Source organism: Sus scrofa, chromosome 1 (assembly GCF_000003025.6).
Source record: "Sus scrofa isolate TJ Tabasco breed Duroc chromosome 1, Sscrofa11.1, whole genome shotgun sequence".
Classification (NCBI taxonomy): Eukaryota; Metazoa; Chordata; class Mammalia; order Artiodactyla; family Suidae; genus Sus; species Sus scrofa.
In genome coordinates, this window is record NC_010443.5 from 87,623,196 (window position 1) to 87,695,284 (window position 72,089).

The following is a 72,089-nucleotide window of genomic DNA, read 5'->3' on the forward strand; positions in this document are numbered from 1 at the left end:
TATAACACCTGCCCTGATTAGTTTTGAAATCCATGAAGGAGAGCAAACATAGCAAACTGGCATTTGACAAACAAGCAATCTAATTAAAAGGCTATCAGGGACAGCCAAGGGAACAGAAATGAATCAGAAAAAATATGGTTCGCTAAAGTTGACAGATTATTACTACAAAACAAAACATTGGTGCATAGAATAACTTGATGTTTCAAACATGTATTTGAGGTACAGCTTTTGGTGTTGGGCTCAGTTCAGGAAATTTCACTTACTCTTTGTAGCTGTTTGGGGATACATCATGAAGACCAGATGCCATTACTGTCACTGATAGATTACAGGGTTTGGGGAGGCAAGACAGGATATTAAGCAATTAACTTTAAGAAAGATGTTATAGAAATGCCAGGGTTGTTCAAGAAAACTTTAACACTATAGATTGTGACAGCATATCAAGACTCATTGTGTCTTTTTTAAGGAAAGTTTTGTCCAGATATACGCCCAAGAGTGGGATTGCTGGGTCATATGGCAGTTCTATGTATAGTTTTCTTAGGTACCTCCATACTGCTCTCTATAGTGGTTGTACCAGCATACATTCCCGCCAAACAGTGCAGGAGGGTTCCCTTTTCTCCACACCTCCTTTAGCAATTGTTATTTGTGAACTTGTTAATGATGGCCAATCTAACTGGTTTGAGGTGTTAATTCATGGTAGTTTGATTTGCATTTATCTAATAATTATTAAGTGTATCTGTGCAATCCTGGAAGTTTCTTTTTAGTTTCTTAGACAACTTCTTACTTATCTTGAACAGTGGTCCAAGCTCAGTGTTCTAACATATTCACATCACCCAAAGCATCTTAGGTCAAACACAACCTGTCCTAGAGTTCAGAAAGTGAAGCTGGCCCAGAAAAATTGGGAAGAATGTCAAAAGAGACTTAAATTTTTTTATACTGGCAATAGAACAAACAGAGAAAGAATTGGATGGGCTTCTTGATGTCAATGGTAAAATTTTGATTAATAATAGAGAAATTATATATTTTGCTTCTGTCTTTTCTACAAAAGTGAATTACTTTCTCAATGAGAATTCTTTTTTTTTTACTTTAGATCAGAGAATTTTATTTTATTCATTTTTCTTCCAGTTTTATTGAAATATAACTGACATACAGCACAAAGTTTAAGGCATAAAGCATAATAATTTGACTAATATACATCATGAAATTATTATCACAATAAGATTAGTGAACATTCATCATCTCATATAGACATAAAATTAAAGTTATAGAAAAAACATTTGTGTGTGATGAAAACTTGTATGATTTTTACTCTCTTAAATTTCATCTATAACATTTATGTTAACATATGAAGTTTGTTATATTAATCATGTTGTACATTACATCCCTAGTATTTATACATTTTAAAACTGAAAGTTTGTACCTTTTGACCACTTTCTTCCAATTCTCCCTTCACTGAATCCCTGCCTCTGGTAACCGCAAATCTGTTCTCTTTTTCTATGAGTTTGTTTGTTTGTTTTTGAAGTGCTAGTTCCCATTATACAACACAGTGATTTTTTTTCTTATACATTTCAAAATGATCACAATAAGTCCAGTTATAATATGTCACCACAAAGATATTTCTTAGTTATTGACTATACTACCCACCTCACACATTTCATACCCGTGACTTACTTATTTTACAAAAAGAAGTTTGTACCTCTTAATCTCTCTCACCTATTCCTTCTCCTGCCCCCTCCACATAACCACCTGTTTGTTCTCTGTATCTATAACCGAATGAGAATTCTTAATAATTGATATCTAGCCTATGTTTGAACAAGCCCACTGATTGCAAGATCACCCTCTTTTGAAGTGGTTCATTCGTCTTAGTAGAAACATATGGTAGAAAGTGGCTATAATGAGGCTGTGTATGAAAATGTGAACATCAGCGGGGGATGCTAGAGGAGAGGAACATTTTTTCTAAAAAACATGAAGATGTTGAGGTCCTACCTGGACTTGGAAGTTTAGCAGTAATCTTAAAGATCTGGAAAATATTATTACAGAGATTTACTGGTATGAAATTAAATATGAGATTCTAAGCTTGGATCCAAACACTAACTTCATAAATAAATAGAGGAGGGTATTAAGCAGCCTCACATATAATGGGGAGATTTTTTTTTTTTTTTGAGTTGAACTTCAGAGTTCAATATGAGTTAAAAATATGATTTGTCTAGCAAAAGAGATGAAGCCATTTTCTCTTTTAAAATTTTCTTTCAGGGATAATTTTCTTTGTTAGAGAAGACAGAAGCTTAACAGAATCTATTTTCTTTTATTATTCATCAGAATTTTACCACTGGCCTCAAGTCCTTCTATCCCTTCTCTGTTTGCTTTCTTGCTGAAAGCAGCCATTCTAGGCTACATTAAAAGAAATATGGTACCTAGAATGGGGACATGATATTCCCTCTGCTAATGTTCTAATCGTATAATGTTCAGACCACACTTGGAGCATGGCATTCAGTGTTGGAAACCAGATTATAAAAGTGACATGAACAAACAGTAAATATTTCAGAGAATATCCAAGAGGATGGAAGGACTTAAAATCCTGCCCTACAAAAGATGTGGAAGCAATTATGGGTATTTAATACAGAAACTGGTAGATATTGGAGAAATACAATATTGAATACAAATATGTTCTGTCATTTGGGAAAGGATTTCAGTTTGTTTCAATGACTCAGTGGATCAAAGGTTGGAAGCTAAGAAGAGGCAGTGTTTCCTCAATTTAAGAAAGAAAAATTCTAAAATTCCAAACTATCTAAAATCAATGAGCCTCTTTAAGAAGAATAGGCTTCCATCAGTGAGGACTGAAGCACTGGATGGATCACCACTCACCACTGATACTGTGAAGAATATGAACACATTAAAAGTCTGGTCAGAAGGGATGAGCAGTTAGGTACCTTCTTTTTTAAAATAAATTTTATAGGATTATAGTTGACTTACAAAGTTGTGCTCATTTCTAACTTTGAATTTTGTAGATGGAGAACAACTTCACATATTAATGTTTTGTTTTTTTAATTGGTCTACTACTGTGCAGTTAATTGGACTGCTCTCTAGTAAATCACATAATTCATTCCACAGTTTATTCTAGGAAAGCTATCATTCTAAATAGGATAATCCCCTAAGGAATGGCTTTGGAATGTGGTGACTTCAATGTAAGGACTCACACTAATACGGAAGTAGTGTTTGCTGAAGCCAAAGGAGAAAGACAGTTCTGGGCAGTGTTTAAAGCCCATTATGAACTTGAAGTCATTGTTGGGGACATTCACCCAGTCTGTATCAGTGGTTCTCAACCAGGGGCAATTTGTACCCCAGGAGATATTTGGCAGCATCTGGTGAGATTTCTGGTTGTCTTGTCTGGAGCAGGGCTATTCACATCTAGTGGGCAGAGGCCAGGATGCTGCTACTAAACATATCGCAGTGCACACGACAGTCCCCCAACATTTGGTCCAAAATGCCAATTGTGCCAAAATTGGAAATTCTGGTCTGCATAGGAGGGTTTTTCCATCTGCATCAATTTAATGCCCTTTCTTTACCCACAGATTCTCTTTTTATCTGTTGATTTTTATATTTATATTTATTTATCCTGGCAGGAAATAAATTTCCCTTTCTGATTTTCCAGATCAGAAAATAGACAAATTACTTCTTACAGAGCAGCTCAGTGCCCATCCCCTAGGCCCCACGTCCCCAGTGGGGGACACAATGAAGCAGGCCTAATTACCCTGCATGTGCCCCACAGGATAGGAACCCCAAAAGTTATGAATCTTAGAGGTCCTGTGGAGTGGCTGGCACACCTGCTCATCTTCCCCCAGAAGAAGGAGAGACCTTTGCTCTGGAATGCAAACAGTTCCTCCCCAGAGACAGGAGGGGAAGATTTCATTTCATACCCTGGGGGGGGGGGGATAAAAGGCTTCACAGTTAGCTAAGATTTGATATCTCTCTGTAGGTCTCTCTTTTTAGGCTTGCTATTCAATTATCCTTTAAGACAGGTTGCGAGCAATCTTTGCTTGGAATGCCCCAACCTTTTAGAAACATGGGAACATTTCTGGAGCACTAAATCCTGGCATTATTTAGTATTCTTTTCTTTCTTTTCCTCATTTCATTCTCCCTTTCCACCCTATATGTTCCCTAGGGGGTCAGCATTACTTTGACTCCTCTTCTCAGGATATTCAGAGCATCTTGTGATGCTTAAGTGCAGCTTTGGGTGTTCCTGCTGTGCTGCAGTGGGTTGAGGATCCAGCATTGCTGCAGCTGCGGCTCAGATTCAATCTCTGATCCAGGAACTTCTTAGGTGCCATGAGTGTGGCAAAGAAATAAAAATGCAGCTAAGAACTCTGAAAAAATATATTTAATTAAAAATTTAAAAAATGTACAATATAATGATTACTTTCCATTCACAGTTATTACAAAATATCAGCTATATTCCCTGTGTTGTACACTACATCCTCGAGCCCATCTTACATCCAGTGGTTTATACCTTCCACTGCCTCCCTTATGTTGCACCCTCCTCCCCACTGGTAATCACTAGATTGTTCTCTATATATGTGAGCCTGCTTCTTTTTTTGTTATATTGACTAGTTTGATTTCAACAGTCTTCTTGAAGAGGCTGTTCTTAGCATTATATTCTACCAACTGCTTCTACTATGAACTCCTGAATTTCCTTAAAAAACAAACAAAACCCCTTCAAATTAAGTTTGTGTGTGTGTCTAATAGAAATCTATGGGGCTTACTTTATTTGATCTGTCATGAATTGTAGTGATTTTCATAGATTACAGTTTACTGTACTTTGGGCAATAGATACATTCCTGAAAAGTGTGAAAATTCAATTTTATTAAATGAATAACATTATAACTGGATGAAAGAAGTGATGTGTTTAAAGAAACCCGATGATGAATCCTTTTGTAAAGTGGTCTCCAATGTGGATAAGTCCTCATTGCTATTCTTTTATTTTTTTGTATAAGTTGGAATGAATTTTAAAAGTATCATGTATGAATAAGTCACAGTTGCAGTGAGGGCAGGGTTTTTTGTGAGAATATCATAGAGTTTTTGAAGCAACAGACACAAATTGCAACTTAAGAAAGGGAAAATGAAAAGAGGGCATTATATTTAACAAGATTGGTTGGGTTTTCTTTCAAATTTCATTATTTATCTCATATTAAAATTCAGATCCAGAAACAATGAATGAAAACTGTTGTAAGCCACAATTGAAACCTTAGAAAATTTTTGAGAACATTTAAACTGAGTGATTCCTTGGGCATCACAATGTACATGATGGAGAAATAGGCCTCGTATTACATATAGAAGGGGCTTAATAGACATTAACTGGTTTAAATTAAGAAGTATTTGGGTAATTTTTCAGAGATATTACTTGTATGTTCTTTCATCTCTGGTTTTTGTTAATCATCTGATTTCATTGTTGACCTACATTAAACTTCTTTCATGAGAGCACATGGAAAGAAATTCCGAGATACTTCTTTTAGTTTTTTAAATTGAGGTATAGTTGATTGACAATGTTGTGTTAATGCCTGCTCTACAACGAAGTGATTTTATATATATATGTGTGTGTATGTGTATATATATACATATATATATATATATATATATGCTCTTTTTAAATATTCTTTTTCACTATAGTTTATTACAGGATATTGAATATAGTTCTTTGCGCTGTACAGTAAGACTTGTTTATCCCCTCCACGTATAATAGCTTACATCTGCCAACTCCAACCTCCCACTCCACTCCCCCCACTTCTTCCCCCTTGACAATCACAAGTCTGTTCTCCTTGTCTATGAGTCTGTTTCTGCTTTGTAGATAGATTCATTTATGCCATATTTTAGATTCCACATTAAAGTAATATCATATGGTATTTGCTTTTCTCTTTTTAACTTACTTAGTTTGATGATCTCTAGCTTCATCCATGTTACTGCAAATGGCATTATTTTTTTATGGCTGAGTAGTATTCTATCGTATACATGTACCACATCTTAATCCATTCATCTGTTGATGGACATTTTGGTTGCTTCCATGTCTTGACTATTGTGAATAGTGCTGCAGTGAACATATGGGTGCATGTATCTTTTTGAATTATAGTTTTGTCTGGATATATGCCCAGGACTGGGGTTGCTGGATCATATGGTAACTCTTTTCCTAGTCTTCTGAGGTACCTCCATACTGTTTTCATAGTGGTTGTACCAGTTTACATTCCCACCATACTCTTTCTCCATACCCTCTACATTTGTTATTTGTAGAATTATTAATGATGGCCATTCTGATTGGTGTGAGATTATACCTTATTCTACTTTTGATTTGCATTTCAGAGAGAATTAGTTCTGAATTAGTTTATATTTGTCTGTCTCTTGGATGCCCTTAACTTTGTGTGCTGGAAAAAGTCCTATATCCTGAGATAATTTCAATTGATTCTAAACTGATAATATTTAAAAAAACTGGAAAGCAATATAAGAGACCTATGGGATAATATAAAGCGGGCCAATCTACGCATAATAGGAATTCCAGAAGGAGTAGAAAAAGATAAGGGAATGGAAAATATACTTGAAGAAATTATCGCTGGAAACTTCCCAAATCTAAAGGATACTGGATTCAAGATACAAGAAGCACAGAGGGCCCCAAACAAACTGAACCCAAACAGACCCACACCAAGACACATCATAATAAAAATGGCAAAAGTTAGTGATAAAGAGAGGATCCTCAAGGCAGCAAGAGAAAAACAGAATGTTACCTACAAGGGAACCCCCATAAGAATATCAGCTGATTTCTCTACAGAAACACTACAGGCCAGGAGGGAATGGCAAGAGATATTTAAAGTGCTCAAAGGAAAAAATATGCAACCTAGAATACTCTATCCAGCAAGAATATCATTTAAAATAGAAGGGGAAATAAAAATTTTTCCCAACAAACAAAAACTTAAAGAATACAGCAACACAAAACCCAGGTTACAGGAAATATTGAAAGGGCTTCTCTAAACCAAAAAGAAAGGAAGGAAAGGGAAGAAAAAAGAAAAGAAAAAAAAAAAGAAGAAGAAGAGGAAGAACTAGGACTGAGGAAACTGCAATCAGAGAGCAGTAACTCAAATAAGCCAGCATACAGATTTAATCATGAACATGCTTCAAACAAAATAAAATTAAAAAGAAAAAAAGAAAAAAGAGTCATCAAAACCATAAAATGTGGGCAAGGGATGTTAGGAGGTAAATAACCCTTTTTGTTTGTATGTATGTCTCTCTTCTTAATTTTAATATAGTAATGAAGTGTTTGAACTTACAGGACCATCAGGCTAAAACACACAATTATGGGAAGGGGTTAGCATACTTAAAAAAAAGGGCAACCACAAGCCAAAACCAAATATTGCATCTGCAAAAAATGAAAAAAAAATACACTCAAGCAGATAATAACAGGAGACCATCCAACCAAAAAAAAAAAAAAAAAAAAAAAAAAGAAAGGAAGAATGGAGAACCATAGAATCAACTGGAACACGAGGTTCAAATGGCAATAAATAATCATCTATCAATTATCACCTTAAATGTCAATGGACTGAATGCCCCAATCAAAAGACACAGAGTGGCTGAGTGGATACAAAGGCAAAAACCTTCAATCTGCTGCCTACAAGAAACTCACCTCAGGACAAAAGATACATATAGATTGAAAGTGAAAGGGTGGGGAAAAATATTTCACGCCAATAGACATGACAGAAAAGCAGGACTCGCAACACTCATATCAGACAAAATAGACTTTAAAACAAAAGACATAAAGAAAGACAAAGAAGGACACTATTTAATGATTAAGGGATCCATCCAAGGAGAGGATGTTACTATCATCAACATATATGCCCCAAACATAGGAGCACCCAGATACATACAACAAATGTTAACAGACATAAAGGGAGATATTGATGAGAATACAATCATAGTAGGAGACCTTAATACCCCCCTCACATCAATGGACAGATCCTCTAGACAGAAAACCAATAAAGCAACAGAGAGCCTAAAGGAAACAATAGAAGAGTTAGACTTCATTGATATCTTCAGGACACTACATCCAAAAAAAGCAGAATACACATTCTTCTCAAATGCTCATGGAACATTCTCAAGAATCGACCACATATTGGGACACAAAGCGAATCTCAATAAATTTAGAAGCATAGAAATTATCTCAAGTATCTTCTCTGACCACAATGCCATGAAATTAGAAATCAACCATGGGAAAAGCAAAGAGAAAAAACCTTCTACATGGAGACTAAACAACATGCTACTAAAAAACCAATGGGTCAATGAGGAAATCAAGAAGGAAATTAAAAACTACCTTGAAACAAATGATAATGAAGGCACAACCTCTCAAAAGCTATGGGATGCTGCGAAAGCAGTGCTCAGAGGGAAATTTATAGCAATCCAGGCCTTTCTCAAAAAAGAAGAAAGATCCCAAATGGACAACTTAACCCTCCACCTAAACAAATTAGAAAAAGAAGAACAAAAAGTCCTAAAGTCAGCAGAAGGAAGGAAATGATAAACATCAAAGAAGAAATCAATAAAATAGAGACTCAAAAAACAATAGAGAAAATTAATGAAACCAAGAGCTGGTTTTTTGAAAAGGTGAACAAAATTGATAAACCCCTGGCCAGACTCACTAAAAAGAGGAGAGAAAGAACCCAAATCACCAAAATTATAAATGAAAAAGGAGAAATCACAACGGATACAGCAGAAATACAAAAAACCATAAGAGAATACTATGAAGAACTATTCGGCAACAAGTTTGACAATCTGGAAGAAATGGACAATTTTCTAGAATCTTACAGTCTGCCAAAACTGAATCAAGAAGAAACAGACCAACTGATCAGACCGATCACTAGAAATGAAATTGAAGAGGTCATAAAATCACTCCCTACAAATAAAAGTCCAGGACCAGATGGCTGGCTCACAGGTGAATTTTATCAAACATATAAAGAGGAATTGGTGCCCATCCTCCTTAAACTCTTTCAAAAGGTTGAAGAAGAAGGAATACTCCCAAAGACATTCTATGAGGCCATCATCACCCTCATTCCAAAACCAGACAGAGATACCACCAAAAAAGAAAACTATCGGCCAATATCATTGATGAATATAGATGCAAAAATTCTCAACAAAATCTTAGCCAACCGAATCCAACAACATACCAAAAAAATTATACACCATGACCAGGTAGGGTTCATCCCAGGTTCACAAGGATGGTTCAACATATGCAAATCAATCAGCATCGTACACCACATTAACAAAAAAAAAAGTCAAAAATCATATGATCATCTCAATACACGCAGAAAAAGCATTTGACAAAGTTCAACATCCATTCATGATCAAGACCCTTGCCAAAGTGGGTACAGAGGGAACATTCCTGAATATAATCAAAGCCATTTAGGATAAACCCACAGCAAATATAATACTCAATGGGGAAAAACTGAAAGCCTTCTCACTCAAATCTGGAACAAGACAAGGATGCCCACTCTCACCACTGCTCTTCAACATAGTTTTGGAAGTCCTAGCCACAGCAATTCGACAAACAAAAGAAATCAAAGGCATCCATATAGGAAGAGAAGAGATCAAACTGTCACTGTATGCAGATGACATGATACTATACATAGAAAACCCGAAGGACTCAACCCCAAAACTCCTTGAACTGATTAATAAATTCAGCAAAGTAGCAGGATATAAGATTAACATTCAGAAGTCAGTTGCATTTCTGTATACCAGCAATGAAACATTAGAAAAGGAATACAAAAATACGATACCTTTTAAAATTGTACCTCACAAAATCAAATACCTCGGAATACACCTGACCAAAGAGGTAAAGGACCTATATGCCGAGAACTATAAAACTTTAATCAAAGAAATCAAAGAAGATGTAAAGAAATGGAAAGATATTCCATGTTCCTGGATTGGGAAAATCAATATTGTAAAAATGGCCATACTACCCAAAGCGATCTACAGATTCAATGCAATCCCTATCAAATGACCCAGGACATTTTTCACAGAACTAGAACAAACAATCCAAACATTTATATGGAACAACAAAAGACCCAGAATCGCCAAAGCAATCCTGAGGAACAAAAACCAAGCAGGAGGCATAACTCTCCCAGACTTCAAGAAATACTACAGGGCCACAGTCATCAAAACGGTGTGGTACTGGTATCAAAACAGACAGACAGACCAATGGAACAGAACAGAGAATCCGGAAATAAACCCTGACACCTATGGTCAATTAATCTTTGACAAGGGAGGCAAGAACATAAAATGGGAAAAAGAAAGTCTATTCAGCAAGCATTGCTGGGAAACCTGGACAGCTGCATGCAAAGCAATGAAACTAGAACACACCCTCACACCATGCACAAAAATAAACTCCAAATGGCTGAAAGACTTAAATATACAACAGGACACCATCAAACTCCTAGAAGAAAACATTGGCAAAACACTCTCTGACATCAACATCATGAATATTTTCTCAGGTCAGTCTCCCAAAGCAATAGAAATTAGAGCAAAAATAAACCCATGGGACCTCATCAAACTGAAAAGCTTTTGCACAGCAAAGGAAACCCAAAAGAAAACAAAAAGACAACTTACAGAATGGGAGAAAATCATTTAAAATGATGCAATTGACAAGGGCTTAATCTCTAGAATATACAAGCAACTTATACAACCCAACAGCAAAAAAGCGAATCAATCAATGGAAAAATGGGCAAAAGACCTGAATAGACATTTCTCCAAGGAAGATATACAGATGGCCAACAAACACATGAAAAAATGCTCAACATTGCTGATTATAAGAGAAATGCAAATCAAAACTACCATGAGATACCACCTCACACCAGTCAGAATGGCCATCATTAATAAATCCACAAATAACAAGTGCTGGAGGGGCTGTGGAGAAAAGGGAACCCTCCTGCACTGCTGGTGGGAATGTAAACTGGTACAGCCACTATGGAGAACAGTTTGGAGATACCTTAGAAATCTATACATAGACCTTCCATATGACCCTGCAATCCCACTCTTGGGCATCTATCCGGACAAAGCTCTACTTAAAAGAGACACATGCACCCGCATGTTCATTGCAGCCCTATTCACAATAGCCAGGACATGGAAACAATCCAAATGTCCATCGACAGAGGATTGGATTCGGAAGAAGTGGTATATATACACAATGGAATACTACTCAGCCATAAAAAAGGATGACATCATGCCATTTGCAGCAACATGGATGGAACTAGAGAATCTCATACTGAGTGAAATGAGCCAGAAAGACAAAGACAAATACCATATGATATCACTTGTAACTGGAATCTAATATCCAGCACAAATGAACATCTCCTCAGAAAAGAAAATCATGGACTTGGAGCAGAGACTTGTGGTTGCCTGATGGGAGGGGGAGGGAGTGGGAGGGATCGGGAGCTTGGGCTTATCAGACACAACCTAGAATAGATTTACAAGGAGATCCTGCTGAATAGCATTGAGAACTATGTCTAGATACTCATGTCGCAACAGAAGAAATGGTGGGGGAAAAAACTGTAACTGCAATGTATACATCTAAGGATGACCTGACCCCCTTGCTGTACAGTGGGAAAATAATAAAAAAAAAAAAAAAAAGAATGACATAATGCCATTTGCAGCAACATGGATGGAAGTAGAGACTCTCATCCTGAGTGAAATGAGCCAGAAAGACAAAGACAAATACCACATGATATCACTTATAACTAGAATCTAATATCCAGCACAAATGAACATCTCCTCAGAAAAGAAAACCATGGACTTGGAGAAGAGACTTGAGGTTGCCTGATGGGAGGAGGAGGGAGTGGGAGGGATCGGGAGCTTGGGCTTATCAGACACAATGTAGAATAGATTTACAAGGAGATCCTGCTGAATAGCATTGAGAACTATGTCTAGATACTCATGTTGCAACAGAAGAAAGGGTGGGGAAAAAACTGTAATTGCAATGTATGCATCTAAGGATAACCTGACCCCCTTGCTGTACAGTGGGAAAATAAAAAAGAAAAAAAAGAATAAGCTGATAATATTTATAATTAAAATAGAAGCTCTCTAATTTTGGGCAACTGTGCTACTCTGTTGAAGAGAATCTAATTGTCCGTACATGTCATCACCCCAGTTTTGCCTACTTAATACCCTGTTTGCTTTTAGGGCTTATGTAGCTTAGCTGTATTCAATAATGTGTTCTGCAGGGCTGCTGGTGTGTGGAAATTTATTGAAGACACTCTCTTCTCATATGAATTGTTGTGAAGAAAAATCTAAAATGTATACCTTTAAAAAATATAAATGTTGTTCTGTTTTGTTCCTTATATTACAGCAATAATTTATTGTTATCTGACAAGATTCCTCTCAGTTATAAGCAAATAGCTATAAAGTTAATTATTTATTAAAGCACCTTAGGCAGGGAAAATTTATGTCCACCACAGAACTGTTTGCATTTTTTTGCAACTTTAGGAATTTCTGATATTTTTCTCTTTTTTGACATTCATCTCTTCCCAAACATATATACAAAATTAGACACAATTTTTAGTGTCCACAGGCACCTAGCACACATTACCTCATCCCATTATAACCTAATAGGATTAATATTATTTTAGGAAGAAGCATTACACTGATGTTACCAGCTGGTCATGAACTTTGCTCACCCAGAGTTGGGAAGTTCAGGAATAGCACAAAAAGCCTGGGGTGGTGTCCTGGTCATTGTGAGTGCTTGGCATCGTTCCTGTGCAGGCCTCAAAGGAGCAGGGTGGTACATAGGGTTGCAGCAGTGGCTATGTCCGTGGTGAAGGCTGAGGATTAAAAAATACTCTCAGTGTAAACCAAGACTAGAATAGATGGAAGAGAAATCAATGTACTACAACTAACTTAGTCACAGGAGAGGAAAATGAGGTAGCTATATTTATGTTGGGGTGATACTTTCAGTGTTTACATTTGAAAGTCTGAGAGGCGAGCTAGTTAACTCTGTGTGAGCAAATAAGGATGTCTGATGCATAAGTTGTGGTGTATGTCTTCTGTGTCTATAGACAAGCAAAACAGAGGAAATGACTAAATTTAAATTTTGCTTAGACAAGGAACTTCTTCTGCACATCAAATTGATAAGGTCATGCATTCCTATATTCATTGTCAGTCAACAATATTTATGAACATTCAGTATGTGCCAGGAAATGTAAGAATAGGGGATGCAACAGTGAACAGAGCTATCAAATTTCCTGAGGGTCCCTGGGCTGATGTGTGTGTGTGTGTGTGTGTGTGTGTGTAGGCAACATACAAATACATAGCTAAACAAGAAGAGTAATCAGAGAATAATAAGAACTGTGCAGGAAATTAACATCAAGTAATGTCAAAGAGAATGTCCTGTGGTGGCTACTGCTGATTGACTGGTTGAAAAAGGCCTCTCTGGAAATGGCATTTATTCTGAGATTTGCATGATAAGAAGGTAGCTCTGCAAAAATGGGGGTTGGGGTAGGAAGTAAGGAGGCCCCAGTGCAGGGACTCCACCCTAAGAGAACAAGCTTGTTGAGTTTGGGAAACCTGGGGTATGGGCACTGGTGAAGGTGAGGATGTAGGAGATGAAGGGCAGAGGAAGGAAAGGGCCAGCTTTGTAGGCTTTGCAAGCCAGAGTGTGTAGTCAGGATTCTATTCCAAGTGCAATGGGGAAACTCTGGAGGCTTTGAGGTAAGACTAAAAGATTGTGACTTGCTGCCTCCTTATCTATAAAATAGGATAATAATATATCTTATCTCTCTTACATTCTATTTTTTGAAAAATAACCACTTATCACATAGCAAATGCTCAATAAAGATTTGTTAACTATAATGAGTATTTTTCTTAATACACCATAGAAGCTGTAAAGCTGCTAACTTCAAGATTTAGAGAAGAGTAAATATGCCAACTACTTTTTATTGAGTGCCTACGGTATGCTTATATTATCTGATTTAATCTTCTCTCCAATTCTCTGCAGAAAGTTTTACACTGTAAAAGAAGTTAAGAAACTTGCTCAGCTAGGAAGGATAGAGCCAGAATTTCAGTTTCACTTTTGGTCTTTCTGACTCTGAAGTTAATTCTCTTTCTCCTATGCCAGGTGGCCAGCCATATGGAGAATGTGTGCCCTGTCATCTCTGGATGGCCTGTGGCTACAACGGATGACCCTTTTCAAAGGCCTCTGGCTTTTATTGAACCTAGGTTTTATGAGAAGTTTGGCACATAAACCAGAAAGCATAACGCAATCCTCAGTAATTCATTATGGGCATCGGCATGTTTGACCAAATCATCCTATAAAGTAATATTTATAATTCAAAGATTCTGTCCTTTACATCTCTCTATTTTATATGTAAGCATCAAGAGGAAAACCATCCAAGAAATAGCAATTGACAGATGAGAAAGTAGAGCTAAAGGTGCTCTTTAACCTCAAGATATTATTATAATTGTTATTATTAAGTGGATTACTGGGAGATGAATACAGTAATAAGAAGAACATTTCTTCAGCTAACTAAACTGATGGTTCTGCATGAAAGACAATTGTTCTAAGGCTCTTTAACACGTGGAAGGTGATTGAATGAAGGGCTTTGTGGGGAATTGAAACAAGCCTGGCACAGGAAGGCTGGAACTTTTTGTGGACTAGAGAAGACAACTTCTGATTAGTCTCTGGGGCAGGTAACATGAGCTTCTTCTACTGCTGAGAGCTCGCTTCCACTTTTACCTCTTCTGTTGCCTCTTTGGGGACCCTGAAGATACCAGGCTTTGCTTTGTCAGTATTTGGTAGTCTCTTGAAATTCTGTTGTCTTCAGAGATAGTGAAGTACTGACAAACAATAAGGCAGATATCTGCAGTTAATATGGGAAAAATAAAAGGTCTGCTCTCATCTGCTGTTTTCCTCTATCATTAAAGCAATTATAATAAGTTACTTTGCTGAAGATATTGCTATTCGTTCTTTTTGAATTCTAAATATCTTTCCAATGAAACAAATGACATTAGCTAGTATGACTATTTATAGTAAAACATATTCTAATACTCTGAAGACTTTATCATCCAGCAGGTGTTATGCATAATGCAGCACTTCAGTCTGTATGCCCAAATGTGTCTCTTTTTTCCCTCTCCTTGTTTATCTTACTTTCTTTCTTCCCATGGAGTTTGGATTTAGACTTTAGATGGTTTAGGGTTTCTTTTTTTTAATATACCAAACACTAATCTAAGTTTTTCAATAAACAACAACAAAAAAAGATCCCTGCCCCTGTGAGGTGAAGGGCTCTCTAGCATAGTGATAGGCAACAAAATCTAAACAAAATAAATCCCTACATAGGAGTTCCTGTTGTGGCTCAGCAGTAATGAACTGACTAGTATCCATGAGGACTCAGGTTCGATCCCTAGCCTCATTCAGTGGATTAAGGATCTGGTGCTGCTGTGAGCTGTGTGCCATGAGCAGGTATGGCTTGGATCCCGTGTTGCTGCGATATAGGATTCGACCCTTAGCCTGAGAGCTTCCATATGCCACAGGTGCAGCCCTTAACAACAACAACAACAAAAGAAAGAACCCCCTAAATAAAATAATCTGTTCAAAGATGATGTTAGGAAGTTCCCTTCACAGCCCAGTGGAAATGAATCCGACTAGGCACCATGAGGTTGCGGGTTTGATCCCTGGCCTCCCTCAGTGGGTTAAGGATCTGGCGTTTACATGAGCTGTGGCGTAGGTCACAGACGGGGCTTGGATCCCATGTTGCTGTGGCTGTGGTATAGGCCGGCAGCTATAACTCTGATTGGACCCCTAGCCTGGGAACCTCCATATGCCGCAGGAGCAGCCCTAAAAAGCAAAAAAACAAAGCAAAACAAAACAAAAAACCCAAAGATGATGTTAGGAGAGACTCCTGGAAAATGAGACAGGAGAGTGAACAGTTGGAGGAGGTAAGCATGGGCAGTTCAGTATATTTAGACAGACAATCTTTTTTATTCTAAAGGATCATACACCGCTGTTCAAGGTCAAAAGGAAAAGTGAATTATTCTGTGCCATAGAAAAGGGATGAATTCATATGCCTATTTGTGCAGACATTTTTAAAACAGATTTTGCAGGAGGTTATGTTCCCCTAGGTTAACTGCATGCCTCATTTAAATTCCTTACCATCACTGACGTCTCAGAAGGGGTGCCATCTCCGCCATCGCTTGGATGAGCATGTAGTATTGGAGTCCCCCCCCTTTTGTTTTGGGTAGTATGCATTAAATCTGATGAAAAGAAACAGCAGCTAGGACCAAAAAATTCCTCCACACTTTGACAAGAACAGCCAGAATCTGGAATCAGGTCTCTTTAGAGCATAATGAGTCCTTAGAGATTATTCAGTCACATCCATTATGTTGTGGCTGGGTATTTTGGCTCCAACCCAGTGGTTGATGGGACCACTGGGGTTGACCTGGCATCTCTGACTGGTAAAACTGTGACACAATCCCACAGGGGTCTACGATGCCTGGAAGATGAGCTCTTTAGGACACTCAGACAGAATGGCAGGGAAGCCTAACCTCTTACTTTCCAGCACACAACTTCTTGTAACAGTGAGACCGATTTACCCATTCCTGGAGATTGAACCTGGGCAAACCTTTTCAGCTTTTAGAGTGTTCCCCCAAATAGAAAGATAATAAATGAGCTTGTACCTCTTATAAAAGCTCTGAGACTGAGGTTACCCACTATCAAGACTCTTTTTCTCTGCAGGATTCACCCAGAAGACTGGACCTTATTCTACAAAATATGATCCTCAGAGCAGCAAAGAATGGCAGTACAGGGGAGCTTGGTGAAATACACAATCTTGGGCCCTGTCTAGGGATCTATATTCTAGCAAGTCCCCAGGTAAGATAGGTGGAGAGGAAGGTTGAGACTCACTGAACTAGAAAACTTCTACCATAAGCTCTCCTGATAGGGAAAAGCTGGAGAACTTGACCTTTGAACCCCAAATGATGCCTGTCAGCAGCCTTCCATTCATGTTCTGTAGGAGCTTAACTAATTCTGTGTTAATAAATATTAGGTCAGTTTGTTTGGGGTCCAGTTCCGGTAGGGTTCTTCAGCCAATTCCTGAATGTCTTTCCCTTATTGAGAGGGCTAGATGAGGATTTCAGTGGGATAAGAGGGAACAGTGCCAGTTCATCTAGACATCTTGCTCTGTGACCAAACCCTCCCCTTTGTCCTCCCACTGTGGGAAGCCCTAATGTCTCAATCTTTCTCCTCCATAGAGGCAGCATTCAACTATCCCTCATCATGTGTTTTACATAATTGGAACAAAGAGGTGACATCATATGCTGGAGAGAACCCGGCTTGGGGATCAAAAAATTTGGAAAATTCTCCTATTTGCTCTGTTGAACAATGATTAACACAGAGGCTGCAAAGGAAGAAAGTGCCTTATTTGGGACTTAGGAATTACAATTCGGGAGACACAGACTCAGGTAAAAACAGAAAGAGTGTTCCAGGGAAGAGGGTCTGGGGCCTTAAATGAAAAAGCCACAAGGTTGTTAAAAGTTGTCTTGCAAGAATTACAACTGGCTCTGATGAAAAAAAGGAAATATTTGCCCTGTCACCAGTTATTTAGGGTCAGGGGCTGATAAATATCGTGAGTTTCTGAAGCACTGTGCAGATGATCTGGTTGCCTGAGTGAGTTAAGGGAATAAGTGGTTAAAAGTTCCAATTCCATCCAGGCAGACAGGCAGTGGTCCTGCTTCCTCCTCAGCCACTTGGCTCCATTTTAGAGAGCTCTCTTAGCAAGAGTAGCACTCTTTTGATTTCCCTTTGCCAGCTCCAGTATGTTAATCCTTTTTTTTTTTAATTTAATTTTATTTTTTTTTTTGTCTTTTTGCTATTTCTTGGGCTGCTCCCGCGGCATATGGAGGTTCCCAGGCTAGGGGTCTAATCGGAGCTGCAGCCACTGACCTACGCCAGGGCCACAGCAACGCGGGATCCGAGCCGCGTCTGCAACCTACATCACAGCTCACGGCAATGCCGGATCGTCAACCCACCGAGCAAGGGCAGGGATCGAACCCGCAACCTCATGGTTCCTAGTCGGATTCGCCAACCACTGTGCCACGACGGGAACTCCCTGTTAATTCTTTTTATTTCTCTATTATGCTCCTCTCTGTGCTATATTGACTTGGATTTCCCAACCATTCCTGTGTCAGCCTTTTGGAGATCCCAGACTGGACCCTGTGACCCTGATCATTATACTGTGGCCTTGCAAAGAGTGACCCTGTCTGTTCCACAGGTTCTGACTTCACTTGTCAGGCATTATTCTTCCAGCCTCAGAAACTCACCACACAGGTTTCCATTCTTTATCACATTTGCTAGACAACAATCCTGTGAGATAAGCATCATGATTATGTCTATTTTATAGAATAAAACACCAAAACTGAAGAAAAAATGAAAGAGTTTCCTGAAGGTGACATACTTGAATCTTTTCGCTCAGGTAGACACATCAGATGATTGATGGCTTCGAAGAACATAAAGCAAAGGGCAGTCACCAGTTACATCCCTTAAACCATAACTTGCTTAATAAATAATATCCTGTAACCTGCCTTCACCAATCAAGCTTGCCTTATTTGTGCTTGCAAACTGCCTACCCTTCCAGCTTCATGCAGCTTAGATGATATATCACAAGACTCCTTTAATGCTCCTCTAGAGGTAATACCTCTGACGTACAGATGCTACAATAATGATTGCTTAAATTGTTTTTTAGAAACATGGAGCTAGTCTTGCCCAGGTCTGACCCATCATACCACCAAACATTCAACCAGGACTGTACACATGTCCAATGGATAATGTTTGGACACTGGAAGGCCAAAAACTCCACCCTCTGGTCATGCCAACACTGCCATTTTCTGAACACGTATATGATGAAGATGCGTGCAACTCAGATAGGCCTGCATGGAACACTGATTACCTTATCTTGTCTTACTTCCAATTAGCTTTTCCCATCCTCAGCATACCTTGTTTTTTATCTCATAAATACCCCTGTCCCTAAGCCTTTGAGGAGGTAGGTCTGAGATGTGGCTCTATTGGGAATAATCTCTTTCTCTGCCACAACATCTCAGCATGTGGCTTGCTTCACATCAGGCAAATGTACTTCATTCAGTAACAAGAGTGAAAACTCAGAGTTTAACCTGAGTTGAATCTTAAGACATTTTAGACAGACCGCTTTGAGAAGTCAGAGCTAACAGGATAGAGAACCCAGACCTGTGTCAGTGATTGTTCTAATGCTTTACATGTATTAACACATTCTGCATGACAGTTTTATTACATAAGCACAATTATGTGAGCATTTTACAGATAAGCAGACTGAGGCACAGAGAGGTTAAGAAATCTGGAAATTACCAGAGCTGGGGTATGAGCTCAGCCAATCTGTCTACACTCCACTGTACTGTCCTGCAATACAAAAAATATGCAGGAAGTACTTAGGAAGGCACAAATATGGGGGTTTTCAATTATTCATAAAGCCCTAAAGGAGGTGGAAGTTTTGTAAAGTGCAGGAAGCTCAGTTTTGGAAGGGTCAGATGCAATAATGCCTTATGTTTGTACAGAGCTTTCCTCCAAAGAGATCAGTGTTTCCCTTCACATCCCTGTCTACCTTTTGACCTGAGGCCTTTTTTGTTAATAAAGAAAAGATTAAAGGAGTCAAGAGGAAAAAATGCATTCCTCTATTTAAATGATCAGATGAAGTGCTGATGGCTTCTGAATACTCAGCTAAAAACCTTAGCAGTTAGATGTGAACAAGCCCAAGATTAGGAGGGTTTAAAACTTTCAAGCAAAATCTGCGAGGATCAAGGTCCATTCTGCATCAAGGCTGATTATAGGTGGATGTTTAATGAGCAGATGATATGTCTTCCTGAAACAGATAAAAACACCTTTGAAATGGAAATCAGCATTTACGTATCTTGCCAAGGCTCAGCCTTGATGTGTGGTTGTATGCTTCATACCCTGTGACAGGAAGAGGAATCTGGCAGCAGCAGGCAGGCTGCAGGTCTCTGTGAGATGGGCTGATGCCCTGAGCTGCAGTGGAACCCACACACATCTGACAGCTCAGCTCACTCCACTCACTTAGCCCTGCATGCCGAGAGGGCGCACTACTTCAGATCTTGTACTTACTGAACCAAATTTAGGAGCCTAAAAGTAAGCCAAGGAGGAAGAATTCTGGAATGTTCCTCAGAATGGCTGGGAAGTCACCTCTGAACCGCCCCACCTGCCTCCGCCAACCCTCAGGCAATCAGTGACCCTGCAGGACCCTTAATCGTGCTGTTTCACAGCAGCATCAGTGGTCCTAGGCATGGTGGCGACCCAGGGACCATCTCCCAAGGAGATGCTCCCTTATTGCTTGGAGGATCTTCCTCCTGCTCAGTGTTTGGGCGTGGAGGAAGGAATGGGTGCAGGTGATCTGAGTATTGCCCCACAGACACCCTGAGCTCCAGTGGTGCTGCTCAGGGGCCTGTGTTAGTTCTGATGCAAACAGTCAGGGGCTTTTTGGGTCCAGTGGAGCTCAGTGCAGCCCTGACTTTCAGTGATCTGTCTGAAGCTGGACAGAAAGCAAGTAAGGACAGAATATGTGAGCACATGGCCAGCCTAATCTGTGGCCTCTGGGGTTCTCTGATTCTGCTGGTCAGCGCCTATGCTGGCGCTCCTGTATCCCCCTGAGACATGCCTAGTGCTACCAAAGCCATTTGAGGCAAGGTATTGGCAGTAAGAGAGCTTCAGCCTCCATTTACTGGAATTCAAATAACTACCTGCAATGCTGCTTCCTGGTTGCACTGCTACTCTGGAGTTTGCATTTATAGAACACGTTTTGATATTACAAAAATTAGTAGTCAAGTGAGAGCTAGGCTGTGGGCACCTTAGCTGAAAGAGGTACCAACCAAAACATTTCTACTCATTCTTAATGTATTTTACCTCTTTGTGTGTCATCTTATTCATCTTCTGATCCTTATGAATGGGATAAAACAATCAGTGATTTTGTATTTAACAGGATCTAGGGTTTCTCTGTGTTAGCTACCCTGGAAGACAAGTACAAAGTTCTCATCCTGAGTATCTTGGTGAGAATACAGGATGCATACATACATAAATAAAAGGCAAAAGGCATTCTGTTACTATATGATATAACCATGTAAATATAGCAAGATAGCATACAAACAAAAATATTGCCTTCCTAAGGCATTTTTCTAATTAATCTTTCTATCAGAAATATAAGATAAACTAGATTGCCTACATATCCAGTTTAATAAATAAAATCAACATTTTAAGCTACTGGTTTAAAAATAATGTCATTTACCAAAGGTTCCTTGAAGACTGAGAAAGGGCTCTTTACATAGTTATTTTCATTTATTCTATACTTTAAGCTCTCTCAAAGTGACCTCATATTTAGGAAGTATTCACCAGTAAGAAACACCTGGAACAGGCATGCATACCTTTTTATAAAACCAATACAAATCATGTTTTCTTCACCATACTAGCAAAAGCAATCTAAGAATCAAAATTCAGGATATCATCCATTCAAATGAGAAGCCTTTGGTGTAAAGCTTAAGGACTTGGATTGGATCACGTTGTAGCTGTATGTTCTAGAATAACTCATTAATAATTGCCAAACTGTCTCATCTCCTGGAACTGAGGAAAGAATGGATTCCAGTGCTATTGTGAGTACAGAAATTATACAATGTAGAGAGTATATAAAGTGCTTAGCTCAAGGCCTGGCTCATGATAGACACTCAATAAAGCGGTGCCATCATTGCCATGATCATTGATATATGTGAAGAATCTGAAAAGTTGGAGACTTTTCTCTTTAACTTGTGCCATTTTGGTCCAGAACAAGTAAGACTGCTTATTTCACACAGGTATTAATTAATTAAGTTTAGTTTAGTATCACCACAGTTGGAAGTCATTTATTTTCTTCTATGAGCATTGCCCATCAAATAGGGATTTGTGAAGAGCAGTCTTATTTGAGTCTTTGAGTCACAAGGAAATATAATTCTCAAGAAATGGACCTTCACTGGTTCTAGTCATAAATCACATGATAGATAAACAGAAGTGAATAAGGGCAGTTACTTTTTGTCAATGTATTAAAAAGAGCCTTGAGATTGAATGGGGGAGTTGAACATACCTGTAGATTAAGCCTCTAAATAGCATTTTCTTTTCCCAGCTACATCATTGGAGTTTAAGCTGCAAATATGGCATAACTAATCAGAATAAATGTTCTTTGCGTTTAGGGCTTCATTAATTTTTACTTGTCAACAGGTATTTGCACAAAGGGGCTTCTTGGGGCTGTAAGAGAATGGAGATTCTGGCAACTGCTTAATAAATTAGCAGTTGAAAATACAAAAGTGTGTAAACTGAGAATGTAATTTAACTTTCACCATGTTTATTTATTAACTTTCACCAAGTTTTTTAATACCTTCCCTGGGAAGTAACAAACAATTTATTAAATCTCACTTTAAAAGGAATTCAAATCTTCTTCCACAAATCACACCTGGCTAATCTAGCGAAAATTGCTTTAAAAACACAAATACATTTAGAAATACACTACAGGGATACTTGAGGAAGCTTTGTGTAATCAGGATTAATTCAGAAAATTCAAGATGGGAGCCTACTTTTTATCAGGTAATTATTTTCTTTCAAGATGCCCTTCACTTTTGGGAAACACTTCACTTATACTCTAATATTTCCATAAGATTGAAGTTCTCTTGTCAGGTCATGTCATAGAAGGATATTTAAAAGGTTTTATGACTCTGGTCTTCTGGATTCTCCCAGAGTCCTAGAGTCACAAAGCAAAATGAAAGATTTCATTCTTATTTACTTCATTTGGGGAAAGACAGATAGATGTATAAACTCTAGACTTGGGTTATCTTAAAAAGTAAAAACTGACTTATTTTCTTCTTTCATGCTTAAAGTTTTAAAGCAACTTCCATTGATTAGGAATTGTCATTTCCAGGAAAGCCAAAGGATGTATTTGAAAGATTATACAGGCTTCCTGAAGAATGTTTCTAACATCTGGAGATGAACATAATTTCTAGAAAAAAAATGAAAGAAATAAAAAGAGAGTTCTCATCGTGGTGCAGCAGAAATGAATCCGACTAGGAGCCATGAGGTTGCAGGTTTGATCCCTGGCCTTGCTCAGTGGGTTAAGGATCTGGCATTGCTGTGAGCTATGGTGTAGGTCTCAGATGTGGTTTGGATCCCACATTGCTGTAGGCTGACAGCTGTAGCTCTGATTGGACCCCTGCCTGGGAACCTCCATATGCCTCAGATGCAGCCCTAAAAAGAGAAAAGACAAAAAAAAAAAAAAAAAAGAAAATGTTTGGATTCTTTCCTTTGTTATAATTTCAGATATATGAAAAATCACTGATGAGTTTGCTAATACATAATGGTTTGTGATTTTTTTTTTTTGCTGTTGGAGGAATGTAAACTTCCTACAGGCCTGAGAACCACAGGATCCTTTGAACCAAGGGTCAAAACAATGAGAGGTGGTTTTTTCACTGCAATAGATGCAGCAAGTTGTTTGTTATGAGATTATGTGAGACTTTCCCTGGAGAGGAATACAATCAAGTTATTGAAGTGCTGGGTAATTTTAGATAGTGAAACCAAAAATAATGTCTTTTTGATAGTTTCAGGGTGGGCATAGAGTTGGATTCAGGTGAATGGACATGGATTGACTCTCTATGATAAAGGTAATCATTATACTTGGAAAGCCCTCGTTGCTGTTTAGGACGATTAACTGTTTTATTTATTTGTTTGTTTATTTATTTATTTATTTTTGTCTTTTTAGGGCCACACAGATGAATAGAAAATTAAATCTAGGTGGTGTGTGGAATTGACTTTGAATTTATCATTTATTAAGAGAGCTCAGTGGCTGCTCTAATTACAATGGTTGGGAAATTTGATCATTGGTGAAATGAAACATGAAGCTGTTCCAGTCTCATGAAGAAATCACTTGGTGTGGTCCATGGAAGGTCAATATGACAATTACCTCTTGTCCACAGGAGGCTTAGTGGGACAAGAGCTCGCTTAAATTCTGGTAGGATTTTATTTCAGTGGTCTTTATTTCATTTGTTTGGAGCTCTACTTTGTTAATTTTGAGAGGGACTGAGTCTGTCATCAGTGGTTGAGGACAGGACATTGTAACAGGGTACCTCAGGATGGCCACTTGTTGATTTCACTTCCAATCAACAGTAACTTTGATGTGTTGTGGGGATCCCATGTTTCACTGAAGATAATCAGTGCCTTTTTTTTTTTTTTTTTTTTTTCATTTTAGGGCCACATCCACAGCATATGAAAATTCCCAGGCTAGGTCGAATCAGAGCTACAGCTGCAGGCCTATGTCACAGCCACAGTAATGCCAGATCCGAGCCACATCTGTGACCTATACCACAGCTCATGGCAACACCAGCTCCTTTACCCATTGAGTGAGACCAGGGATTGAACCTACATTCTCATGGATACTAGTCGGGTTCAGTTATTCTGAGCCATGATGGAAACTCCCAGTACCTTTTTTTTAAAGGAAAGAACTGATAGGAGACTATTTTTAGATTCTCTTGTTTGTAGTCCAAATGGCCTGAGTTAGAGGGAAACTGTTTTCACACTCTTGCAGGTATGGACCCACAGCTGCACTTCTTTCTCTTCACCTTCCCTACAGTAGGAAGAAAGAGGGTGACCAGTGAAGGAGGTAATCCTCTCCGGATATACGATGAAATAGGAAACAGTTGAAAAGTTCTTTTCTCACCTCACACAACCTAGTTTTTCTGTCCATAAAACTTAGCTAAAAAAACCTACTGCCTCTTTCTGAAGTTTATGAAGTTTAATACTACCTGATACTTGGGGAAATACTTGCAACTCTTGAAAAAAGGGGATCATATTTCAAGTTTCATGTTACACACATTACAATGAGCTATTTCCTTGAACTGATATTTTCATGTTTAAATGCCATGATTAGAATTTAATTCATAATCCCTGTTTAATGATACTATAGAGCCAGCAAATTAAAATGTGTGTGGCATTTAAATGAGTGACAGTATTTCAATAAGTGGTTATAAGGGTCTTGAACTCTGGAATCATTTCATATTAAGAAATTGAGCCTTAATAAGCCTAGTATTTTTTATTTCACTGTAAATATAATTAAAAAAAAATCTAAAGTTAAAAAATAATTTTATTAAGCCTTTGTTGCATGTTTGTTAGAACCGTAATTACCCATAGTAATGATATCTTCCACCTATAGCTGCCTTTTATTAGGCTGTGAGTACAGACCTTGACATATATAGATTCACTAAAGGAGAAATTACTATTATCACTATTTTCAAGTAACAGTCTTCCTACCTAGAATCAGGAAGTACACCATGTATGCAAACCAGAGAACAGAATAGGATAACTGTGCCTTCAGAATAGCAGGCTAGAATTATCAGGGTTAGAACTATTTTATTGAGGCAAGATAGCAAGGAGAAAAGAATACTCACCCTAGACACCTTCATTTCTGTTTTAAGATTTGCTTACTTGAATGCAAGTAAAGTCAGTTAACTTCTCTGAGCCTTGGTTTCATCCTCTATGAAGGAAAGGGATTGCATGGGGTACCCTCTTAGATGTTACCAGTGATCAGCTGTGAGTCCATCTCTTTGGGGGATTTAGTTTTCATGTCTGTGAGACTACTAATAGCAAACCAAGGAAAGAATGTGTTTAAGTAATTTGCTAGCCTCAGATTTGAAAGTCAAATTGGTAGCATTCAGGCTCTGCAATTTTTATAGGTCCATGTAGAAGACCTAACTTCATGGGTCTGACATTCAGAGCAGCAGCAAAAGAGCATAATCTATTTCTCCAGGAACTGGGAAAGGAAAAATTCTGGAAGTGAATCTTAGCTTCTGGTAAAAAAAAAAAAGAAAAAAAGAAAACCAGTTGTATCCAGGAGCTTTTAAAAATCTGCTCTTAGTAGATTTAAGTGGAAAAGAGATTTAGTGCAAAGAGAATTGAGAAGATGTTTTTTTGAGTCCAGTTCAATAATCATATATTGAGCTTCTATTAAAGGTCTATAACCTTTAATTTATAAATTTGAAATCTAAAGAGCTCTAAAAATCCTGAATTCATTTAGTGGCAAAACCTGACCAAAATGGATATGAGGCTGTGTACACTTTTTATTTATCTCATTTTGTGTGAGCACTTATTTCTCTCATGGAAGAAACTGCACTGTATTTTGTCTGGGAGGGTTGCCCCAGAACCTGCCAGGGGTGTTCTGTCAGATGTGGGACAAGCCTAGGAGGTTTTGAATGCCAAGTCATGATGTCTGGTTTTAAGGGTTTGGAGTTTGGGGCATGTACATGAACAGGGTGAAGGTGGGTAGAAGATGGCTGGGTGAACTGGGTGAAATGCGAAGGTAAATAGAATCAGGTCACTTTTCTGGGTCCCTAGACATAGTTAGTCACTGATACAATATGGTATATTTTATAGAAAAGATAGGTACAAAATTTAGGGACTCATGGAGCAAGTATTTCTGCTGGAATTTCAGGGCATATCACAGAGGGGTGGGGAAAGATCTGAATTAGGTCCTGAAGGATGGTGGGTGTTTCTCACAGGGAAAGGAGTTCTAAACCGAAAGAAGAAAGGCATGCACATTCATCATGCCGTAAAGGCCTTGTGGCTCCTCTGGGGCTGAATTAGAGAAGCCATGGAGAAGATAGAGTGGGGCTGAGCGGTTGAAAATAGAATTGGGTTTATGATGCAGTGGCCTGTAGGCCATGCTCATAACCATCCATTGATCCCTCTTAGGTTGGCTTGCCCAGAGGTAGGCCCCAAGAGAGGTATGCATGTGTAAATACTTTGTGAAAGATGCATGCCTGGGAGACCCATTAGGAGGTAGGGCATCAGGACAGGGAAGGTCCAGGAGTCCAGTAGGGAGTCTTCCTCTTGAGCAAAGTTCCACAGGTGGCTTTAGCTTGATCCCTAAGGGGGAATGATCATGAAAGGGAAGACTTACATCGTCTGGCACCTGCCAGTCATGGGGTGAGGGCCATGGGGATGCTGTGGGTTGGTGATGTCAGTTTTCAGGCCCTTCACCTGTCCTGGCCTGGGCTCTCCCCAAAGCAAATGTGAGTGCTGATGAAGGGGACGGTGGCATGCACTAAATCGGTAAATGGAGGTCCTCGGAGAGGGGGCAGAGTGTCCACATTTTCTGCCATGATACCATTTGGTGACCTCTTACTGCAACTTAATGCACTGGATACTTCAAATAACTATCTCATTTAATTATCATGATGATTCAGCAAGATATGTGATATTTTTCATTTTATAGACGAGGATTCTGCAGCTGGAAAAGTCTAGTTAGGGGAGTACTGTGCTTAGAACCCAACTCTTCCTGGCACCCCCACTCCCTGTGGACAGCAGGGTTCCCTAGTTTGTCATGGCTTCCATCCAAGCAACTCTAATAATATTTCCAACACCGTTTCTCTGTGGATTGTTTTCTTTGAAGGAATTGTTCTGAACTTTAAAAAGTTTCCAAACTGTCACACATAATGGATAGCCAACAAAAGTTTTTTAAGAGAAATGTGATGAAACGCTTCTAGAAAAGTACCCCCTCTCTTTTTTTTTATTTGAATTTTGGTTTTACTGGCTATATTCAAGGGTTCCTGAATAAAGTTTCATTCTACAATAAAACAGAGTAATCTCCTTATTTAAATTTAACCCAATTAAGAATATTATCAAACCAGGACTGATGTTTATTTTGTTTTTGCTAATTTTGTTTTTAATTTGGAATTTCTTCAGAACTTTTCAGGAAGCAAGTTAAGTTTTTAATGGTAAATAAGTAAAAAAAAGTATTACTTGATACTTTTAATTCCTGAAAGTTATGAATTGTGTATAATGCATCTAGAATTAGATAAATTATAATTCTGTTAATTTCTGATAGTTAAAAACATTATTTGGGTTGTTCTAAGCAACAGCCAGAAGAGACCTGCAAATAAATTATGACTACAGTTAGGTTTTTGGAGGTAAATGTGTACATGTGTTAAAATTACTAAGATTATCTCTTTCTTATAAACACACACACACATAAGAAAGTCAATTTTGTTTCTTCATTCACTTAACAAATATTTGTTGAGAATAAATTATATGCCACGTAGCAAAACTACACAGTCAAGATTTCTGCTCATGTGGATTTTATGACCTAGTAGAGGAGAGTAAATTATTATGATTATAACTCATTGCTTTTATTATAAACAAAGCAAACAAAACAAATTCTATGCTATAGCATTTGAAAATATGAAAAAAAAAGATGATTCTTTAGAAATTGGTAACTTTATATTGTATGTTGCAGAGCAAATAAATCTCCTGAGAATTGTGATCAACAGATACTTAGGGAGCATCTTCTATTTGCCAGGCACTGCGAGTGAAGGCTGCTAAAATGAGTCACAGTGATTTCTTTGTTGGCTTTGGCGGGAATGGCAAACTGAAACTCTGAAAAATATTTTCATGTGAATGATGATCTCTTAAAATTTCACTAACTGCCACAGTGGAATTCATACATGAGTCTTCAAAATAGAACAAATACACGTAGACACCAAAAGTAGCATAATTGGAGTTCCCGTCGTGGCGCAGTGGTTAACGAATCCGACTAGGAACCATGAGGTTGCGGGTTCGATCCCTGCCCTTGCTCAGTGGGTTAACGATCCGGCGTTGCCGTGAGCTGTGGTGTAGGTTGCAGACGCGGCTCGGATCCCGCGTTGCTGTGGCTCTGGTGTAGGCCAGTGGCTACAGCTCCGATTCGACCCCTAGCCTGGGAACCTCCATATGCCATGGGAGCGGCCCAAGAAATGGCAAAAAGACAAAAAAAAAGTAGCATAATTAAGATTTTTTTAACATTACTACAGAATAGACCTTTTTTCTTACTTAAAAACACTTGAGGAAGAGCACTGACTTTTCGTGACTTCTTTATTCATTTCAGAGATATTATTTTAACTTCTGTAGGAGCAGTCTTGCCAGTGTTTTCACTTTAAATACTTCCAGTTTTTTACTCAGCTTCATGTCATTCCATCTCTGTCTTTTCCTGTGGTGTTTTATCAGTTGTATCAATACCAAGGAGCCAAGAGAAAAGAAGCATTTCTGAAAAGTAAATCTGTTCCTGTGTGTGTGTTTCTCCCAGGCTGCCTCCAGGTTCACAGCTGGCATCAGCACACTGACTGGAGAGTCTTGAGGTCCCAGCTAAGTCCACAGCACCAACTCTGCTGTGACAGTGGGAAGAACTGGAATTTCAAACTGGTGAGTGATCTACAAGTGTTTTCACTACACATGCTCAGCAGAAAGGAATGTGGACTTGAAGTACAATCACAGAGCCCTTGCCATCCTGTCCTCTGTCTCCCAGAGGAAGAAAAGTGTTGTGCTGGGCTAATTCTGGCTTCTCCTGCAATTTGGCAATGCCAACCCAGGTCCTCAATTTATAGTCCCTTCCTTTATTTCAAACCACTCCCTTTTCAAAGGGCCAAATAAACTTTTACCCCTCCTGCTAAAATTTCCCTGCCATTTCCAGGACATATAGATCTCCAATCTCCATGAATAATTTTATGGACAGATTTAGTGTTAACATTTTCTCCAACTTGTTCATGTGTATTTGTTCAATTCTTCCAATTATTCAGAGGCAGAAGCTATTTTTATTCTTTGAGTTTCCGTCTCACAGTGCAGAGTATTCTGCCGTTTTAATACTATGGAGTGAATTCATTCAACAACTGGAAAAAATTCCTTAATTACCTAGTTCAAAGTTGGGTGCAAAAAAAATGCTACAAAACATAAGGCAACTCCTGATCTTTGGGATTCCATAGTCCAAACAAGGAAAGCGATGTGCAAATATGTTTAAGAGGATGGGTGTTAGAGATGCGTTATTCATTCATTTATTCATTACTGAGCACTTCTCAGGGCGATCGACAGCCCCTGCAGTTCTGGGGCTTCTTTCCAATGGAACTGGGGTTGTCAGGAGGACTGCAGGGGCCCCAGAAGACAGAAATGCAGGCTCTGTCTGTCTGTCTCTCTCTCTTTTTGAATGATGAGAAAAGCAAGAAAGAAGGAAAATAAGATTATAAGATGAGGAGTGACTATGAAAGTGAATGAATTCTAATTTCTTCAGCAAAATCTGAGAGTCTTTTGCTATGGAAATGTCTTTTATCTGTAGACTGATAAACTATATTATGCACTGACTCCCAGAAGGTGGGGTGAACAGAGCTTAGAGTCCAGGTCACTGGTGGTGTGGAGAGGAAAAGTGGACACAGAGAGACCACAAGCACAACCACGGCCACCACCACCACCAAGGGTCTTTACACCCAGCCTCTGCACTGGGGACCCTGGAGTACTGGGGGCTGAAATCAGAAGCCAGGAAGCCCCATGTTCTCACAAACCCGCAGAAGAATCGTCATCTCCATTCCTTCTCTCTCCCTGGGCTCCTTTTCCTATGCCAATTGGCTTCTGCCTCCACCATCTCACAGTAGGTGTTCTTTCAAAAGTCTCCAAGGCTCTGTTTTCTGTTTTTGGCCAGTATCCTCCCCTCGCCCCCTCACCATTCGCTCTCTGAAGCAGATCTCCTCAGGGCTCCTGGCTTTATATGCCACACACATGCTTGCTCCTGACAGATCTTTCCTATGTTCAGATTCTTCACCCAACACAGCGGGCTGGGTGTCTGCTATGCCCCTCAAACTCAGCACAACCTAAAGAGGGTTCTTCAGTTCCTCCTGTAAAGTACTTCCTTTTCTAGCCTTTATTTCAACTATCCACTTAGTTCTTCTAACCAGAAATTTAGGAGCAATTCTTAAGACTTCTTTCTTCCTCACCAACCACTTGCCATCAGTCCCTAAAGATTTTAAAATGATCTTTCCTGCTGTCTGTCTCTATTACCTCTGCTCTCATTTGCTAGAACTCTTACAGGCTTACTAGGTGGTCTCTGTACATTCCATCTTTATTTTCCTTCAACTCCAGTTTCTTAAACAGCTAACAAAATAAATTCTTTAAACACAGATCAATGTTCACTACTCTTCTTAAAGCCTTCAATATGATGTAATTGTCTACAGTATCCATTTTCTTACTGTGGAATAAAAGGCCCTCCCTCAGCCCCCACCTACTTCCAGTCCCATCATCACACTCCTACCAGCAGTGTGGTGCAGGGTGTGGCTGGCCACACCTCTGTCTTTGCTCGGTCTGAAGTACTCTCCACCCTTCATCTTCTCAACTAGCTGTTTCCTCTTTGTTATGGCTGCTAAGAGCTGTCTCCAGATATTTTGTGGTTGTAACCCTTTGCGGCTCTGGAACAACTTAAAAGAACATTAAAGAAATCAAAGGCATTTGCAGCAATATAGATGGAACTAGAGACTCTCGTACTAAATGAAGTAAGTCAGAAAGAGAAAGACAAATACCATATGGTATCACTTATATCTGGAATCTAATATATGGCACAAATAAACCTTTCCACAGAAAAGACTTGGAAAACAGACTTGTAGTTGCCAAGGGAGAGGGTGAGGGAATGGGATGGTCTGGGAATCTGGGGTCAATAGATGCAAACTATTGCCTTTGGAATGGATAAGCAATGAGATCCTGTTGTATAGTACAGGAAACTATATCTAGTCTCTTTGCTGTACAGTAGAAAACTGGGAGTTCCCTTCATGGCTCAGTGGTTAATGAATCCGACCAGGAACCATGAGGTTGCGGGTTCGATCCCTGGCCTTGCTCAGTGGGTTAAGGATCCAGCGTTGCCGTGAGCTGTGGTGTAGGTTACAGAAGCAGCTCAGATCTCGTGTTGCTGTGTCTCTGGTGTAGGCCGGTGGCTACAGCTCCAATTCAACCCCTAGCCTGGGAACCTCCATATGCTGCGGGAGCAGCCCAAGAAAGGGCAAAAAGCCAAAAAAAAAAAAAAAAAAAAAAAAAAAAAGAAAAGAAAACTGACAGAACACTGTAAACCAACCATAATGAAAAAAATAAAAATCATTTAAAAAAAGAAGTCAAAGTGCATTTGTGCATTTTTAGGCAGATTCTGTGAAGAATTATAGCAGCCACTACCATTCTCCATAACGTGGCTTATATGTCAGCAAAGTCTGGATTTAAGCCTGATGTAGACAGAGAAACATTCATAGAAGTTTTCATCAGAATGCTTCCTCATTTTACCCCAAAGGCTGTCTTTTCCCACATTATTATGAAAATCCATTTAGTGAAAATAGGTAGGATAGGATTTTGTTCCTATCTTTTCCAAGACATTGTTTGTCCCTTTCTATTCCAAATAGACCCCTACAAAATTTTATGGTGCCTCAATGCCACGCATTTGAATGATAATGACTTATTTTATTTTTTTTTCGTCTTTTGTCTTTTGAGGGCCGCACTCGCAGCTTATGGAGGTTCCCACCTAGGAGTAGAATCAGAGCTGATGCTGCTGGCCTACACCACAGCCACAGCAACACCAGATCCAAGGCATGTCTGCGACCTGCACCACAACTCATGGCAGTAATAGATCCTTAACCCACTGAGCAAGGCCAGGGATCGAACCTGCAACCTCATGGTTACTAGTTGGGTTCATTAACCACTGAGCCATGGCAGGAACTCCCTGGAATGATAATGACTTTAATTTTATGTATTAGAAATGTATCCTCTTGCTTTTCCACCCTCCATGTTGGCCATAGGGAGCTGAGATTTAAATTAATGCCTTCAACTCCCAAAAGATCAATTAGCTAACTATGGACCAAATATGAAGTCCTCCATTTACACCTATTCTTCTGTAAGATCCCTAGGCAGAGAGGCTAGGGACAGGTAAGACACTTCTACCCAAATTAGAGTTTTTTATGGCTAACCCTAGGTCTCAATATGATTCTTTATATCATAAACATTCACTTTATATTATATTCATTCTTGAAGATTCAGTTTATGAATGAAGGTCTGTGGGAAAACTGTTATGGATTTCCAGACTAGATTTTGTTTACCAACCCTCACCCACCCCCCACTATTTTGTGAATTATTCTATTGTTGCACTTAAAACATTGAATTGCATACCTTTCTTTATATCTCTACTTCTTCTACTACCATGCATTACTTAAAGGGCAGAGACCATGTCATATTTATTTTTATTGCCCCCAAATTTAGAACAGTGTCTAGTAGATTCTTAATACAATGTTTGTTGAATAAGTATACATATTGTTTCTGGTTGCAATGAAGTTTAGGTTTTAAAGACTCTACTGATTCTCAATGTCTACAAATGTCTATACTAAGCAATAAGGTCTGTGTGTGTGTGTGTGTGTGTGTGTGTGTGTATTTTTTTCTGACAACAAATTTCTTACTGTCACATTGAGGCAAGAGTTTCTGTATTTCCCAGAGGTACTGAGTATAGGAAAATAAATCACCTGGCAGTGTTCCATGAAGTAAATAGCCTGGAAGAATTTGTACAGGAGAATTGATTAAAGATTGCATGGGCTAGGATCTGCACAGGCTGGGTTGTATAAGTGACAGTGAGGTGACTTGCAAGCCTTCGTAGAGTTGCCCTCAGAAAGTGAAACTAGAAATCAACACCCAAGGAATTGGAACAAAAACATACAAATAAGCTAAGGAGATGGGGGCCATACTCCTGAGGGAAAGAAGCACATGACTGAAACCTACTGAAGATGTTATACCTGAAGGAAAGTGATATCAGGCAACAGAGGAGCTCCCCTGGGAAGGAAATATGAATGTGGCAGGTCACGTTCCACAGCGTGCTGGTCTCTTCTAACCTCTTCATAGCAAGAGGGGCAGACTTCTTGTGGCTAAGAAGCAGGGCTGTCTTTCCTGTGGAGACGGCTGTGGAGATTGGCTTAGACAGGGTGGTGGTGCAGACCTTTGACAGGGAAGAAATGGCCTGGGGAACAAGTAGTCCAGCCTGGCAGGAAACGGTAGTAACAAGAAGGAGGCTGCTGCAAATTACCAGGTGACAGACTGTGTGGGGAGAATGACATTGTCCTGAGGTATTTGATTGTTATTATTTAGGTCATAGGGGCCACTGATGATAACTAAAGCAGAGATGAAAGATATAAGACCAGATTTCTGGGTTTTTATATGGAATAAAATGAGTGATGATTAGGGGAACCTAGTGGAGGTTCTTGTGATATAGAACAGGTGAGAAATTATAAAGGCCTAAACTAAGCCATGGACCAGAGAGAGCACTGAGTGTATGTGACAAAGTAAACACCAGACAAACCCATAAAGTATTTCTAGCATTGACAACCGTCATTGATCTTTCACATCATTCAGTTGCCTCAACTTCACTTTGGGTCAATAGTATACCTGTGAAAGATGTTATCACTCAAGCACTCTTTTAAAAAAATTAAACTATAGTTTATCTACAATGTTGTGCCCATTTCTGCTGTACAGCAAAGTGACCCAATCACACACATATATACATTCTTTTTCTTATATTATCTTCCATAATGTTCTATCCCGAGAGATTGCATATGGTTCCCTGTGCTGCAGAGTAGGGGCTCATTGCTTATCCATTCTAAATGTAATAGTTTGAAGCACTTTTTTAAAATTTGTTTTTCCTGTGGCAAAACTTCATAAGATGAAGTTTGCCATCTTAATTCTTTTTAAGTGTGCGATACAGTTGTATTGAATACATTCACAATGTTGTGAATCCAGGACCACTGTTCAATTCCAGAACCTTTTTGTCATTGCAAACTGAAACTCTGTGCCCACTGAACAATAACTTGCTGTTCTTCCCTCCCCATAAGACCCCACAATCTCTATTCTACTTTCTGTCTCTGTACATTTGCCTGTTCTAAATATCTCACATAAGTGGAATCATACATTAATCCTCTCGTGTCTGCCCATTTCACTTAGTGTAAAACATTCAAGATCTAGTCATGTTGTAGCAAGTATCAGAGTAATATTTTGTGACTGAATACTGTTCTATTGTATGCCTATATCTCAATTTGTTTGTCCATTCATTTATTGATGGATATTTGGGTTGTTTTTTCCTCTTGGCTATTATAAATAATGCTGCCATAAACACTGGCACACAAGTGTCTGAGTCCCAGTTCTCAGTTATTTTGGATCTATACCTATTAGCTTTAAAGTCCTCCTTCATTGTGATAGTGTGTAGGAATGAAATGCTGGATGTGTGCTCTATGCCACGGAGAGCTGTGGATCTCTTTACTGTTCCCACTGCTCAGAAGAAGGTCAGACCACTGAATCATTCATTATGGGACATGAAAGTACCTTGCATTTCAAGGGAAATGACACTTCTGTTTCTCAAAGTTCAGGAGCACAACTGCCTGTAACATTTTCCCTCACTTAACAGGCTGTGCATCTGTCAGAGTCCTTTACGCAATCACCTGGGTATTTTTCCAGTAAGACACTAGCAAGGAAATACATGAAAGGTTCTGGGCTGTGGGACTAACTCCCTGCTTTGAGAGCCTGGAGAGAATTAAATCACACCATAAAATCCACATTTTCTTAACTGCATTCCCTGTTAACCCCTAACTTAAAAACATCTAAAGTTGATGCTGAATTTGTCTCCCATGGTAACACAGAGCTGAGACTGAGAGGTAGTAAAACTGAATCTCAACATCAGTATAATCTGAACCAAGGTATAAATGTGTGTACAGCAGTAATGTCTATTGAGAGATGCTACCCTTTGCCAAAAACCTTTCTAGGTGTTTACACGTGAACTGTTGGGCACGTTAGAAGAGGCTTAAGCATCTATTTTTCAAATCTAATTGCTTAATTTGTTAATGAACATAATCAGTGCCTGGCACTGTGGCAGGTCTGTAGACAGGTGGAATTAACCAGAACTAGCCATCATTGGACCTTGGCTGCACTGCCAGCTTAGAAACAATCCAATCTGCATCTCCTTTGGGCACGCAGAATTGGTCAAAAGGCAGCCCAGAGTAAGACTGAATTGAACCTAGCCTCTGGTAGGTCCAGTTTTTTTTTTTTTTAATTTTAAGAATACTTTAAATATTTCTATGTTTTTAGGAAGCTAAGATACAGAAAGAAATCTTGAAGGTTAAGTAAACTCATCAAAAGTAGTTTCACCATTATAGAGTCCCTGAGGATAAAAACAGAAAGATTTTTGAATCTCGCATTTCGGTAAGTTATTAGCAGAAAGATAATTTCAGTAGCTCTCTTACCTGTTTCATTTATGCCCACTACCTCTTCAGTAAGGTCACAGAGATTTACATCATTTTTGGAGATGAAATTTAAATCCCCAATCCCTAGGAGAAGTAGCAAGTTGGTGTTTATAAGTTTATAAGTTTATAACTTGAGTTTATAAGAAGGCACAACCCAGGGGTTTGGATGAGGGAGGACATGGGGAATGGGCAGAGGAAGCGACAAGGGTCACTGAGTCTGTACTTGGAGAGCTGTGCTGGGAATACTCGGAAAGGAAGACTTAGGACTCTGGGAAAGGAACAGCTGACCTTAAGCTGCCAGAGCTCAACTTGCAAGCACATTATTTGTAACTTATTGACATTAATGATTTGTAAGGCAAGCCTTTACGACTTAAACACGTTGGGAACAATTGAGAAGAACAGTTTTTCCCATTGAGCCTCTTCTTACAGTGTGTTTGCATGCGCACACACATGCTTGCACGCTGTTTGCAGACTCTGTTGCTAGTCAAGGAGACAGAAGCACACTGTAATGGTTCTGGGGCTTCTTTCAGCCAGAATTTCATATTGAGTTTTTCCTGCCTTAACTTAGGAAATACATCAGTACTTAAGACTTAAAATTGCTCCATTTGCTGAAGCTCCCCATTCCTCAGTTCCCCCAAGGAAACAACAGAATCGTTTATTGTCACAAGAGGTTGCTGGTTTGGTGACTTACTTTCCTGTCACTGAGTCATTCTGTTATTGTGTTTCCACCAATTAGGTGTGACGAAGAAGGGTGGACCCTAAAATAAACTACCAATCTGCTTGCTTTGGCATGGCTTTAAGAACCAAAGCATTTATGGGCACCCCTTAGCTTTACCTGCCAGTACTATTCAAAGAGGAGTGAGAAGGGAGCAGGCTTTGTTTAGACTTTCATGGGAAATGATATTTTCCTTTACTCTGTTTTTCATTTTAAATTATAATGCTAAGGAGTTCCTGTCGCGGCACAGCAGTAACTAATCCAAGTAGGAACCATGGGGTTTTGCGTTCAGTCCCTGGTCTCGCTCAGTGGATTAAGGATCCGGCGTTGCCTTGAGCTGTGGTGTAGCTTGCAGATGCGGCTGGGATCTGGTGTTGCGGCTTGGATCTGGCATTGCTTTGGCCGTGGTGTAGGCCTGCAGCTGTAGTTCCAATTAGACCCCTAGCTTGGGAACCTAGGGGTGCGGCCCTAAAAAAAAAAAAAAAGTAAAAAATAAATTATAATGCTAAGAGTACTTTAGTGCATTTTAATTTGTACTGTGGATCCAACAAGGTACTGCTTTGCTTACTGGAGTTTGACAATGAAATATATTGATTGTCAGGCTGAAAGAGAAGCTCCTCATACAAAATCTCTGAGTTTGTCTTGGAGATAAGACATCAATTTGGAGGCACCTCTTCCCTTGTCTGAGTTTGTTACAAGAAAAGTAGACTATATAGACAAAACAGTTAGGAACTTCTACGCAGAAATTTAACTTTTTGCAAATTCACTAGGCTGTTATTAATTGATAAAAATGTAGTTCTCTGGAGTTCCCGTCGTGGTGCAGTGGTTAACGAATTCCACTAGAAACCATGAGGTTGCGGGTTTGGTCCCTGCCCTTGCTTAGTGGGTTAACGATCTGGCGTTGCCGTGAGCTGTGGTGTGGGTTGCAGACGCAGCTCGGATCCTGCATTGCTGTGGCTCTGGCGTAGGCCAGTGGCTACAGCTCCAATTCGACCCCTAGCCTGGGAACCTGCATATGCCGCGGGAGCGGCCCAAAGAAATAGCAAAAAGACAAAAAAATGTAGTTCTCTGTAAACTTAAAAAAATATATTTTCTCATTTTTTTTAAAGTGGGAAAAGCAAAATTGAGAGTGTGTTCAGAAGATATTTCAGAACATTCTAATATTAAAGATAATTTGAACTTGTATCCAAGAGGCTCTTAGAAAAATAAAATTTGAGCTATAGCAAGAAAGCATTAGCTGAACTCAGAGGACAGACCATCAATTGGTTCTTGTAGAAGAGCTGGATGGTCCAGAACTGATTTTAGATTCTGTGAAAGAAATACATCACTTTTATGAAAATTCTTGGAGTGTGTATGAAGTGAAGCAGAGAAGTGAGAGAAAATAGGACTGGTCATTCACATGTATTTTTCTTAAAGGTGGAAAAATGCATTCCAAAGTTTCATCATCAACCCCGGTCCTTTCCTAAATTTAATGTGAGCAGAATAGGTCAAATGTCTATTTCTCGGCTGAATATTCTTCTATTGACTTGGATTATAGGTACCTAATTTAGAAATTATGATCGCTCCAGTGTGCATTTATGTTTGAAAATCTGTAGCCAATTACAAATGGGTTTTAGAACTATTAATGTAATGAATTTGCTAACCAGTGTCTTCTCCAGTCTGGAACAATGCCTAACTCCTGTCACTATTTGCTAAATGAATGTATTAAATTGAAAGAGAGAGGCAACTCCATCTTCACAGTATATATGTTTAATCTTCCTAATAATAAAAATGGAAACTTTCCTCAGGATTTAGGGGAGTTCTGGTCATGTAAGGATTCATATGAGGACATTCAAGGAAGAGAGAAACCCATAGAAAGACTGGTAGGTTTGAAGGAGAGAATCACAGAGACAATTTACTGTGGAGTTTTACAATCACAATTTAACAGAGAATAGGTTAGAGCAGAGGTTCCTAACACTCTTTGCCCTCAGTATCTTAGTGTCTTGGTGATGCTATGATACTCCTAGACCAAAAGAAAAAAAAAAAAAGTTCCATTTAGTAAGGAGTTAGGTATAAGTAAGTTAAGAAGTATTTAAATCCTAGCAACTTAATAGCTATTTGAATAATAAAGCAATACATTAAAAGAGAATACATTTTTATTTTGTTCTGAAATAGCAGTAATCACTTAATAACAGGATGTGTATGCCTGTTGAGTGCTGCACGACTGCTCAAATTCTGGTGTCTGTCTCAGCCCCTATTTTTCTTTTCCCACTAACTTTCATGCAACACTTGGTTTTTATCACAGCAACCACGGAAAACCATTTCAAAAGATATGATGTCTCAAAAGGAGCATAACAGTCCAAAGTGAAAATGGTCCACACATGATGAATGTCAGGGATTGCTGTGTGCTCCTCAAAACTTCAAGTGTCCCATTGCACCCTGTGAGTTCCCTGCAGTGTGTCAGAGGTCCTTGGGTGACATTTAGAGACCATGCGTTTATAGAGATGAAAGATATGAGTCATTATCATCATCATTATCATCATGGGAGTTCCCATCGTGGCTCAGAGAAAAAGAATCTGATTAGCATCCATGAGGACGCAGGTTTGATCCCTGGCCTCGCTCAGTGGGTTAAGGATCCAGCGTTGCCATGAGCTGTGGTGTAGGCTGTAGATGTGGCTTGGATCTTGCAATGCTGTGGCTGTGGTGTAGGCCAGTGGCTACAGCTCTGATTTGACCTCTAGCCTTGGAACCTCCGTATGCTGCAGGTGCAGCCCTAAAAAAAAGAGGCAACAACAACAAAAAAGTCAACTGCTGACCCACCAAAAAGAGCACCAGCATAGAACCAAACTGCATTTACTCTTAACCCAGTAAGGGAGATTAGTATCTTGTTGAACTCTCATGAATATTTCTGAGAAGACAGAGGAAGGCTGGGATATTCATGAGGTTTCTGGAGTCTGTTGAAGACAATTCTTTCAACGTAGTGTACTGACTGGGATTGAACAGAATTTGTGAGGTAATAATTCAGAATCAGTGGCCACAGTGAGGCAAGGATTTCTTTCTTTCTTTCTTTTCTTTCTTTCTTTCTTGGCTGCACCTGCAGCATATGGAAGTTCCCAGCCATGGGGTCGAACTGGAGCTGTACCTGTGATTTACGCTGCAACTTGTGGCAACACTGTATCCTTAACCCACTGAGTGAGGCCAGGGGATTGAACCCTCATCCTCATGGATGCTATGTCATGTTCTTAATCTGCTGAGCCACAACAGAAACTCCAAGGCAAGGATTTCAGGGAGTGTGGAAACATAAGCTGTTGTTTGACAAGCCCAGATGAGAGGTCTACTGTCCTGAGAATTAGGGTGGGCTTGTTGAAAGTTTTGACATACGGATTTGGAGGAAGTTCCTGAATTTAAAGACAGTTATTTGAACTTCCGTCGTCAAGGGCAAGAGTTTCTTGGGAGAGTAAAATTAAATTAATGCAGGAGTTCCCATTGTGGCACAACAGAAACAAATCTGACTAGTATCCATGAGGATTCGGGTTTGATCCCTGGCCTTGCTCAGTGGGTTGGGAATCCGGTGTTGCTGTGAGCTGTGGTGTAGGTCCCAGATGCGGTTTGGTTCGGATCTGGCATTGCTGTGGTGTGGTGTAGGCTGGCAGCTGTAGCTCCATTTGACCCCTAGCCTCAGAACCTCCATGTGTATTCTATTTTTAACTATTCTCAATTTTATTAGGTAGAAATTTCTATCCCTGTTTTTACAGAAAAGTTATATGAAAGGAGGGCATTTGCTATGGTCAGGGAATGAGGACAAGACAGAGCATGTGTATTTTTGTTTGTTTTGTTTTGTTTTATTGAGTCTGTATTTTTTTTTTTAATCTCCCCAATACGTTATTTTTTCTCTGCTGTACAGCATGGTGACCCAGTTACACATACATCGACAGATGATTGGATTAAGAAGATGTTTTGTTTTTGGAAACAGAGAAAAGGCAGAAGGTACCACAAGAGTAATTCACAGGTCTGTGCAGCAAGTATTTGTTTTCAAAGTATTCTTTCAGCTTTCATTTTCTCCTGCCTCATAGTGGTCTGTAGGCCTCCCTGCCCAATGACAGAGGAGCTCCTCTGATTTGACTGGATTGTGGATATAGCTTGTTGTAACTTTCCTATTTGCTAATCCTGCTCCTTAGGTACCAGCTTCCCAGAGCTGACCTCATGCTTTGCATTGCTCCTGACTGTGGGGGAACTCCTGAGGGGCAGCAAATGATACAGCTGTACCTGTGGCACATGGAAGTTCTGGGGCCAGGGGTTGAATTGAAGCTGCAGCTGAGGCCTAGGCTACAGCCTTAGCAAAACCAGATGGAGCTGAGCCACATCTGTGACCTATGCTACAGCATGCCATAACGCCAGATCCTTAACCTACTGAGTGAGACCAGGGATTGAACTTTCATCCTCACATACTCACAGGTTAAGATTAGGTCCTTAACCTGCTAAGCCACAACAGGAACTGCTATGACTTCATTCTGAAAAAAGAAAAAATGCAGTGTTAAAGTGATTTGCATCCTTGCTAAGGCCTTTTTTTTTTTTTTTTTTTTTTAACTTTAGAGGGCAGTATTATGTAGTAAAAGAACAACAGATTTTGACATAAAAATTGTGAGGTTGAATTCAGGCTATTCCATGTCCAAGCCGTATTAATGTAAATTAAGAAAATTACTTTGCATTTCTGAACTTCAAGCTCTCCTTTAGGAAATAATGGTGAATATGTACTTCAGAAGGTTGTTGGGAAGTTCCAATAAGGTAGTGTTAAAATATATTAAAGAGGGTTTTAAGACAATACAGTATTGTACATATATTATCATTGCTCTTGCTACATGTTTCTTTGAAAGTATGTTACATACAGTCACATTAGATAGTCCTGTAATTCTCTTTAATGCTTCTTTATGATAATATGTTTATTTCTTGAAGCACAGCTGTTCATATAAATCATTCCATAATTCTGGGCATGTCATAACCTAACACTCTGGTGGCTCATCTACAATAGACTAAACATTTCTAAATATAAATGCACACTGGATCGATAACTATTTCTTCAAGCTATATTTTAAATTATTAATTTTCACGCAGGCTTTTATTTTTTAATTTTTTAAATTCTTTTGTCTTTTTAGCCCCCCCTGCCCCACCCTGCCCCTCCAGTATATGGAGGTTCCCAGGCTAGGGGTCGAATCAGAGCTGCAGCTGCCAGCAACACCACAGCCACAGCAATACCAGATCTGAGGCGCTTCTGCGACCTACATCACAACTCACGGCAATGCCCTATCCTTTAACCCCACTGAGACAGGCCAGGGACCTATATCCTCATGGATGCTAGTCAGATTCATTTCTGCTGAGCCACAACAGGAACTCCCTTCATGCAGGCTTTTAAATGCAGGATTTCTATGTGTGAGCTTAAGGACATGCCCACAGATACATTCGCACCATTACAGACTTGGTGCAGAAATTCATCTTTAGAAAGATTCTTCACGCCACAGGCAAAACTCAAAGGGACTTCCCCTCAGAACAGATGCTCTCTAAGGGAAAGTTGTGCTCTTTGATTTTCTTTTAGTCCTTTGACAGAGACAGCTCTCATTTATGTTGGAATAAATCTGGATGTGAAAGAGATGAAGAAATACACAAAAAGCAAACACACTTACTTGTTCCTTTCACTTTACTAAACTCCACAGAATTTATGAAGCATTTTTTAAAGCTCAAGTTATTATTCTCATTTATTTAATTAAAACGTAATTACTTAGTTTATCCTACAGATTTTGACCATCAGTCTGAAGTAATGGAATATATAATTTACCAATTAAAATTTCACTCAGACTTTATCTCTTATTAAGCATAAGGGACACTTAATTTACAACACGACTCCAGTATTCCATTCAACATTAACTGTAACATTTATATGGCAGTTTTCAGGTATATCTTGGCATCAATAAAATAATTAGCATGCCTCTGTATGTAGTGATTTATTTTGTTTTTATAGAAAAGGGGCCTAATTAGAAGGGTACAGAATTTTCCCATGGATTCATGGATAGAAAAGTCACTGGGGCATCATGACAGGAATTAGAACTGAAATTCATCAGGACCCAGGGTGGATTTTCTTAGCGTGTGCCTGTCTCTGGTGATGCATGGGACCACTTCAGGGCATCTCTCATTGTTCTTTTCTTCCTAAAGAGTGGTTTTCTATACTCTACTTGCATATCTCTATCACAGCTTCCTCAGTGTGGGATCCTTTGACCTAGGAGCCTACATCCTGTGACAAAGAAGCAGCCACAATTGACTGACCTTTCTGCTCTTTGATCCAACTCCACATTCCTGGGAGAGAAATTTTCATTAGCCCAGCCCAGTCTTTTCCTGACTGGTCATCATATAAATTGCCCAGAGGGTTATATGTATGGGATGAAGACTTGACACACAAACATGACACCACAGGGAGGCAGTAACAGTCCTCAGAGAAGGTGGCTTGGGCAGGACAACACCCCCAAATCTCAAGACCATAAAATATTTTAATCATAGAACTCTTTGCTATTGTCACAGGAATATTAGTGTGCAAAAACTCAGGTTTACAAAAATCTGGATTTAGTTTACATCCCTATCTTTATGCAATGATCAATTTCCTGAATATTGTTTTAGCTAATGCTTTACAGTTCTTGGAATAGTTATTTAAAGGAATCCTATGGGTGAATTCTTATTAAAAACATCCAATCAGTTAACATGCTTTTATGGAACATCCATTTATAAGCCCACTATATTACACATATGATTTTGGTCATAAGTTTTCTGTGGTTGCTCCTTCCTTCAGTCTGTATCTGCCATATATCTGTATATATGGTCTATATACAGAAATATTGTCTTAATTCTAAAATAAGCATAGGAAAGAACTTGAAGTGTCAGGACAGTTGACAGAAGGTGGATGTGACTGGAGTTTAGTGAGCAAGGGGAGAGTAACACACATGCATAAACACCACGAAAGAATCAAGGCAAATGCCAAGAAAGCTCTTTGTGAGTGCTGATTTTTATTTCCGGTATGTGAATTTCTCTTTATATCAGACTTCACTGAAGACCAGTGCAGCTTTCAAAACTCACTCTCAAGTTGTCACATGACTTGTTAACTTAGTATTGCTTTCTTAGAATGGAGAAAATTCTGTACCAGGTACACTTACACCTGGAGGTCCACTTCCCTCCCTAGATACTAGAAGCCTCTCCCCCAAGTAGGAAATTCATTATTAATGTTTAAAGGGAACTGAACCTGTGAAACTCTGAACTTCTGTACACAAGACACAGCAACATATGGATGTGACTTTTTTTTTTTTTAAGAAAACTAAAATAAACAAAGACAATGCGGGGAGAAATAGGAAACACTTAAACAAAAGCAACTGTTTTAATCAAAATACTCAGAATGACAAAAAGAGTGCATCCAATACAAATGAAAAATAAAAGCAAAATTATGATTCTTATATAAATAAACAGAATCAGAAAAAGTTCTTGGAAATTACAATGAAATCATTTAGAAAAATCAAATAGATATTGAGTGAATTCCTGGGAAAGGAGAATCAAAAAATAAAGAAATGGAAGATAGAAGAAAATCTATAAGAACATTAAATAATCAATTTAGGAGTTCCAGCATTTGGCTCATAGACATCACATAAAGAGAAAGCAATGAAAATAACATCCAGGAAATTTCTTAAGAGCTACAATGTTAAAAAAAAAATTCTAGAAAAAGCAGAAGATCCCAAAAGGAAGAGTTAAAACAAACAAAAAGAAACAAGAAGAATATTGGCCTCTAAAGATTCTAGAATCAAAAACATTAAAATTATCAAAAGCAACATTGGAATAATGTTATGAAGAGATAGCTTAAAATTGGAAAGGACATAGTTTTCAACTTACAACTATATATCCAAGCAAATTATTATTCAAACATCTGTATAGAATAAATACATTTCAAGAATGTAAACAATCATGATTGATGCATGTGCTCTTTTTTCCCCAGTGTGATTAACAAACAAAAATTGTATATATATACATTTAGATTACACAATGTTGATTTTTAAAAGATGTGCAATGTGATATGTATCACTTACTGCAGAATAAGCTTCAGCAAAATGAGGAGAAATAAAAAGATAAATGACATAGAACCCAGGGAAAGGAGGTTCAATTCTTGGGAGATCCTTTCTTGCTGCTTGCGTGCCTTACTTATTTCCTTTTCATGTTTCCTTCCTCATTTTCTTTTATCTTTTATCTTTCTTTCTTTCTTTCTTTCTATTTTTTTGATCTTTTTAAGGCCATGTGTGCATATGGAAGTTTCCAGGCTAGGGAAATTGGAGCTGCATCGGCTGGCCTACACCACAGCCACAACAATGCGGGATCCTAGCCACATCTTCAACCTACACCACAGCTCATGGCAACACCAGACCCTTTAATCCACTGATAGAGGCCAGGGATCGAACCTGCGTCCTCCTGGATACTAGTTGGTTTGTGACCACCGAGCCACAATGGGGACTCCATCATTTTCTTATTTTTAGTTTAAAAGATGGTACCCAAATAATCTGGAATCCATAGATTTTTACAACTCTTAATGTGATACCAGTTCCCTTTGTCAAAAATAGCTCTTGGCATCCTCTCTTTACTGAGTCCTGTGGTTACTGACAGAGTGGTACAGAGATGATTCAGGAATGGAGTGGTTAGGGGATGGGGAGAACCCCTGCACAGATGAAGAATGCAAAGAGAGTCAGTTGAGAACTTCAGGAAGCAGGATGAAAATCTGAATAATATGTTTTCCCCTGGACAGATAGAAATGGAATTTAAGCTTGATGGGAAAATTTGAAGGCTTAGCTTGCAAAACATCCTCAAAACTATCAGAATATTTCATGCTTTTGTTAGAATTTCTGCATCATCTCTTTAGACCATTAGTATAAGTTGATTACTACAAATATACTGAGAAGCAGTTGAGAAAAATTTGTTGTAACAAACAACTTTACTGCATACCAGAGAAATAATCTTAGAAGGAAATTTTATTAAATATTGCCACTCACATCTACGGTTAGGTTTTTTTTTTGCATATATGCATTGTTCTGTATTTCATTTTGCCTAAAGAGGAAAATAAATCAGTTCTTTAGCACACTGTACAAGATACTATGTTTTTGTCAATAAGCTGTCCACTGTGGAAACATTACTTAGATGAAACCATTTTTTCTATTTCACTGTATTTTTATACCATTTTTATACCAGTTCCTTTGTTGAAAAAGGAAATGGAAGAAATTTGTTGGTACTACAAGAAACTGAAAGTAATGCCTCTGTGGACTGAGTAACTGTTCACCCTATGATAATATTATGAGTTGTTTTATCTGTCTCTTGGTATAATTGGGTATATGAGAATTAACTGTTAGAAATATGTTTCTTAAATACACTTAAAACGTTAGAATTTGAGAGACAGTGATAAATGTGTAAAACCTTGCCTTCACAGCCACAGCTCCATGGAAGGAGCAGAGCCATGTTTGATTCTTGGCATCATCTGAGTGGACTGGAAGAATTCTGAAGACTTTTTATTCTTCTCCTTCCCCATCTGTCCTGGTATCCTCGTCTTCCTTTTCCTGTCTCTCTCTGTCTGTGTCTATCACTGTCTCTGTCTCTTCTCCAGGTTAACATCTGGAGTATGTCCAGGCTTATATGCTGTCTGCACACAATATTTAATGGTTGGCTCAAGTTTTCCTTCACCTAAGGCTGCAAGGAAATTAACATTTGCAAGATTGTGGGTTTTGAGCCAAATTACACAGTAAGTGCCATTTCTTAAAGAAAAAAAGCTTGAGATGTTTATGTGAGTAAATCTCTCAGAGCCAATAGCTAAACAGTTATTTGTAGTGCTCTGAAAAATCTTCCTTCTTTTTCTTGTTCAAGGAACAGACTATTAAAGAGATTAATAAACAGTGATGAATATTATTCTATTCAGAAGATTTATTCAATTATACTCCATTTTTTCTTCTCTTTCCACCTGGCTGAGCTGGCAGTTTTTGTATTTACTTTTCTAAGTGTAAGCATGCAATGCACATGAAGGTATAAGCTAGTAGAAGAGGTGAGAAATATCTAAAGGCATTTATATATATGGACAAAGGTGACCGCCAATTCTGTAATTTTTCATGTGATCATATTATTAGAAGGAATTTCATGAGTTTTCTTTTGTAGGTTGGGTTTGTATGTAGCCCATATATATATGATGTGAGGTGTGGTATGAGGTAGATGAATGAAGAGAACAGCTCACTTGATATTGACTCTCCCATTGGCTATGTGCCATCTCAAATATTATTCCCTTCAACTGCAGATGGTTTAAGTCTGCTATTTTTCTCTGCCTTTCAAACTCCTCAAAGCTGGTATGTCTCAGAGGTTCTTTCTCAAAAATTTTCCAGTTTCATTCCTTGTGTTTGGTACTAGGGCAGATAGTGTCATATTTCCATAATTAACAAACACTTGTCCCCAAATGTTCACATTTAGAGTGGGTTTAGATTGTTAAATATTTAAAAAACATATTTGATATATTTTGAGAGAAAAGAGGTAATGAATTTCACCTTTAAAGATGTGCTAAAATAAATACACAATAATTTCTATAACATTATAACCATAGACTCAGTGAAAGAAATTCTTCTATTGGAAGGAGAAAATAATTATATAAGAAGAGATTATAAAGGAAACTTGATGACGAAGATAGATGAGCTCAAGGGTTGGCTTTGAATAAAGAAAAAGAAGCAAAGTATAATTTTCTTTCCTTTTTTTTTTTTGCTTTTTAGGGCCACACTGCAGCATATGGAAATTCCCAGGCTAGGGGCCGAATCAGAGCTATAGCTGCTGGACTACACCACAGCCACAGCAATGCCAGATCCAGGCCGCATTTTTGACCCACACCACAGCTCACAGCAATGCCAGTTCCGTAACCCACTGAACCAGGCCAGGAATCGAACCCACGTCCTCATGGATCCTAGTCAGGTTCATTAACTGCTGAGCCGTGAAGGGAACTCTGCAAATTATTATTTTATAGAGGAGGAAGCTATGAAAGAACAGGTGGACTCTGAAATAAAATTTAAAGTATGGAGGAAGTGAGTTGAAAAAGTTTATATTTATGGCTGTTATCTGTTCATAATCATCCCTTCTCCTCCCCACAACTATCATTCTAATTCTATAAATCTGTTTTGCCCATAAACATTGAAAGGATTTGTTTGCATGTTAAAATATTTCTGTCCATTTATTTAGGACAATCTAAAAGCTGGAGTGGAGAAAAAAAAATCTTTCCAGAATTTCAGATAAGCAAGGGCAAAATTTGTTGAGGGGCTGTGGGGATCAGGAGAAAGAGTCAAAGTTGCAAGGAAGACTGTTAATAGTTACAGTCACCAGTCATTGGGTCCAGATCAAGTAGGAAGAGAAACAAATCTTGGAGTGGACCAGTAGACTGATACTATTTGAGAATATTTCAGTTGGAAGGAGTGATCAAGTGAGGTTGACTCCTGTTTTCTCACATCTCATTGACTTTCTAACTTGACTTCCTTCCTTACTATCTTACTGAAACAATACTTTTCAGTGTTTCAGTTCTGACATTATGAGAAAATGTCCTCATAATTTACTTATTTTCCATCATCTTCTCTTGGAATCTTTCCACAGCATTAAATCTCATTGACTGTAAATGATTTATAGTATTTCCCTTGATTTATGTAATGCTGCATTCTATTGACTTGGTTCTTATTGACGTTTCCTCTTTCCATCCTAGCCTCTCTCTCTGTATCTCCCCATAAGATGTAAGCATTCTACAAGAGTTGCTAATGTATTTTGATTCTGTGCTAATTTTCTGGGAGATATCATAATGTCAGACATGATACTCCAAATGGACAAATCTTTGGTGGCAAAGATCTCCTTTTGGATATCCTGCTAATAACTCAAACTCAATATATCCAAACTCAAATCCATTTTTTCTCTTGACTTTCATGCTCCCATCTTCCAAGCCAGCTCCTCCTACGTACCCTCAGTTGATGACTTTCTTGGTTATGTAGCACAGAAAGCTTAGAGTAGCTCTTGACTTCTCTCTCCTCCCCTATCTGACCTCTTGAGATCACTTAGTCCTCCTTGAAGTATCGCCTATATGCACTTCTTTTATTCTGTTTTTAAGGTGATCTATTTTGTATTGTTTCATTACCCTCCTAACTCAACCCCTGTCTCTGAAGTTTTCCCCCTGCAATCCATTATTTCCCTTTCTCAAATATATGAATCTTAGGGAGTTCCCTGCTGGCTCAGTAGGTTAAGGATCCAGTGTTGTTGCTGCTGTGGCATGGGTTTGATCCCTGGCTCCAGAACTTCCACATGCTGTGGGTGTGGCCAAAAATATGAATCTTAAATGTTTCCCATTGCCTACCAAATAAAGTAAAAATTAACTGATATCATATTCAGGCTCTTAAGCTAATTTTCTATGGCTTTTTTTTTTTTAACGGGATCATTTATTTTTTCACTATACTCTTTGTCCTAGACCCTAAAACCCTCTAAAAATTATATTCTACAGCTAGTCTTTAACATGCCCTGCATTTGTTTTCATCTTGAGATTCCCTTTATTGTATTACTCCTAGACTTTCTCAGTGAAACACCACTGCACATTATTCCAGAACCAGCTCAATTATCACTTCTTCCATGAAGATTCCCCACCTTCATTCCTATCAGTAACATCTCTACCTTGTTCAGATGCCATGGTGTTTTTTTTTTTTTTAATACAATTTATGGTGCTTTTATTAAAGGGGTATTTAGTAGTAAAAAAAGAAAGTGGGCTCAAGGACTAGACTTATTTGCTGTGTGGCCTCCGGAAAAATCACCTAATCTCTCTCTTAATTCCCTTTATCTAAAAAATGATATTATTAACATCTACTTCATTGAACAGGTAATGCATACAATACTCTTAGAGAAGTGTCTAGGTCATGAGACATGTTCAACCAATGCTGTTTATATCACCATCACCATCCTAATCCTCATCCTCATCTCTTGAATGATATACATTTGAATAGATAAGCATTTGTGTTTTCCCATAGATTTTGAGCTTCTTGAATCTATAGAATGTATCTGCTTTATTTTGTGTCCTAAACCATAGCACAGAGACATGGTGACAAACATATTCAAAAGGTTTAATTGAGGAGTTTCCATCATGGCTCAGTGGTTAATGAGCCCGACTAGCATCCATGATGACTCGGGTTCGATCCTCGTCCTCCCTCAGTGGGTTAAGGATCTGGCATTGCCATGAGCTGTGGAATAGGTTGCAGTTGCAGCTCAGATCCCATGTTGCTGTGGCTCTGGTGTGGGCCAGCGACCACAGCTCCAATTAGACCCCTAGCCTGGGAACCTCCATATGTTGCTGCTGGTGCAGCCCTAAAAGATTAAAAAAAAAAAATAAGGTTTCATTGAAATGATAAAAGAAAGGGTCTCAAAGAGAGGGCAGCTAATCTAAAATTTGTTTGATTTTTTAAAAATTGAAGTAGCATTGGTTTATAACATAGGTTTCATGGGTGCAACACTATATACATGCTTCTGAATGCACTCCAGCATGCTCATCAACAAAAGTCTGGTTTTCACCTGTCACCATACCCCCTTTAGGTAACCTCTTTTACACATTTTGTCCTTCCTCACCCTCCTTCCCCTCTAGTAACCACCAACCTATTCTCTGCATCTGTATGTTCTTATTTTGTTTGTTCATTTAAAAAATATTCTATATATGAATAAAATCTTGTGGTATTTGTCCTTATCCATTTGATTTATTTCTCTTGGCATAATACCCTTAAGTTCAATCCATGGAATCACAAATGGCAAGATTTCATTTTTTAAATGAATAATATTTCATTGCGTGTGTGTATGTATATTACATACATATACATATACATATGTACACACATATAAACACGCACACATTATATATATGTGTCTTCTTTATATATACATTTTCTTTATCCTTTATCCATTTTGTTTATGGGCACTTAGGTTATTTCCATATACTTGCTATTGTAAATAATGCTGCAATGAGAAAAGAGGTGAAAATAGCTTTTTGAATTAGTGTGTTCCCTTCTTTGGTTAAGTACTCTGAAGTAGAATAGCCAGATCATATTCTTAATTTTTTGAGGAATATCCATAATGTATTCTAAAACAGCTGCACCAGTTTATACTCCCACCAATCATATATGAGGGTTTCCTTTTCTCCACATCCTCTCCAACACTTGCTATTTCTTACCTTTTTGATAATGCCATTGTAGTAGGTGTGAGGTAATATCTCGTGTTTTGTTGTTTGCATTTCCCTAATAGTTAGTGATACTGAGTATCTTTTCATGTGGCTATTGGCCATCTGCATGTCTTTGTAAAAATGTATATTTGTTTCCTCTGCCCATTTAATTGAATTTCTCAATTGAATTGTATGGATTCTTTACATATCTTGGATATTAACCTCTTATGTGATATATGATTTGCAAATATTTTCTCCCACTTGGTAGGTTGTCTTTTAATTCTGTTGATAGTTTCTTCTGCTGTGCAGAAACTTTTTAGTTTGATGTAGTCCCACTTGTTTATTTTTGCTTTTGTTTGCCTTTTTGAGGATATATAATCAGAAAAATATTGCTACAACCCATGACAAAAGCTTGCACTCTATGTTTTCTTTTAGAAGTTTTATGGTTTTAGATCCTACATTCAAAGTCTTTAATCCATTTTGGGCTAATTTTTGTGTTTAGTATAAAACAGTGGTTTAGTTTTATTCTTTTGCCTGTAGTTGTCCAGTTTTCCCAAAATTATTTATTGAAGAGACTCACTTTTCTCCATTATATATGTTTTGCTCCTTCATCATAAGTTAATTGTCTTTCTATGTGTGGGTTTATTTGTAGGTTCTCAATTCTGTTCTGTTGATCTATGAGTCTGTATTTCTACCAATAGAGTGGTGTTTTGTTTACTGTTGCTTTGTATTATAATTTGAACCAGGGAGTGTGATAACCACAGCTTTGTTCCCTTTTCTCAGTATTTCTTTGACTATTCAATATCTTTTGTGGTTCCGTAAAAGTTTTAGGTTTTTTCCCTATTTCTGTGAATGTCATTGGATTTTTGATAGAGATTGCATTGAGTCTGAAGATTGCCTTAGATTGTACATTTTAACAATGTTAATTCTTCTAATCCATGAGCACTGAATACCTTTCCATTTCTTTTTATCTTCTTCAACTTCTTTCAACAATGTCTTATAATTTCAGTGTATAGGTCTTTCACTTCCTTGGTTAAATTTATTCCTGGGTATTTTATTCTATGGTTGAAATTGTTAATGGAGTTCCTTTCTTAATTTCCCTTTCTGCTAGTTTGTTGTCCATATATAGAAACACAACAGATTTTTGTACATTGATTTTGCACCATGCAAATTTACTGTATTCATTTATTATTCTAATGGATTTTTGGTTGAGTCTTTAGAATTTTCTCAGTATAAAATCATGTCATCTACAAATAGTGACAGTTTTACTTATTCCTTTCTAATTTGAATGACTTTATTTACTTTTCTTACCTAATTTCTCTAGCTATGACTTCCAATACTATGTGGAATGAGAGTGGTGAAAGTGGACATCCTCATCTTGCTCCTCATTTTAGAGGGATAACTTTCAGTGTTTTACCACTGAATGTGATGTTAGGTGTGGGTTTGTCATATATGGCTTTTATTATGTTGAGTTACATTCTTTCTTTATCCATTTTATTGAGAGATTTCATCTTAAATATGTGTTGAGTCTTGTAAGATGCTTTGTCTACCTCTCTTGAGGTAATCATGTGATTTTCATCCCTCATTTTGTTACCATGCTGTATCACATTGATTGATTTGCAGATGTTGAATTATCATTGTGTCTCTAGAATAAGTTCCATTTTATTATTGTGCATGATCCTTTTAATGGATTCTTGTATTCAGTTTCATAATTTTTTGTTGAGGATTTTTGCAACTATGTTTATCAAGATATTAGGTAATCTTTATGTGTATTGTTCTGGTCTGATTTTGACATACAGTGAAATGTTGGCCTCATAAAATGAGTTGGGAAGCATTTCCTCCTCTTCAGTTTTTTAAGAGTATGAGAGAGAGGTATTAAATCTTCTTTGAATGTTTGGTAGAATTCACCTGTGAAGTCATTTAGTCCTGAGATTTTGTTTTGGGGAGGTTTTGGTTTACCATTTCAATCTCCTTACTAGTGATTCATCTGTTCAGATTTTCTTTTTTTTTTTTTTTTTAATTTTTTTTTTTTATTTTCCCACTGTACCGCAAGGGGTCAGGTTATCCTTACATGTATACATTACAGTTACATTTTTCCCCCAGCCTTTCTTCTGTTGCGACATGAGTATCTAGACAAAGTTCTCAATGCTATTCAGCAGGATCTCCTTGTAAATCTATTCTGTGTCTGATAAGCCCAAGCTCCCGATCCCTCCCACTCCCTCCCCCTCCGTTCAGATTTTCTATTTGTTCATGATTTAGTCTGGGAAGAATATATGAGTCTAAGAATTTATACATTTCTTCTAGGTTGTCTGATTTGTTGGCATATAGCTATTCATACTATACTCTTATAGTCCTTTGTAGTTGTGTGGCATTTATTGTAATTTCTCCTTTTTTGTTTGTGATTTTATTTATCTGAGCCTTCTTTCTTTTTTTTCTTAGTGAGTCTAGCTAAAGGTTTGTCAATTTTGTTTTTCTTAAAGAACTAGCTCTTAGTTTCACTAGCTTTTTAATAGTCTTTTGTTAACCTAAATTTCCTCTATTTTCACTCTGATTTTTATTATATCCTTCCTTCCACTGATTTTTGGCTTCGTTTGTTCTTCCATTTCTAGTCATCATTGGGTGTAAAGTTAAATTGTTTCTTTGAGATTTTTCTTGTTCTTGGCCTGTATTACTGTAAACTCTCTTCTTAGTACCACCTTTGCTGCATCGCATAGATTTTTGGTATGGTATTCATATGATTTTATGGTGCACCTACAGCATATAGAATTTTCCAAGCTAGGGGTCGAATTGGAACTGCAGTTGCCAGCCTGCAGAATTCAAGCCATGTCTGTGACCTATGCCACAACTCATGGCAACACTGTATCCTTAACCCACTGTGTGAGGCCAGGGATTGAACCCATATCCTCATGGATTCTTGTCAGTTTCATAACCCACTGAGCCAGGACAGGAACTACTGGTATGTTACATTTTAATTTTCATTTGTCTTCAAGTATTTTTAAATTTATCCTTTGATTTCTTCATTAACACAACAGTTGTTTGATATCATGTTGTTTAGTATCCACATATTTGTGTGTGTGTGTGTGTTTTAGTTTTCTTCTTGAACTTGACTTCTAGTTTCATACCAAAATCATTGAAAAAGATGTTTGCTATGATTTAAATATTCTTAAATTGATTGAGACTTGTTTTGAGATCCAGTATGTAGTCTGTCCTTGAGAATATTCCATGTGCATTTGAGAGGAATGTGTATCTTGCTGCATTTGGGTGGTATGTTCTATATAGATCTATTAATTCTATCTGGTCTAATGTTTTATTTATGGCCAATGTTCCCTTGTTGAGCTTCTGACTACTGAGTGATCTACCCATTGGAGTAAGTGGAATGTTAAAGCTCCCTACTATTATTGTGTTATGATCAATTTGTCTCTTTAGGTCTGTTAATAATTGCTTTATATATGTTGGCGAATTTACATTAATCATTCTTATGTCTTCTTAATGGATCACCCTCTTTATTATTATATACTGACCATTTTTGTTTTGTTACCTTTTTAACTTGAAACCTGTTTTGCCTGATATGAGTATGGCTACCTCTTCTTTCTTTTGAATGCCGTTTGCTTGACATATCATCTTCCATCCCTTCACCTTGAACCTATGTTTATCTTTAGAAATGAGATGAGTCTCCTGGAGGTGCAAACAGTATGATCTTGTTTTTTAATCCTTCTATCCACTCTGTGTCTTTTTATTGCTGAATTCAACCCACTTGCATTTAGGGTGAAAACTGATAAATAAGGACTACCATTTTATGTTTTGTTTTCTGATTGCTCTGTATCTCCATTTTTCTTTTTCCTTGTGTTCCCATCTGTTACTTTAGTCTGATGGTTTTCAATGATGTTTTCTCATTTTCCTACTTAAAAAATATTTATATGTCTGTGCTCAGGATTAAAGCTTTGTGGTTACCAGGAGGTTTGTATAAAATGTCTTAGATAAAATAGTCCTTTTTCTGCTGATAGAATCTCATTTTCATTTGCCTATATGGATTTTGTCCTTTTCTTCTATTTATGTTTTTGTTATCTCAAGTTATCCCCTTTTTTTATGGTGAGTTCATTACCAAATTGAAATAGCTATAGTTATTTTTATTGCTTTCTTCCCCTTTAATTTTTATGCTATAATTTTTAAACAACTTATTCTTATTTTTACTTTTTTAATTTTTTAAATTAAAAAAATTTTTTTTTGTCTTTTTGCCATTTCTTGGGCACTCCCACGGCATATGGAGGTTCCCAGGCTAGGAGTCCAATCAGAGCTGTAGCTGCCAGCCTACGCCAGAGCCACAGCAACCCAGGATCCGAGCCACGTCTGCGACCTACACCACAGCTCACAGCAACGCCGGATTGTTAACCCACTGAGCAAGGGCAGGGATCGAACCTGCAACCTCATGGTTCCTAGTCAGATTCGTTAACCACTGTGCCATGACGGGAACTCCCTAAACAACCTATTCTGATATAGAGACAATTCTCTGGTTCTGTATATTTATTACCTTACTCAAAGTTTTATGTACTTCTGCCTTTTCATTTCAGGCAGAAGAACTTTCAATATTTCTTATAAGGCAGGTCTAGCAGTGATGAAATCTTTCAGCTTTTGTTTGTTTGGGAAAGCCTTTATTTCTCTTCATATCTGAAGGATAACTTTGCTGGATAAAATATTCTTGGCTGAAAGTTTTAATCTGTCAATATTTTGAATATGTCACTTCAATCTCTCCTGACCTGTAGAGTTTCTGCTGAGAAATAGGCTTATAACCTAATGTGGGCTCCTTTGTAGGTTACTGTCTTGTTTTGCCTGGTTGCCTTTAAGATTCTTCATCACTGACGTGACAGTTTTAGTATGTATTTTGAAGAAGGTCTTCTTGCTTTGAGATAATTAGGTGTTTTTTTAACCTCATGGACTTGTATATCCAGTTTATTCCCCAGATTTGGTAAAATCTTAGCTATTATTTCTTTAAATAAATTATCTGATTCTTTCTCCCTCTCTTCTCTTGCTGAAATCTCATTATCCTTATGCTGTCTTTTCTAATGGAGTCAGTTAGTTCTCATACAATTTCTTCATTTTTAAAATCTCATGTCTTACACCTGACTTATTTCTAGATTTCTATCTTCAAGCTCACTAATTCTCTCTTCCATATGGTCTGCTCTCTTTCTGCTGCTTTTCATTGCATTTTCTATCTCATTTATTGAGTTCTTCAGCTCCCACATTTCTGTTTGGTCTTTTTTAGAGTGTCAATCTCTTTGGCAAAGTACTTATGTTCATTCATTTTATTCCTGAGCTTATTGAACTTCCTTCCTGAGTTTTCTTGTGGCTTATTAAGTTTCTTCATGACAGTTATTTTGATTTCTTTATCAGTTAGATTGTAAGCTCCTGTGAATTTAAGTTTGGTTTCTGGAGAATTGTCATTTTTTTTTGTGGTATTACCTTGGTTTTTCATGTTGCTTGATTTGTGGGTTTTCTGCGGATGCATTTGAAGTAGTGAAAACTTTTCTTATATAGGTAAAAGTTTTTTTACTTTGATTCTCACAATTCAACAGGCTGGCTTCCTTTTGTTTTTCAGTAGGTGGCACTGTAACTTAAGTTTTTGGTTTGCCTTAGCTGTGCTGCCTCTGGCTATATTGAGAGTTAGCACTTTCTACCCTCCACTGTTTCTGCCAGGTGCAGCTGGTGCCCTTTTCATCGCTGCTTATACTTACAGGGTCTCTGGTGACTTGGTGCTCACAGTGTTGCTACCATCACTGGCATTGTTGCCAGGGGCTCTGGAATGTCAGACACCCCTGACATGCCTGGGGGCACCTGATTTGCAGGCCTTGCTGCTGAAGTAGAAGGACAGGAGAGAGTTAGATGACTGGGACACCTCCTCTGCATCCAGGATTGTCAGGATTGCTGGTACTCTCACCATGGGTGGTGAGGAGAGGGCAGTATCATGGTCATCCGTGTGGAACCAGGGTCATGGGCCCTGTGGCACTGCTGCCCTCCCCCACTGCTCCTGGCCTCCCTGAGTAGTGATTTCGGCCACCATGGCTGGGGGCCCTGAAATTGTAGGCACTGCTTCTGTTCCCATAGTCCTACCCCTCTAAATGTTCTAATACAGTCACTTTTAGATATACAGGTGTATGGATCTCTCTAGTGTCCTGGTATGTTGGGCAGAAAAACTTTTGTTGAGTTGTAGTTTACTAGTTGTACATTGAGAAGGAAAGACAAATAGAGAGTCTCATGTTACCATGATGTTGACATAATATGTGACTTTTTAATCCATGATGTTGACAATTTGGGTAACTAGTAAAATGAGGTTATATTCTGTTATCAGGAACTAGGGGGTTATTTGGTTACTGATTCAGAGCCATACTTGATTTCAAGGATAAAACATTTAGGGATTAGGAATTTATTTATTTATTTTAGGCCTGCACCTATGACATATGGAAATTCCCAGGATAGGGGTCGAATCAGAGCTGCAGCTGCTGACCTATGCCACAGCCACAGGAAAGCCAGATCCAAGCCACATTTGCGACCTACACCACAGCTCATGGCAATGCCAGATCCTTAACCCACTGAGTGAGGCCAGGGATTGAATCCACATCCTTATGGATACCAGTCAGATTCGTTACCACTGAACCACAAATGGTAACTCCAGGGATTAGGAATTTATAGTTGATAAATACAACTGACCCCCTCTCCACCCAAAAAAGTTTATAGATTTAAATGTGTAAAAATGATTTTGGTTTAACTTGGGTTAAAAACTATGCTACAAAAATGCTACAAGTAGCTTTTCCTTAAGGTACAAGATTTTATGTTTTTATGCTTTCTTTTGGCATATCCAAAATGGCACAAAAGCCAAACATAAATCTTTTGGGAAGTGAGTCTAGTCGTAAATGACTAGTAAAATGGGCTTGAAATAAAACACCTTCAAGGTAAGTGTGCTGGTGTCTATCACCTGGGACATATGCTCCTCTTACAACACTGAGTGTGATAACAATCATTAAAATATTCCTGGAAGTCTGTATAATGTAGGGCAGAAGCAAAAAGGCATCCCTTTTTCTGTCCTATGTCATCGTAGTTTTTCTCCTTTTTAAATATTTTGTTGAAAAAATATCCCATTCTCTTTTGGAGACATCTATTGAAAAGATGAGCATGTTTTTTTAAAATAGAGATTTATAGACATCAAATCTGCCGTCCATGGCAATAGCCCAAATTACATTCATGTGACGTTATAATGCCTGTCATCTTAACTTCTACTAAGAGAGTATAATCTATGAAAATTCACAGCAAAGGAAAACTTTTTGCTTTAACTGTATGCTCCTATGACTTCTTTTGACATCTTACCCCAGTCATTAGATTTGTAGATATGTGGGTTGTACCGTTGCCTATAGTCTTTTCATACAGTTTGTGACTCTCAAAAATCTCGATCATGAGATGATTGGTAATCCAAGCATGTTTTCAATATTTTTTTTTGTTATTAAAATTAATTGCTTATCAAGGATGATGCTTTATAAATTTATAATCATATATCAAGGAAAAGAGTGAAAATTGTGAATTATAAATGGAAATCAATCTTTTAGTGTGAATTAATAACATGTAAGAAATTAATTTTTCATATCATTTGCTACTTCATTACCCACATTAATGCCTTAAATGAAAAGCTATTCCATGTTCCCTAAGATCTGGGTGAATTATTTTTCAAAACAGGTCATAAAAAATCATTTGAGATCTTCACTAGTCTTGTTTTAACATAATTTTGGCCAGATACCACTTTTATTGTGTTTTTCCTCTTTTGAGATCTGGCTTCATACTTGGATGTCTTTTGAGCAATAGACAATTCAACTTCCATTTGGAAATTTTTTTTCTTGTTTTTATTGAAGGTGGAATTTGGGGGCAGCTGTGAAGTACCCTCAGAGCTTGTAAATTGGGGTAAGGAGGTTGCTTTTGGAGATTTAAATTATAAAATCAATAGATAGTGGGTCAGAACAGAGATGCAGAGTCAAATAAAAAAACAGATTTACTAGCAGAGTCAGAGTAAGACTTGACATAAATACATCTAAAGAAAAATAATAGTCAATGAAGATGTTATTCAGCATAAAATCAGGAAAAGTTTACCCAGAGAAGCAGACATAGGCTAAGTCAGTTCTATACATAGAACGTATTGGCTAATGAATTTATTATGGAGATTCATGCTTTGACCATCACTTAAATCATATAACTCACTTTCGTAGTGATTCTCTTCTCAACAAGGACCTTTCCCATTAAAATTTGACTTTCCTTGAGGCTCTGCCTTTGGGAGAGAGAAATGCTGCTTTTGCTGATGTGTTTAAGATAGGACATCCTTGTTTCTCCTAATAAATTGGAGTTCTAATTTTATACATCATTCTCTGTCTATTAGGTGAATGAAGTCCACCCTCTGAAAGATAGATTGACTTAATATGCTGACATATAATATTTTCCCCAGATTCATTGAGATGTAATTGACATATAATATTTGTGTAAGTTTAATGTGTACAACATGATGATTTGATGTGCATATATACTGCAAATTTATTACCATGATATGGTTAGTTAACACATTTATTACCCCATATATTTACCATTTTTTGTGTGTATGTGGTGAGAGCTTTTAAGATTTTTCTCTCAGCAATTTTCAAGTATACAAAGCATTATTGTTAACTCTAGTCACTATGCTATATATTCGATCCTGAAAACATATTCATCTTATAACTGGAAGCTTGTACTATTTGACCACTTTCACCTTTGTTCCCCAACCATACCCCCTGCCTCTAGGGACCATCAATCTACTTTATATTGCTATAAGGTGTTTTCATTTTTTGTTTTTTGGGTTTTTTTTTTTTTTTTAGATTACCCATATAAGTGAGATCCTATAGTATTTGCCCTTCTCTGTCTGACTTATTTCACTTAGAAAAAATGCCTTCAAGATTCATCCATGTTACCATGAATGGCAAAATTTCCTTCATTTTTATGGCTGAACACTGTTTCATTGTGTGTGTGTGTGTCTGTGTGTGTGTGTATGTAGTATAGTGTATATGTTTATATTTTCTTTATTCATTCATCTGTAATGGGCACTTAGGTTGTTTCTATTTCTTGTGAGCAATGCTGTAATGAACATGTGGTTGCAGATATTTCAAGATCCTGATTTCACTTCCTTTGGATATACAGTCAGAAGTGGAATTGCTGGATCATATGGTAGTTCTATACTTAGTTTTTTGAGGAACCTCTATACTTTTTCTATAATGGCTACACCAATCTACATCAAACAACAGTGCATAATGGTTCCTTTTCTTCACATCCTCACTAGGACTTGTTATCTCTTATATACTCGACAGTAGTCATCCTAACAGAGGAGCCATGGCATCTCATTGTGGTTTTAACTTTCATTTCTCCAGTGATTAGTGAGCATTTTTTCATGTATGTGTCAGCTGTCTATATGTCTTTGGAAAAATATCTATTCTTGTCCTTTGCCCATTTAAAAATTAAGTTATTTGTTTTTCTGTTATTCCATTGTATGATTTCCTTGTGTGTATTGGATATTTATCAGATATATGATTTGAAAATATTTTATTTCATTTCATAGATTTCCTTTCATTTTGTTTATGGTTTCTTTTGTTTTGTAGTTGCTATGCTTGGTATAGTCTCTTAGTATATTTTTTGCTTTTGTTGCTTGGGCTTTTGGTGTCATGTCCGGCAATTGATTTTGAGACTATCTAGGAGATTTTCCTACGTTTTTTTTTTGCGTTAATTTTGTGAGTGATTTCAGATACATTTCATGTATAGTTTCACTTTTGCATGTGAATATCCAGTTTTCACAAAACAATTTTTTGAAGAGACTATCTTTTCTCCACTGAGTGTTGTAGTTTTGTAGTATAGTCTGAAATCAAGAAGTATAATGAACCCAATTTTTTTCTTCTTTAGCTCATTTTGCTTATGTAAGGCCTTTTGTGATTCCATTCAAATTTTAAGATTGTTTTTCTATTTCTGTAAATAATGCCACTGGATTTTGAGAGGGATAACACTGAACCTATAGAGGGGCTTCTGGTAGTATCATCATTTTAGCAATGTTAGCTCATCTGATCCACGAACACAAGGTATCTTTCTGTTTATTTGTTTCCTCCTCAATTTACTTCAGCAGTGTTTTATAGTTTTCAGTGTACAGATCTCTCACCTTCTTGGTTAAATTTATTTCTAAATATTTTATTCTGTATGATGCTATTGTAAGTGGGAATGTTTACTTCTTTTTCAAATAGTTTGTTATTATTATGTGTAAATGCATCTGATTTTTGTGTGTTGTTATCTGCAGCTTTACTGAATTTATTTATTATTTCTAGTATTTTTTGATGAAGTCTTTAAAGTTTACTATGTATAAGATCACGTCATCTGTAAAAGGACATTTTACTTCTTCCTTTCCAATTTGGGTGCCTTTTGTTTCTTTTTCCTGCCTTATTGCTTTGGCTAGGACTTTCAGTACTATGTTGAATAGAAGTTGGTAAGAGTGGGCACCCTTCTCTTGTTTCTGATCTTAGAGAAAAAGCTTTAATCTTTAGTCATTTACTATAATTTTAGCTGTGAGTGACATTTCAGTTTTTAGTTTGTATGTTTGTTTCTCAGACCCATTTATTGATGACTTTGCCACCATAATTCAGTTCTGAAACTTCTGTGAGGAGGAAAGGAGAGGGGTAAAGAAAGAGAGAGTTCTTATTTCCTTGTAAGCCCAAATTTAACTTTTTTCTTTGAAAATTATTCACATAAAATATAAAAGGTGAATGGACCTTCTTGTTCTTTCTTGGGAAATATTCCTCAAAATTTGGTCTATACTTTGTTATATTATGCTTTTTCTGTAATCAATTTTTTTTATTGAGGTGATAAATTAGTAATATATTCAATGATATAATAATGGAGAGGGCTATAACAAAGTACTTATGGTGGTTTTCATTTACTATTGGTTACTATTTTAGAGTTTGTAAAGTAATGTCACTTTAATTCTCTTTTTATCCTTTTAAGAACTATGTGAAGCATGCAGAGAAAGTATTATTATTTTCAATTTGTAAGATTATAAAATTGTGACTCAAAGGGTTTAATTGACTAACCAAGATCACATGACTATATGACTAAGAAATGGCAGCCAGCACAAGTGTATGTGCCTCTAAACACTAATCCAGTCCTGTTCCAATTAGTTTACTCTGCTTTATGTGTAGAATTAAAGAAAAAAAACTTTAAAGGATGCCAAAGCTAAATATTGAATAAAACTTGTTTTTATAAAGTGTCCTCAAATTGACTACACTGTGATAAGAGGGAAAAGATGATTTATAATTAACCCATTCATGAAGTTTTTACTATGCACCTGCCATATGTCAGGCACTGAGCTACGTCCCAGAAGGTTAATGGGGGGCAAGGCAGGTAGGGTTCCTGGTATCATAAAACCAGCAGTTTAGTGAGGAAAACAGTCATTGTGCATGTACTCAAACAAATGGCTGTGTTAAGTGTGATTGTGGTAACAGCTGAGGCCTGTTGGAAAGATGCAGGACATGGGTGAGGAGGACTCCATCTAGAAACTCTATCAAGTTTAATTTAATTACCTTAAATAAAAACAGAAAAACTGAGTTCTTACCACAACTTTTTCTCAATACCCAGATTCTGACACGAGAGAGATAGAGGGTGGGAGGAAGAAGGAAAGAGACAATGCTTTAAATGAGCTGATCTCTGATAATTAATTACCACAACTTCTTGGTTCTCATTATCATAGTTTATCTGAAACTTTAAACAAAGAAAGCCCCATAAGATTTGGAGATGTTTAATAGGATATTGTGTCAAAGTAAAAACGATTAGTTAGAGGTCCAAACTTAATTGTCTTAATAAGCCACTTAATCATTCATGACAGACGAAGGAAGCCACAAAGGACCACAATTCTAAGGCCTTCAGTTTTGTTTTAAAAAATTCAATAGTAGAAGTAGTAGATTGAAAAGCAGGGTGTAAAATTTTTTTATCTAGAGGTCTCAGTTATTGTTAACCTGTATTTGTGAAGTTGCTTTGAATTAATCCTTCTCAGTAGCATGAAGAACATTTTGAAGGAGTTCCCATCCAGAGATAAAAATAGGCATCATCAAGACAAAGCAGAACTAACTAGAAATTACTTTGAAAATAAAATTTTGACGTGAGAGACTGAATAGCTTTCATTATAAGTAGAACAATGAATAGAACATAGACCTAAATTAGCTGGAAGCTTGGGGGATGGATTTACTTATTTCTTACCAATTATTGAAAATATTTTTAAATGAATTTAGCTTTTTAAAATAATGTTTCTATGCTTTTGGCTTTTCTGATTATAATTTGTGTTTGTGTTGTAAAGTTGTAAAACGAAAACAAAATTTTTAAGGCTTCATGGAACAAACAATAATATCCATTGAGTAAGTTAATTCAACAACCAGGTAACAATTACATTTTAATCCACTTCTTCAAGTTCTTTAAGAATGTGTACACATAATTAAACATATAAAAAATTGATCCAGTACTGTATATAACATTTCAGATTTTTGTTAGTTATATTATGAAACTTTCCACATATTATGTATTTTTGAGCTCAACTGGGAAAATTAGTGCAGAAAGAGGAAACAATTCTAGGGTTATTTCAAGCTTAGAGTCAGCACATACAAAGACTGATGTGCATGGGGAGTTACCAACTTCAGAGGTTGATTGAGTGTTTGCACTTTCACCCCTTAGAGTTCTGCCTAAGTGATGTCACTGGAGTGCTGGAGTGAGCACCTAGAAAAAGGATGCTTTGGTCTGAGAGAGAAGTAGAAAGAAAACTTCTCAGCAAGGAAACAGGTTAAATTGCTCTCCATGCCCACCCTGCGTAAAGACTCAGGATGCTGGTCTATAGCTTACCTGTCTGCTTCCCCCATGCTCTCAAATAGGTATGCTCAAGGTAGACACGCAGAGACAGCATCCATCCCTCTATTCAGAGGGAGGCCCTCAGACAGCCAGATGTTACAAGTGCAGAAGACAAGTTACCCAAACCTGGTAACCATGCAAACCGGCATGATCATTCATTCATAAATGTGCACCACCAACCAAAGATCACCAGACATTTGAAGAAAATGATAGCATTTTTCCTTTCAACATTGACTTGCCTTGTCATATTTGTAGAAAATTAATTGTCTATTTCTCAACTTTTTGTTATATTCCATTCATCTTTATTACATCTACTCTTTTGCGATTACCAAACTATCTTGATAACTGTGCTTGAAATCATGCACAGTAAGTGCTCTAACTTTTTTTTTCCCTTTTATAACATTCTTTGGCTAAGAATTTGACACCCTTCTTTTCATAGATTCTTAAGGTGGATGCATTGGCTATTGTCTTAAACACTTTTTTTTTTTCTAAAATAAGCATTTCACACACTGCTTTAGCTGCATCCCACAAACTAACATGCAGTATTTTCATTATTGCTCAATTAAAATATTTCCTAATTTGTCTGCAATTTCTTCATTGATGCTCAGTAAGAGCTTATGACTGTTATTTTTAACAGAACATACATCAAGTAAATTACTTCCATTTCATTAGGATGGATTCCTGGAGATTAATCTTATTCTCTGGAACATATTTTCATATTTTTTCATTTCCACTGGCTCTCTTTGTTGTTTTCTGTGCATTAGATAAAAAAGCCACCCCTCTCCATCTTACCGACTGGTCTTTTGGAGATGAGTTTGTCAATCAACCCAGACTGATCTCCTGGTTGTTTCTCAAACTTTGTGATTGTCAAAGTCATCGTCTTTGTTCTTAGTGGCTCCCAGTACTTGAAGGTGTGTGTCCAAAGGGAGGATCTCCTAGATGCAGTCTTATTGGAAGCTGAGCCCTCAAGCAGCAGCTAAGAAAGTCTGCAGTCAGATCCCTTCTAGGGAGAAACTGGGAAATGAATGTATTTGCCAGCTTCTTCTGCCTTGAGCGTGGATTTAGAACTGTGGGGAGTGAGCCTGTACCCATTCGAAAACTACTTCTTCTATTGCTATAGTCCCGTGGGACTCATGAATTCAAGTCCTGTTGTATGTCAGAGCTAAGTGACTTGGGGGCCCACCCCTTGTACTGCAGCCATGAACATTGAAGTTCTAGATGTTCCCAGGGTCCTTCCAGGGAGAGGCTGATGACTTGTGTTTGCTGTTGGGGCAAGCCAGAGGAAGAAGATGAGCAGTGCCTATTGACTCTTTCATGTTCTGGGAAGGCTTACAGTCAGCACCCAGATAAATGCTAAATAGAAGAGGGATCCTAGGCAGTAGCTTGTGAAGTATGCACACTCCTTCCAGGTAAGAACTGGGAGGTGGGTGCTTTTGTCTGCTCCTGCTGTTCTGAGCCCTGAAGGGAAAGCCTGCTCTTGTGCTCACTCACTTCACCTATCAAGCACTGCTTCTTCATTTGCTTCTTGTGTATCTCATGAACACCAGCCCCTTTGGGCTTTCAAAAGTCAGTGATTTAAGTTTCCTGTCTCCCCAGAAGCAGCCTTAAGAGTTGGGGCACAAGGTGTGTGGTCCAAACACTTTGTTACCTGGGTAAATGCTGGGAATTAGGGTCTTCCCTCAATTGTAGGCCTCTGTACCAGAGGTGGGGTTTCGTGAATGTATCTCAGGCTTTCCTTTGGGTTTTGATGTGGGTATTTTCTGAGTCGCTGGATGGACAGGAGTCAATCATTAGTTTCTGTATTTATCTTAAAGGAAAGGGCTCCATGTGGCTCTATATTTGATGTATCTGTGGCAGGAGGGAAATTCAGGAAGCTCTTGTGTTGCCAACCTGGTCTGGAGTCTCCTGTACCACTTCCTACAGTGCAGGTATGCAGGAGACAATTTTTCTTTTTTTCTGAAAATGTCTTTATGTCATTTAACTGATGGGCAAACATGTCACTGTTTTTCCCCCAATTTAATTGCCTGCACTGCCCTCTACCCAACCTAAGCCACAAAAGGGGAGGCGGAAAATTCTGGTTGCTTCTCTAATTTTGCCTACCTTCCACAGTATACCTGCTTTTGTTTATTATTTACAGTCCTTAGTTGTTTTTTGTATGTGTCCAGAGCTTATATTTGTTATCAGCATGAGACAGAGAGTTAGTATGAACAGGGGTTACAGCACCATACCAGAGACAAAATTCTTTTCTTTCAGTAGCATAATAATTTTGCATGCTTGGTACTTTTTTTTAAGCTGCATCTGTGGCATATGGAAGTTCCTGGAGCTAGGGGTCAAGTCAGAGCTGCAACAACACCAGATCCAAGCTGCTTCTGCCTCCTACACTGCAGCTGTGGCAATGCCAGATCCTTAACCCACTGAGTGAGGCCAGGGATTGAACCTGAATCCTCATAGATACTAGTCAGGTTCTTAACCCACTGAGCCACAACTGGAACTCCAAGCTTGCTACTTTTCTAATATGTCTTCAAATGAAATTTTTTTTTTTGTAAAAAGTGATTAAACTGTATGCCATGCAAAAGTGTGATATAGAATTATATATTGAAATTAATTATCTCTAAAAGTATTAACTAACATGAGCAAGTATAATTGTTTCAAAACATATAAATAGAAAAATATATATTTGAGTATGTGGACATATTTTTAAATTTTAGAATAAATTTAATGCCATGCAAGGCAAATATCCTCTCATTATTCTTCCCTTTCTCATTTTTTCTTAAAGATGTTATAATATATGAAGAAGTTTAAAGGAGTTCTCTTCATTGTGTAGGTATCACAGCATAAATGAGTTTCTATTTCCCAAGTCCTACAATGTTATGGTTCTCTGACCTCCATTTACTTAAATTATATTATTGTTTGCATGAAAGTCTGTTTTTGCCCATGCTGGTGACTTCATGAGAAGCATCTGGGGCAATTATAGAATCTACAGCTTGTACCAAAACATATTGGCCTCAAATTGAAGAGGAAAGTTAAAGTCAAAGAAAAATGACAGATGTCTCTCAAGCTGTTGCCTTGTGCTTAAATAATGGTAGATTTGAAGCCAGCTCAGCATTTCCCAGAGCCTGATATTTCATCACGGCTCTGTCAACACAGCTTGATCAATGTCTTCAAGGGAAATGTGGAGACAAACGGATGATTAACCTCAAGCATTTGTCACTGAGACCATGCTTGGAGTGGTCCTGGGCCGGATGATGGATGTCACAGAGATGCCTCTTTGTATCTGCCAGTCAGATGGAGTTACTGTGAAATAATTTAATGGTACAGGAGCGTCCCCATTGCTCACCTTCAACTTTGCTGAGTTATCCTGTGCAGTGTTAATATCTGTAGTGCCAAATGTATGGCTGGGAAGGGGGAGTTATGGAAAGACATACTAAGTTCAACTGACCTCTATGTTTGGATTTTCCAGAGACCCATTTTCTCTTTCAGCAACATTTTTCAAAAGAAAATACGTGCATGTATATAACTGAATAAAAACACATGGGGTAATAAACTTAGGATCTGTGTTCCAAAGACCTGGCTTTTGGTCCCAGTTCTGCCACTCATTAGATGGGAGACCTTTAGCAAGTTTGTCTACATGTTCCAAATTTCATTATTCTCATCAATAAAATGAGAATAATAAAGATTGCTTCACAGGACCATATAAGGATTAATGTACATGCAAGTACCCGGCACACAGTTTTAAAAGTTTTAAAAGAGAACAGGATTAAGATGGTAGAATAGAAGAACTGGAGCTCAACTTCTCTCATAAAAAAAACAAAATTAGAACCAAATGCTGAGCAACCTTCAACCAAATGGACTGGAAACTTTCAAAAAATATCCTACTCCAGAAGCCAAAGAGGAGGCCACATCAAGAGGTAGGAGGGATGATTACACAATATAAGCAACCCCATACCTACTGGATGGGAAGCCCCAGAGACTATAAAGTAACTGAATCACAGAGGCTCACCTACAGGAGTGAGAGTTCTGGACCCCACATCAAATCCCTATACCTGGGGATCTGGCATTGGGAGAAAGAGCCTCTGGAGCATCTGGCATAGAAAGCCAGGGAGGTTTGTGCACAGGAGCTCCACAGGACTGGGGAAATTGGAGATCACATTCTTGAAAGGTGCACACAGGTTTTCACATGCACCGGGTCCCAGGGCAAAGCAAAGTCTCCATAGGAATCTGGGTCAGACCTGACTGCAGTTCTTGGTGGGTCTCCTGGGAAAACAGGCAGTGAATGTGCCTTGTTGTGGGGGAAGGGCATTGGAAGCAAAGCTCTTGGGAATATTCATCAGCATGCATTTCTCTGGAAGTGGCCATTTTGGGAAAATCTGACCCAACCCATCAATGCTGAGAAGCCCCAGGCCAAATAACAAATCCAGGTAGGATCACAGCCCCCCCCATCAGTAAACAGGCTGCCTAAAGACCCCCCCCCCTCAAGGCACACTGCCACATCTAATCTCACCCAGAGACAAAGCCCCACCCACCAGAGGGATAGGAATCAGCCCTATCTACCAGTGGTCATGCACCAGCCCTTCCCTTCAGGAAGCCTACAGCAAGCCCCAGTATCAATTTTTGCCACAAGAGGGGCAGACACCAAAGTAAGAGAGGCGTCAACTCTATTGTCTGCAAAAAGGACACAAAACCAAAAACCAATAAAAATAAAAATACGGAGAACTATAACTCAAATAAGGAGAAAGAAAAACCCCCAGAAAATTGGCTAAGTGATCTGGAGATTTTCAGCCTCCAAGAAAAAGACTTTAGACTGTTGATGCTGAAGATGATGCAAGACATTGGAAATAAACTGGAGGCAAACATGGATAATTTACAGGAAATATCAAGAAAAGAAATACAAGATTTAAAACTTAAGCAAGCAGAGATGCAAAATAATAACCAAAATAAAAAAATCATTAGAAGCAACCAACAGCAGAATACAGGAAGCAGAAGGACAAGTAAATGAGGTAGAGGACAGACTAGTGGAAATCACTGATGCAGAACAGAAAAGCGAAAAAAAATTGAAAAGAAATGAAGAGAGTCTCAGAGAACTCTGGGACAACATTAAATACATGAACATCCATATTATAGGGGTGTCAGAAGGAGAAAAGATAGAGAAAAGGACAGAAAAAAATATTTGAAGGTATAATAGCCAAAAACTTCCTTAACATGGGAAAGGAACCACTCATTCAAATCCAGGAAGTGCAATGAGAACCATATAAAATGAACTCAAGGAGGAACACCCTGAGACACATATTAATCAAACTGACCAAAATTAAAGACAAAGAGAAAATCTTGAAAGCAGCTAGGGAAAAGAGACAAATAACACACAAGGGAACCCAATAAGGTTATCAGCAAATTTTTCAGCAGTAATGCTGCAGGCCAGAAGGGAGGGGCATGATATACTTAACGTGATGAAAGGAAAAAACGTGCAACCAAGATTACTTTATCTGGCAAGGCTCTCATGCAGATTTGAAGGAGAAATCACAAGCTTCACAGAGAAGCAAAAGCTAAGAGAATTCAGCAACACTAAACCAGCTTTACAGCAAATACTAAAGGAACTTCTCTAGGCAAAAAAAAAAAAAGGTTGCAACCCGAAACAAAGATACCACAAATGACAAGGCTCACCAGTAAAGGCATATATACAGAAAAGATATGAAATTATCCATGCACAATTATACCACCAAAATCAGAATTCATGAGAAGAGGTGGGTACAAATGCAGAACACTGGAGATTCACCTACAATTAAGAGAGCAACAATGTAAAACAATTTCATATATATATACACACACACATATATGCATATATATATGTATACATATATACATATATAGACTCATATAAAAACTTAAGGGCAACTACAAACCAAAAATCCTCAATTGATACACAAAAATGAGAAAAATCAACAAAAATACAACACTAAAGATACTCATCAAACCACAAGAGGAGAGAACAAGAGAAGAAAGGAAGAAAAAAGAGCAACAAAAACAAATCCAAAACATTTAATAAAATGGCAATAAGAACATACATATCAATTATTACCTTAAATGTTAATGGACTAAATGCCCCAACAAAAAACACAGATTGGCTGAATGGACACAAAAAATGACCCATATATATGCTGTCTTCAAGATACCCACTTCACTTCTAGGGACACATACAAATTGACAGTGAGAGGATGGAAGAAAATATTCCATGCAAATGGGAATCAAAAGAAAGCTGGAGTAGTGATATTCATATCAGATGAAATTAGACTTTAAAATGAAGAATATTTTAAGGGACAAGGAAGGTCACTACATAATGATCAAGGGATCAATCCAAGAAGAAAATATAACAATTTTAAATATCTACGCACCCAACATAGGATCACCACAATATATAAGGCAACTGCTAACAACCTTAAAAGGACAAATCACAATAATACCAGGGGACTTTAACACCCCACTTACATCAATAGACAGATCATCCAGACCGAAAATCAATAAGGAAACACAGGCCCTGAATGAAGCATTTGACCAGATCAACTTAATAGATATTTATAGGACATTCCATCCAAAAGCAACAGAGTATGCTTTCTTCTCAAGTCCACATGGAACATTCTCTAAGATTGATCACATCCAGGGCTACAAATCAAGCCTCAGTAACTTTAAGAAAATTGAAATCATATCAAGCATCTTTTCTGATCACAATGCTATAAGACTAGAAGTCAACAACAACAACAAAAAAAACTGCAAAAAACACCAACACGTGGGGACTAAACAACATGCACTAAACAACCAATGGATCACTGAAGAAATCAAAAAGGAATTTAAAAAATACCTAGAAGCAAATGACAACAAAGATACAACACTCCAAAACCTATGGGATGCAGCAAAAGAAGTTCTAAGAGGGAAGTTTATAGAGATACAAGACTACCTCAGGAAACAAGAAAAAGCTCATATAAACAACCTAACTTTACATATAAAGTAGCTCAAGAGAGAAGAACAGGCAAGACCTAAAGTTAGAAGAAGGAAAGAAATCATAAAGATCAGAGCAGAAATCAATGAAACAGAAATGAAGAAAACCATAGAAAAGATCAATGAAACAAAAAGCTGGTTCTCTGAAAAGATCAGCAAAATTGATAAACCCTTAGCCAGACTTATCAAGAAAGAAAGAGAGATGACTCAAATCAATAAAATTATAAATGAAAAAGGAGAAGTAACAATGGACATCACAAAAATACAAAGGATCATAAGAGACTACTATATGCAACTATAAGCCAATAAAACGGAAAACCTAGAAGAAATGGACACATTCTTAGAAAAGTACAATCTTCCAAGGCTAAACCTAGATGAAATAGAAAAGTTGAATGGACCAATCACAAGTACTGAAATTGAAACTGTTATTAAAAACTTCCAAAAAACAAAATTCCAGGACCAGCTGGCTTCACAGGCAAATTCTATCAAACATTTAGAGAAGAGCTAACACCTCTCCTTCTGAAACTATTCCAAAAAACTGCAGAGGAAGGGATACTCCCAAACTCATTCTATGAGGCCCCCATCACCCTGATACCAAAACCAGACAAAAATCCCACAAAAAAAAAAAAAAGAAAATTACAGGCCAATTTCACTGATGAACATAGATGCAAAAATTCTCAAAAAATACTAGCAAACTGCATCCAACAATACATTAAAAGAATTGTACATCATGATCAAATGGGATTAATCCCAGGGATGCAAGGATTCTTCAATATCCACAAATCCATCAGTGTGATACACCACATTAACAAACTGAAGAAGAAAAACTATATGATCCCCTCAATAGATGCAGAAAAAGCCTTTGACAAAATCCAACACCCATTTCTGCTAAAAACCCTTCAGAAAGTGGGCAGAGAGGAACCTACCTCGACATAATAAAGACCATATATGACAAACCCATGGCTAACATCATTCTCAATGGTGAAAAGCTGAAAGGATTCCCACTGAGATCAGGAACAAGACAAAGATGTGTCCACTCTAGCCACTACTATTCGACATAGTTTTTGAAGTCCTAGCCATGGCAATCAGAGAAGA

The 72,089-nt window shown here is 37.9% G+C and overlaps 1 long non-coding RNA gene across 1 annotated transcript; it reads left to right on the forward strand.

Moving 5' to 3' along the window:
- LOC110260728 lies at window positions 16,472-47,508 on the forward strand. The gene is made up of 4 exons (XR_002344087.1): window positions 16,472-17,463; window positions 29,160-29,275; window positions 40,734-40,838; window positions 46,497-47,508. It is a non-coding gene; the product is annotated as an uncharacterized LOC110260728 (long non-coding RNA).